We start from the raw sequence: 72,089 nt of genomic DNA on the forward strand, positions 1-72,089 counted from the left end.
CTCTAGGACCTTACTTTCTTCCTGTTATTCAAGATTAACAGCAGAATTAAGTCATATTCCATTTTTTAACCAAAAAGATATTTTACGCTTCCAAGTAGCACCAAGCTGAGCACATATCAGGCATTTTCTGAGGAATTGCTATGGGGATTTTAATGGTTATAAATTAATAATAGTAAGAGTAAGAGTTAAAGCCTGGGTCCCCAGAAAACAATGACTTTTTTCATTTCCAGTTGCATTCTTTTTTTCATTTGATAATAATGGCTTCTTTTCAAAATCTTTGTTTTCAATAAGATGGAATAACAACTGTTAATTAGACTGAACTCAGCCATACATGAAAAAGGTGAAAATGTGTAGGGCCCCACATTACTTTTTAGAGGCTTGTTAACTCTAGCTATTGTTTTATCATATTTGCAGAGATTTTTGTTGTTGTTTCATGACTATTTTTCTCAAACTATTTTTAGATACATTTTATTGAAAATACTGTTATAAAACTGGCAATAAATTATGTCTTTGTATAGTATGAGAATTTTAATCTTCTCTAACATTCATTATATCTTCATATAAATTAGAGATTTAAAATTATGCTCTGACCACATGTAAAATTAAATGAATAGTATAGTTTATTATTATAACTTTACATTTGGAGCAGGATCAATAATATATAAATATTAATGATTGTTGAGGTGCTTGCAATATTCCTTGCATTTCATTTATTTGGAAAGTTCTTACCTTCCACAGGTAACATAAATGATCATTTATATTTTATTATAAGAGCAAAGGGATCAGTCAATAAATCAAATTTCTATTAGAGGCTTAGGAACTAATTAATTAGTATATAAATATTTCCATTAAGAAGGGCAAGCCATGCACATTCTCTATTATTAGACAATTTTTTGAAAATAAATTGAGAAAATCTGTGTGGCAATGTGGCAATGCTTTAATATTATATAATCCAAGCATATAGTTAATAATCATGAGATTTTGTGCTTACTTATGCATAAATTTACTCTGCTTTCCATAAATACATGATAATATTTTACTGCACCTATGATCAACTCTACATTTTACTGTTACATATTAATTTTGGCTTATGTTTTATTCTCTGAGGAATTGTTAGAAAGATTATGTGTGATAGTATCTTTCCTTACATTTCACGTCATGTTATAATGCATTTTTAAAGCTTTTTAAACTCTCTTCTTTGTTTCTATATGTCAGTGGGGGTATAACTCCCTTGTTAAAGAAAAATGTATTCTGACACTTGCTGAAATAGTAAGGAAGACTTTACACAGACTATTGCAATAGAGATACTGCAATAGGGAAGAACGATCAGTCTCAGCTTCAAATATAGCAAAGACAAATGGGGATTTATAGCCTATAAGCAGGGTGAGGGATCAGTGGATGAAAATTACTAAGAGGAGACAAGAAGGATGGAGGATTCTTGCTAACTGACATAGGACTTTTGCTGAAAGCAGGCTAGGATGATCAGATATCAAGGGTAAGAGTTTCTCTTTAAACTGACGTAGGATTTTTGCTATCAGTGGACTTGACAAAGATGAAGGCAGAAGCCCAAGGTTGAGAGCTAGTGGAGAAGAGGGCTCAGGTTGCTAACGTTTGGTCAAGGAGAGTGTCTTCCTCACAGTGAAGGCAGAACTCCAGTCACAATAATCATTCATGATATACTTTTTTTTTTTTTGAGACAGAGTCTCGCTTTGCTGCCCTGGCTAGAGTGAGTGCCGTGGCGTCAGCCTAGCTCACAGCAACCTCAAACTCCTGGGCTCAGGCGATCCTACTGCCTCAGCCTCCTGAGTAGCTGGGACTACAGGCATGTGCCGCCATGCTCGGCTAATTTTTTCTATATATATTTTAGTTGGCCAGATAATTTCTTTCTATTTTTAGTAGAGATGGGGTCTTGCTCTTGCTCAGGCTGGTCTCGAACTCCTGACCTCGAGCGATCCACCTGCCTCGGCCTCCCAGAGTGCTAGGATTACAGGCGTGAGCCACCACGCCTGGCCCCATGATATACTTTTAACAACTAAGTCTAGAATTTTATTAATACTTTTCAGCACCAGGGCTGGAGGTGTTCCATCAAAGATAATATTATGCTATTAAATAAAAGATATAGAACCATAGTAAGCATACAAGCTTCTAATTCAATAATTATCCTTCTCTGACACCATGTGTGAGACATGCTGCTTATAAAAAAATATGCAGAAGAAAAACTTATGTCAAATCTCCTTGGTTTAAAAATATGTATTATTTCTTTAATAAAACAATGCAACATTTTTGTATGCACTAGTGTTACAATAATCACCTTGGTGTCCTTTTCAAGTATCCATAGAGAATAGTTAACACATTTCACAGAAGACTCTACTAAGCAGATGAAAGTATAATATAAAATAGTCTCCCTGATCCACCTAAATTTTACCAGAATTTTTAACTTAATGCCTGTGTCTTTCACAAAAATTTCCTGTCCAGGACATCGATGATTATTTGAGTGTGTCCTCTAAGAGTGGAAAGAGATACCTCAAATCAGAAAGCTACCAGTACATCTGTAATTTTCTAGTGGAAAAATAGACAAATTTTTTTTGTAACGAAGAATTTTGTACACAGTATTTAGTATATGCTGCTTGATTTCATTAAACCTTAACTTGATTAATAGCTTTCTTAGCCTGGTAAATAATGAAATTCACTATTCAGAAAATAAAAATCTATACTTGGTCTTTTATCAAGTAGATACAACATAAAAACAAAGATGAAAATAGTTATTTAAAGAAATCAATAACCTGTTTTGATACATTAATTGAAGCACAAGATTTCTATGTTAGAAGCACAGAGAAGGATAAAATATATTATCCTCTGTTTAACAGGAAAGTACACTACAAAACACAGAAAGTTAACTATATTAATATGGTCAGGGTGATCATATATTTAGTGTAACGTTTTGTTTACAAATATAAATCATTTAAATTGTAAAAATATATTTTATATTTTGAAGAAAATGCTTTAAGTTTGTCTGTTTGCATTAATATTATTTTGTCCAGTATTTGAGAATTTGTTTCTTTTTTCTTTTGCAGTTATGGTCAATCTGCCACAAGTTAAGTGGAGATGGCCTCATCACAACATACAAGTATACCTGATTGGGGGTTAACTGAATGAAATAGAGGTTAGCAACCTTACCCAAATACTTATTTTTATTTAATAGTAAGAGAATAATATTTCTTAAAAGAAGAATAGAATCTTAAAGAACAAGACTTTGAATTACATAATATGAAAACACTATTACCCTTATCCTTGATTATAACTATCTTTCTGCATTGTCGACATCCTTTATTTTAGGAAATAACTGTCATGAATTGATACATTAATTAATTCATTAAATTTACAACATTTATACAACATTATCATTTACAAAGCTCCTCATATCCTAATTCTTTTGAATAAATGTTAAAACATATTAGGTCTGTATTTCAAAGCTGTGTGAAAAATAACAGATCATTTAAAGTCTCTCCAAAACTTGCTCCTTTTCGTAATGACTCATGTTCTATTTCCAACTCTATCTCGGAAAGTCTGATACTCTCTGGCTTTTATAAATTGCTATGGTGGGCCTCATCTTTATCCAAAATTAGCATTGTCTCCAAAAATTAGTATATTTCCATTTCAACAACAGAGGCGCTACTTGTGTCTATCCATGAGCACTTCCTCCTGATGACTTATCCAAACTTTTCATGTATTATTTTTTCTGAAATACGCTTGCTTCATTATCCTTTCCCCCTGACCCAACTTCATAATTTTGTAGTTTAGGGATAAACTCTAATGAATAGCTAGAGATGGGTATAAGGTATTTGTTTTAGATTATTTGAAATTGTAAAACTTTATTTTAAAAATTTTGATACTATAAAAACAAATTACTATCCAATAAATATTTACTGAGTCAGCATCTGAAGAAATCCAAAGTTTTAATATGTAGAGTGGTTAATTGAAGTCATATCGAGTTTATTTCATTCTTTATAAATTGATAATTTGAAAAATATTTTTCTGAGATTAGGCTGTTTGGTTACTTATTTAACAATTACAATATGTCTTTCTGCATTTCTATCTTCTGTTCTCAGAATAGAAATATCACATTTAGGGACCTCTCACTTGCAGGATTTTTGTTTGTTTTATGGTGGCAAATGCAACTTATCTGATTTGTAGTTTTTAAACCCATAAGCATCCAGTGTTATATTATCAGCTCTTTGGAGCTAGCATCAACTCACTTTTCCAAGAAACTACCTTGGACAGGATTTAAACCCCAGCTAGAGATGTTTCTCTCTTGTGTGGTACAAATTCTCCAGGACAAACATAGTCAGCCTTTGCCCTGACACACTTGGGGAGTGCAGGGTACCACATAGAGCAACTTCACTTCCCTCCATGGTAACAATTGCTTGAGTTATTTACCAGGTATTGCATCCGTCGATTTTCATGTGACAGACATCAAATTCTCCAAGGGATTGTATTGAATTTCCTCTTCTTTGACTGAAGTGAAAGAAGCATACTCTCTCAAGCCCTCATGCACAGAGCAGTGAAAATCAAAACCCGTCAGCAGCTATGAAAGAACCCATTCTTTTATTCCCCAACTTCTCACCTACGACTATTTCAACTCTTTTATATCATAGAGTGCATCAGAGGCCAAGAATTGTGAAACTAACACATTTACACCATCATGCGTCCCTAATCTGATGAGTAGATTTTTTTAATGCATTACTGCCTATCCCTGGTATCATAAAAGCAATCATCACTTTTTAAAAAAAAGCTAATTTTAAAGCCTATGACCCAACAACTGCCATAGTCAAATTTCCACTTAAATAATGTTTTCTTAATTAATTTGCATTTTAAATTCTGATTGAAAAATTAAGACTTAGGACTTCATTTCCTTTTATGTATATTCTCTGGTTGGAAATTCAAGTAGAACTTGAATAATAATAATGACAGTAATAATAATTTAATATCCCCAAATTTGAATGTTTATTCTGTGCCAGGAACTATGCTAAAAATTTTTAAAGAATTATTTTTAATCATATCTACAACAAATCTTTATCCTATAGGTGTTGTAATTTTCAATATTCAGTTCTAACCTGAATCTCCAACTGCCTCAAAGGAGATCGAGCACATTCTTGTTTAATTTCAGTATAATTTCACAGAATAGTTGGAATGACAACTAAATTGTATGCTAGCATAAAGGTTTAGGGTACTCTATAAAAACATCAAAAAGTAAGAGCATATTTTGCTCAGTCTTTTGATGTAATACAGTTGTGTGGGTTTTTTCCCCTGTTGCCTAATCAATAAGAAGAATAGGAACATTTTCTACATAAGTTATTGGTTTCTATTAATACATAACTTTTAGGCAAGAGAATTGGATTTCTTAGTGTTGCGTAAAGTCCTAGTCTTCCAAGACAAAGAAACATATATGCTTTAAAATTAGAGACTTTGCTAACACTTCTCCTAGAACATTTTTACATATCATAAAGTCATGTCTATAGTCATTTGTTTAAAATTTTTCTTAGCTCCCCAATAGCCAAATGTTAAGTCTTGGAATAGATACCTAAGTTAGTGCTAAGATACCAGGGAGCCTGGAGCATTATCTACCTATTTACACTTCAAGGAGACATCTAGCCAAAACTCCTGGGACTATCTGGCTCCAGGAGAGATTTTGTTTATATACTAAGCAACTGGAGTATGGAAGGGACTCTTTCTGGGGAAGAGGGATACAGCTGTGTCCTGAGACTTTATAAACACGGAATATTTGTTTCCTCTTTCCTGGCCCATGCAGTATCCTGCTCTTTGCCAGGGAAATTGACCTTTCTCTTATTGTGCTGCCTTAGGGATAAGGACAAGGGCAAAAGGAGAAGGATGCACTCATTATTTTCTGTGTGGTATTTAATAAGAGCTCTGCCTATGATCAAGAGTATGTCATGTGCCCATTTAGGATAAAAATAATGAATATGAAAATTTTAAAAACCAACACAAATGCTTACAATTAATGAGTAAAGAGGGCAAAAGATTCCAAGAAAGAGATGATAATAATCTTTAGAGTCAGTCACTGAAGTAGATCCTTTATACCCTTTTAAATATATTACGTATTGTTAAAATTTTTTTCTCTTAAAATGTAATAAATTTCCTTTTTTCACAAAGGATAGATGTTTATTGTATATGCCCATAGATACTACTAAAATGAGCTCTTAAAGATATATAGAATATACCTTAAATTAAATAAAACGTATGGTTTTTTTCTGTGGATAGTCACACAGGACATGATGATTGATTATTTTCTAGTAGTAACACAGGGCACATTTTGGCATTTTGAATCATGGTTGTCTCTGTCTTGAAAGATTTTTTTTTAATTTTTAAAAAATGTTTTAAATTTCACATTATTATGGGGGTACAAATGCTTTGGTTACATAAATTGCCTTTGCACCACCCAAGTCAGAGCTACAAGCATGCCCATCCCCCAGATAGCGCACACTGCACCCATTAGGTGTGAGTTTACCCATCCCCTCCTCCCCTCTCCCACCTGCCTGACACCCAGTGAATGTTACTTCCATATGTGCACATAAGTTTTGATCGATTAGTACCAATTAAATGGTGAGCTTATGTGGTGTTTGTTTTTCCATTCTTGTGATACTTCACTTACAAGAATGGGCTCTAGCTCCATCCAGGATAATACCAGAGGTAGTTCAATAAAAAGTAAAACAAAGGTTGTTGAATAGCCAAGAAATGCATTTTATTTAGAATCCTTTTTTTTTTAAATACACAATTCTCGGAACATTAGTCATTTGATTTCATTGCCTACAGCAAACTAAATACAATGAATTGTGACTACTGTCAGACATGCTAAAATTCACAGGAGATGGCTGAGAAGTGAAAATCAAGAAAAGATGGGGATGAGCAGACACAAGAAGAGTAATTTGTGTTATTCAAAGTAAGGGAAAAATGTTGTCTTCATAATAGTTACACTCAGATTTTGAGAATAAACAGTTCTCAGTTGAGATCCTCCTTCTCTAGGAGACCATCTCTGAACTCTCCCCCTCCACCACACTGAAGTTCCCTTGTTATAGCACTGATCCTACTATATTATCATTTTCTCATTACTTGCAGTTGCTACTACTACATTGTAAGCAAGTCTGTGATATTCTTTTTAACATGGTGTTCTTGGTCTCTAACACAGTGTCTATTATAATAAATTTTTTGGAAGAATGAAAAAAAGTTCTTTGAAGGATACATAATTGCATGTCAAAAGATGTTCTCACAAAGTACTAAGGGGTTGTTGATTTTCTTTTATATTTAAAATAGACAGTTGTAAGAACTCTCAACCAGAAGGCTGTCAACCAGATGTAGATATGATTAGTATCACAACAGATCCTCAATGCATATTTTCTGGTGGGAAATTCAAATAGAAATTGACATGGACAAAAATAATATATATTTTCTAATTTTGAGTGTTTTCTTTATGACAGGAACAATGCTAAAACATTTTACAGATTTTTTATCGTATGTACATCTATCCTACAGAAGTAGCAATTTTCAATATGCAAATATAACCTGAATCTTCAACTCCCTTATTAGGTTTTATCTAAACATCCTTTTATATACTACACTGCCATGTTTTCTGTGTTGACACTGTTTCTGTTTTAGCTTGTACTTACCAAAGTCTATTGTTAATTCATTGAATGATTGATTTTTCATTGAATATTACTACTTCCCCTAAAACACTGTAAGGTCCAATAGGTAAAAACCTTATATGACTTCTAAAGACATTTTAATATAAAATAATATTTTATTCCCCAAAACTAGCACTGCGTTTATCCAATCTATGCTCACTATCATTTTTGAATGAATGAATATGTGAATGAGACCTAGAAGTGTTAAATAATTTGCCCAAATTCCTATAAATGGCTAGGGACACAGAAGAAATACAAGCCAATCCTGTCTCTTGGCAAAGCCTGGTTTCTTCTTCATTATGCAAAATGATTTTGTCTGAATATTTTATAATCTTGGGTTTCAAATATGAGTATCATTTTAAACTCTTCCTTATATCAACTGAATGTCCTTATGTCAACTGAAAAGAACCCAAACTCTTTAAAATATCATGAATAGGTTATTTTGAGCTGAGTATGTGTGACCATGGTCTGGAGAGCCACACCCAAGAAACCTTGTGGTGGTGGTCTCATTGTGGTTGGGTTACAGTTTGGTTTTATACATTTTAGGTAGACAAGAATACACATGAAGTCATAAGTCAATACACAGAAGGTGTCGATTGGTTTGGCCTAAAAGGCAAGACATCTCAAAGTGGGGGATTATAAGATATAGGTCAGTTTAAAGATTCTTTGATTTGTAATTGGCTAAAGAGATTGTCAAAAGGCTTAGAATGTTTTTTTTGGTTTTGTTTTTTATTTCAAAATATTAAGGGAATAGAAATGTTATTGTTACATGGATACCTTTTATAATGCTTAAGTCTGGGCTTTTAGTGTGCCCATAACCTACATAGTATTAATTGTACTGGATTGGTAGTTTTTACCCCTTCTCTTCTCACTCCTCTCATTTTTTTCTCTCGCCTCCCCCTTCTTGATTTCCAATGACCTTCTTTGTGTCCATGTGTGCCCCTCAATTAGCTCCCAATATTAGAGAGTAAATACATGTTTTTCCATTCATGATATATTTAATATTTCACTTAGGATAATGGTCTCCAGTTCCATCCAAGTTGCTGCAAAAAACATTATTTCATTTCTTTTTATGGCTGAGGAGTACTCCATGGTGTGTTTGTGTGTGTGTTTCTTAATCACTCATAAACTGAGGAGCACTTAAATTGATTCCACATCTTTGCAATTGTGAATTGTACTGCAATAAACATTCAAGTGCAGGTGTCTTTTTGATAAAATACATTTTTTTCCCTTTGGATAGATACCTAGTAGTGGGATTTTTAGGTCAAATGTTAAGTCTACATTTATCTCTTTGAGGAATCTCTATACTGTTTTCCATAGAGGTTGTACTAATTTGTGGTCCCGCCAACAATGTATAACCATTCTTTTCTCTCTGCATCCATGGCAGCATCTATTGTTTTTTGACTTTTTAATAGTGGCCATTCTCACAGGGATAAGGGGATATCTCATTGTGATTTTAATTTGCATTCCCTGATGGTTAGTGATGTTGAGTATTTCTTCATATGTTTCTTGGCCATTTGTCTATCATCCTTTGAAAAACTTCTGTTCATATCTTTGACCACTTTTTGATGGGGTTGTTTTTTTGTTTGTTTGTTTTTTTGCTGAAAAAGACTCAATAACACTCACAACATCTACAAGGACAATAAAATATTTAGGAATATACTTAACCAAGGAGGTGAAAGATCTCTACAAGGGAACTATGAAACACGGATGAAAAAAATCACAGATAACACAAACAAATGAAAAAGCATCTCATGCTCATGGATTGGTAGAATCAACATTGTTAAAATGTCTATAGGGCCCAAAGTGATTTACAGATTCAACACAATCCTCATCAAAATACCAATGTCATAATTCACAGATCTAGAAAAAATATTCTATACATCATTTGGAACCAAAAAGAGCCCTAACAGCCCACACAATCTTAAGCAAAAAGAACAAATCTGGAGGCATCACATCACCAGACACTGAATTATACTACAAGGCTATAGCAACCAAAACAGCATGGTACTGGTATAAAAGTAGAGAATGGAACAGAATAGAGAACCCAGATATAAAACCATCTATCTACAACCAACTGATCTTTGACAAAGCAGAAAACAACACATACTGGGGAAAGGAAGCCCTATTCAATAAATGCTGCTGGGAAAACTGGATAGCCACATGTGGAAGAACGAAACAGGACCCGTATCTCTCACCATATACAAAAACTAATTCAAGATGGATAAAAGACTTAAATGTAAGGCATGAAACCATAAAAAACTTAGAACAAAATGTAGGAAAAACTCTTCTAGACATTAGTCTAGACAAAGATTTATGACTAAGACCCCAACAGCAAATACAGCAACAACAAAAATAAATAAATGGGATGTGATAAAATTAATAAGCTTCTACACAGCAAACGAAATAATCAACAGAGTTAATAGACAACCTACAGAATAGGAGAAAACATTCACAAACTATACATCAGAGAAAGGGCTAATATCCAGGCTTGGAATTTTTTAAGTAAAGATAAGGTAGTCTGTTAATCAGAGATAAGCCATCAGACATATGCTGAGACTCAAGTTATCTGTTAAGTAAATTGATGACCTGCAGGTGTGGTTTAACCTTGTCTTACATGGCCTTAGGCTTATTAATTATTGTGTATCTTATTGTTACAAAGAATAACTCCAAAAGATACAGGGCATAACTAGACGTGTCTGACCTCCCTTGTCCTTATGTCCAGCAATTCAGCTTTAAGGTTTTTATTTTTTGGGGTTCCATTGGTCAAGAGGGTAATCCATTCAGCAAGCTGGATGGTTTAAGATTTTGTTTTTGTTTATATATCTTTTTCATATAGAGTTTAAATGTCTGTCTCACTTTTCCTGGAAGTTTTCTGTGCTATCTTGTGATGCGAAACTTTACTTATCCTACCTCAGCTACTCACATGTACATTTCACCAAGATTCTCTCTACTGGGGTAGCTGAGTGTAACATGAGACATATTCTTTGAGAATTGCAGTGAAGTTGATGTTTTCTTCATTGGAAATAAGATAAGAATGTGGTAATTTACAGATCCGCTATTTCTTTCTTTTTTCTTTATTTTTTATGTCCATTTTTATTGCCAAGTTTTTACTGTAAGAAAGTGACCTTTCTCTTATTGTGCAGAGGTTGCCTTGGATGCCACCTTCTCTTGGGTGTTTTCTGCTCAATTTGATTGATAACACTGGTAACATGGAGGTCCAGCAATGAATGACTATGGTCCTTGGAAATATGAGAAAATGATAGAAATACTTTGCAACTAATTAAAAATCTGTAGTGTTGACATCTGCTTAATATAGGTAGTAATTCCAGAAGTTGATAGCAGACCACTTTTAAGCAGCAAGGGTGTGATGCAGCCTCTTTAAATAAAGTAATTATGAAGCATAGTGGCATGGATATAAACTTGGAGATCATCCAAATAGAGGCATAAAATGTGCTAATTGGTACTGAGGGTTAGAATGCAGTAAAACCAAATTTACAACACTATTTTAAAGTGGAAGTAACTTTTCTACTCCAAAGACTAAAAATGCACCTGAATATTTAACAGAAAATATTACTGGGTTTCAATTCTTCTTGCAACTTTAAAATATCATAAATTGTATTAAGATTCAGGAGTGTTACATAAGTGGCTTTTAATTCACACATTTAGTTAATGGATAGAAAGGAATAGTATCATTTGTATAACTAATTAATAATTTGAGGATTCTATCAAAAGGTAAAATAGTGACTTCATTAAAACACTTAGAAAATACCTTGAAACACTGTCATATAAATAAAAATATTGGCATAATAAATAAAATCACGTTTACATGTACATGCATACATTTTTATTTGTTTTCCATTAACTTTGGCTAAAAGGTTTCTGTAGTTCAATAATTAGTGTTGTAATGTTCATACTATGTCAGTTTTATTTGTACTACACAGAAAAATCCATGAAATGAGATTTAAAAAGTAATGTTAGGATAAATTAACAAAAAATGAGACTTAATTTAATTGTTTCATATCATATACAATTTAGAATCTATGAAATCCTGTGTGCAAAAGACTGTTAAGAGAAATGTTTAAGTATAATTTCAAAGAAGATAGGTCAAAGATTGTTGCAATTACAGAAAAATGATAAGAATTTCTTACAGAATTCTACTATATATTAATTAGAATTTAATACTTTAAGCTACTGTACCAAGGAAGAACTTACTTTTACATACGCATTTGCAATAAAAATCAAAATGATTAAAATAATAAAATTTGTGCATCTGCAAATTTTTACCTGGATAAAAGAAACTGAATATATGTCTTTCAAAAGAAACAGCAATGAGATATTTTATTCATGAATTTTAAAAGACTGTGTTATTTTCATACTGTTATATTTTCTCATCTATGATATATATTATATAAAAAATGTGATGGCTCATCAGTTGGGAAAATTTTGGGTTACATTCACTTTTGACTTACTATGGTGCTATAAATATTTGTGTGCCAATTTTTACATAGACTTACATTTTCATTTCATTTGCATATATACCTAGAAGTAGAATTGCTGTATCATATGGTATCTCTGTATTTCACATTTTGAGAAAGTGTCAAATTATTTTCCAATGTGGCTTCACCATTTAACAATTTTACCAGAAGTTTTTGAGGGTGTCAAATTTCCCACATCTCAGTGGCTATCATTTTTATTTGGCTTATAGTCATCTTAGTGGGTGAGAAATAACATTGTGATTTTGATTTACATTTCCCTAATGACTAATGATGTTCGTGTGAGTGTCAGATATTTAAATAGCTTCTTTGGACAAGTGATTATTCAAATCCTTTGCCCATTTAAAATAGAGTCATTTGGCTTTTTATTATTTAGTTACAGAGTTCTTTACATTTACTGGATATCAGTTTCTCTTCAGATATCTGATTTGCAAATATTTTCTTCCATTCGGTGGGTTTTCTTTTCACTTTATTTATGGTATCATTTACAGCAAAAAGTTTTTAAATTTTGGTGGTTTAATTTCTCTATCTAATTTTTTTCTTTGTCCTTTATTATTTTGATGTCTCATCTAAGAACTCATTCCCTAATTTAAGGTCACAAATATCTACTGCTATGTTTTCTCCTGAGAATTTTATACATTTAGATCTGTGATCTATTTGGGGTTAATTTCTATGAATACTGTAAGGTGTGTTTCCCACATCAGTATTTTGCTTATGGATATCCAGTTGTCCAGTACCACTAGTTGAAAAGACTCTTATTTCCTCCCTTGTCAAATAGCAATTAACCAGAAATATACAGGCTTGCTTCTAGACTCTCAGTTCTGTATCACTGACATTGTGTGTGTGTGTGTGTGTGTGTGTGTGTGTGTACATCTTTATGCCAGTAAAACATTTTCCTGGTGACTATAGCTTTGTACTGAGTTTTGAGATCAGGAAATGTGAGTCCTCTGGCAATGCTTTATTCTTTTTCAAGATTGCTCTAATCTCAGTCTTTTATATGTCATATGAATTTTAAAATCAGCTTGTAAAGTTCTGCAAAACATCTAGGTGGGATTTTGAGAAGAAATACATTATATCTGCAGATCATTTGAGGAAATATTGCTATTTAATAATATTATTTTCTTAAGTATATAAGATTCCTTTTCATTAATTTCTTCAATGATGTTTTATAAATAGCTTTCTTTATTATATTTTGGATTGTTCATTGATAACGTGCAAAAATTCAATTGAATTGTGTATATTGATTTTGTATTCTGCTGACTTGCTGACCTCATTTGTTAGTTTTAATCATTTTTTTTTTTTTTTTTTTTTAGACAGAGTCTCACTCTGTTGCCCAGGCTAGAGTGAGTGCCGTGGCGTCAGCCTAGCTCACAGCAACCGCAAACTCCTTGAGCTCAAGCGATCCTCCTGTCTCAGCCTCCCGAGTAGCTGGGACTACAGGCATGAGCCACCGTGCCCGGCTAATTTTTTCTATATATATTTTTAGCTGTCCATATAATTTCTTTCTATTTTTTAGTAGAGATGGGGTCTCGCTCTTGCTCAGGCTGGTCTCGAACTCCTGAGCTCAAACGATCCGCCCACCTCGGCCTCCCAGAGTGCTAGGATTACAGGCGTGAGCCACCACGACCGGCCAGTTTTAATCATTTTTAATGGATTCCTTAGGAGATTAAGGATACTATGGAATAGGATATTCCATATACAAGATCATGTTATCTATGAATAAAGATAACAAATTAGATGCTTTTATTTACTTTTCTTGTCTATTTGCACACTAGAATCTCTAGTCCAGTTTTAAATACAAGTAGTGAAAACAGACTTGTCTTGCTCTTGATCTTAGGGAAGAATATTGAATTTTTTTTTTACTATTAATATAACGTTAGCTGTGGATTTTCCTAGTTGTGCATTATCAGGTTGAGGATATTCCTTTCCATTCCTAGTTTGTTGAGCATTTCTATAACAAAATGCTGTTGCATTTTGCCAAATGCTTTTTCTGCCTTTAATGAGATCACCCTATGTTTTTTGTTCTTAATTCTATTAATAATGATTGATTTTCTTATGTAAAACAAATCTTGATTCCTGGGATAAATTCCATTTAGTCATTGTGTATAATTTATTTTATTTGCTGCTAGACTTGATTTGCTAATATCTACTTGAATTTGTGTGTGTGTGTGTGTGTGTGTGTGTGTGTGTTCATAAGGGATATTGGTCTGCAGTTTTTTTTCTTTCTTGTGATATCTGTATATGGTTTTGGTATCACCATAAAACTAACATCATAGAATAATTTGAGGTATGTTTCTTCTTCAATTTTTGGAAGAGTTTGTAAAAAATTGTTTTGTGTTTTTCTTTCAGAATTTAGTAGAATTGACCAGTGAAGTTTTTTTAAATTATTTAATTTCTGTATTTTACGACTGTTCAGATTTTCAAATTGTTTAAATCAGTTTTTGTAGTTTTGTCTTTCTAGAATTTTGTTAATTTCATCTTAGTTATCTAATGTGTTGGTGCACAATTCTTTATAGGATTGCTTTATTAGCCTTTTTATTTCTGTAATGTAGATAGGGATGCACTCTCTGCCAGTCATGATTTTAGTAATTTGTATCTTACATCTTTCTTTTCTTTTTTGTCAATCAAGCTAAAGATGTGTCAAGTGTATTGATTTTTACACAGAAGAAACTTTGATTTTGTTGATTTTCTCTATTATTTTAGTCTTTTTTCTATTTCATTTATTTCTACCCTAATCTTTTTTTTATTTCAGCTTATAATGGGGGTACAAAAGTTCAGGTTATATATATTGCCCATGCTCCCCTATCCCCCCAAGTCTGAGCTTCAAGCGTGTCCATTCCCTAGACAGTGCACATCGCACTCATCATGTAGGTATACACCCATGCCTTCCCCCCAGCCTCCATCTACCCTAATCTTTATAATTTTCTCCTTCTTCTGACTTTTAATTTAGTTTGCCTATCTTTTTCTTGTGTCGTAGGAGAAAGTTTTGGTTATTGACTTAAGAGCTTTCTTCTTTTTTAACATATGCATTGCCAGCTATTAATTTCTACCCAAGCACTGCTTCAACTGTATCCCATATGTTTTGGTATGTCATGTTTTAATTTTTATTCCTCCCAAAGTACTTTCCAATTTATCTTGAAAGTTCTTTGACCCACAGGTTAACTAGAAGTGTGTTTTATAGTTTCCACAAAATATTGAATCCTTTCCTGTTGATGATTTATTTCCAACACAATTTCATTGAGGTTAGAAACAATGTGGAATTTCAAGCCTTATAAATATATTGAAGTTTGTTTTATGGCCAAACATAAGATATATCCCGAAGAGTGTCACAGTTGCCTTTGAGAAGACTCTGCTTTCTGCTGTTTTGAGGTGGAGCATTCTAAATACATCTATTTTATCTAGTTGGTTTGCAGTGTTGTCCGTTTTATATTTCGTCATTGATCTTCTACCTACTTGTTGCAACCATTATTTAAAGTGGGGTAGTGAAGTTTTAGAGTATTAGTTTTGAATTGTCTATTTTTCTCTTCAGTACAGTGAGTGTTTGCTTCATGTATCTTATAAATATTATATTTATATGTAATTATAATAATTATATTCATATAAATAATTATTAGATTTTCCTGATGGACTGACACTTTTATCATAGTGAAATTTCTCTCTTTATCTCTATTAATTTTTTTCCTTGAAGTCTATTCTTCTGATATTAGTATAACCATTCAGTGCTCTTAAGGTTGTTGCTTGTATGGTATTCTTTTTCAATCCTTTTTCTTTTTTTTTTTTTATTGTAAAGTGTGTATCTTGTAGACAGTATAGGTTAATCTTGTTTTTTTACCCAATCTGTTAATCTGCCATCTCTGCATTTTTATTGGATTATTTCAATTTAATGTTATTATTGATACTGTTGGAATTGTATCTGCCATTTGGATTTTACTTTTTATGTGTCTCATGTCTTTTGTTCTTCTGTTTCTCCTTATCTGTCTTATTTTTTATTAAATAGATTTTTTCATTTAGTATTTTTAATTATACTTCTAAATTGTTTTCTTACATCTCAACTTATCAAAATCTACTTTAAAATTATTCTAGTTTATTTCTAGCTAAATATAGAAACTTTCTTTCCTTATAGCTCCATTCTGATCTCCATCCCTTTTTGTATGACTACTGTTAGAATTTTATATCTCTTTGTGTTATAACTATTATTTTATGTAATAGCATATCCAATAAAGAAGCTGAGAGATGAAAAACAGGCAAGTATATATTGGCAGATTTGTCATATTAATTTTTGTATTTATCATTTTTTATTTTCTTCATTTTCTTCTGTATTTTCAGGCTACCATTTAGTTTTATTTTCTTAATTCATTGCAGCTTTTTATTCACCTCACTCTTTTGTGTTGTTAGTGTCATATACAGTTGACCCTTGAACAACAAAAAGGGGTTGGGTTCTGACTCCCTGTGTAGTTGAAAATTTACATATAACTTTTGACACTTCCAAATGTAATAGTAGCCTACTGTTAACTGAAACCCTTACCAATAACATAAACAGTCAGATAACCCATATTTTGTATGTCATTATATATGTATTATACATTGCATTCTTGTAATAATGTAAGCTAGAGAAAAGCTATTAGAAAAATCAAAAAGAAGAGAAAATATATCTACTGTTAATTAAATGGGAGTAGATCATCATAAAGATCTTCATCCTCTTCATCTTCATGTTGAGTATGGTGAGCAGAAGAATGAAGAGATGTCTGTCTTGCTGTTCCAGATGTGGCAGGGACAGAAGAGGTGGAGGAGGTGGAAGGGGAGGCAGGAGAAACAGGCACCCTTGATGTAACTTTACAGAAATACATCATAATTTCCGTCTGACTTTTTTGCTTTTTCCAAATATATTCCTATATCATACCAATACTTCTTCCACCGTTAGCTTTAGCTTCAATGTTCATATCACAGAAGGGCTCATCCTGTAAGAGAAATCCAAAGCAGTGCTGAATGATGAAAATCCTGCCAGAGTGTCCAATGTCAATTTATCTTCTGACACAACAGAGATGGGATAGCATTATGTTAAGCAATACACCTTATTACTAATAGATTTACTTTAGCGTCTTTGAATAAGCAGGTTTCTATGAGTCCTACAGCCACAAGGAAACAAATTTTACAAACAGCTTGAGTGAGCTTAGCAGCAGACCCTGCCTCAGGCAAGCATCTAGTTGAGAAACCACCCCTGTCTGGCACTTTGATTTAACTCTTGCACTGGTCTTGCAGAGGACCCTGCTAAGCATCGCTCAGCCTTCCGACCCAGAGAAACTGTGAAATCATAAATGTATGTTATCTTAATCCTCTAAATCTGTGGCAGTTTGTTACATGGTATAGATAATTTTGGGGAAGGTGAGAAAGAAGTGCCTATTAAATGTATGTTGGATTATCTCCACCCTCCTTGATACCTTTCTGTCTTTGTTTATTTTTAATTTAAAAGCAAATGTTCTAGAAACATCTTATATTTCTCCTAAATCTATATCGATGGTGCTTATTGGCTACCATATTTATTGTAACTTTGTGTTTATTTCTGAAATAATTTTGTAACTTAATATATAAATATTCTCTGCCTTCTAACAGTTATCTCAACAATTCTTTATTTTATCCAAATGACCTCACTGACACTTTTTTATAAGGTGATTTATATTTATTTCTGATTTTTCATAGCTTCTATCATTTAGTTAATTATTTTTAACTTGCTGTAAACTATTAAAGTTCATATTTATTTGTGGGAATTTTATTTCAGCACATATGTTATACATGCTCTGAATCAACATTAATGTGCACTTATCTCATTTTTCTTATAATAATTTTTATGGAATTCATTTAAATCCTTCTATGTTGCTTAGATTTAACTAAAAAGAATTTCCCAGTACTTTTAAAATAAGGGGTGGACCAGGACAGCTTTCCTAATTTCAAAAATATAGAACTCTCCCTTTTACTGTATTCTCATATTGATGAGTATGGTCTTCTCTGATGCTATTGACTTTCTCACTCATCATTTTTACCATGGACTTTCTCTTAGGAATGCCTCTATTATGCCGTCCTGCTTAATCTGTATTCTCTTCCCAGCAGTTTCTCTGTCATGGGGGTTTTGGCCTGGAAAGGAACTTTGGCTGGTTAGTTTTGGAGGGCCCAGAGAACGCCAGCCTTTTTTTTCGGTCCCTGTGTGCTCTCATTAGCAAGTTCCTGCCCAACTTGCATTGCCATTCCCAGATTAGTCTATCCAAACCTCCTTTGGGTACCTGTTAGAATAAATAGTGTTTTAGGATGTTCAGGACTGTTGGGAATCCCTTTGTTTAGCTTTTTCCCTGACTTCTTCACACACAGGAAATCAAGCTGTAAGTGTGTCTACCAGTTCCTATTTTGGGGTTTGTGGTTATTGTGTTGCTGATAAATGTTTTCTCTGTGTGTGAAGGTTTGTTTCTAGGTATGTTTAATTTTGATCTTAGTTTGTCTGCCTGTAACAAATTACCATGAACTTGGATTGGTGATTTAAAACCGCAGCAATTTATTATCTCACATTTGTGAAGGATGGAAGTCAGAGATCAAAGTGTCGACAAAGCTCTGCTCCCTCCAGAGGCTCTACTGGAAATTCAATTTCTTGCACCTTCCAGCTTCTGGTGACAGTCTGCATTCCTCACTTATGACTGCTCAACAGCACCATTTTACAGGGTCTTCTAAATTATCAATTATTTGAGATCATCAGTCATGCATTATCATATCTATTCTTTGCCTTGGGTATAATATTTTCAACAAAGCAATCACTGAAGAAATATTTTTTTGTAAATAACCATTAAACTGTATGAGTACGATAGTGGCCAAGTTTTTATAGAATTTCAAATACTGAAACACAGAGAGTCTCTAAATTAAGACAAGATTCCTTATTCTATGGCACAGTTGTTTCTTTTACTAACCTAATTTCCTAAGTTTCTTGATTATGAATATGAATCAATATAATCAGTATATTTCCAACAATTGCGGGTGGTGGGAATTAGGGTGCATGCCATGCATAAGAACAGGTTTATGGAAAAATCCTGAGAGCTTTTTCATCTATTCTTTCATGGAGATGAAGTGACTTTAAATGAGACAAGGGAGAAGTGGAGCCCAAAGTCATCCATAAATTACTATATCCTATCACAATGAATACTGATTCCTCTATGTTCACATTTGAACCAGATCCCAATGTTATCATGGCTTTTTCAACACTTAAAAAATTATATTGCATTTTACTAGTGTAATCTCAGGAAATTTGACATGTTAGTCTCTGATTTTTAATGTGTAGTTAATTGATCTATGGTAACTTATTTAACTTTCTATTTGTTTCACCTACCTCTTAAATAAATGGAAAAGGAAACACCAATAGATTCTTCTTACGTGTGAATATGTCAAAAAGTTCACTTGGATTGAGGCTATGCTCCTTAAATTTACATTGCATAAAAATTTTACATGATATACTACTTTATTTCAAAACTCCTTGCCAAGATGGTTAGAAAAATATCTTGCAGGAGGAGCACTATTATGTTAAGTACCTAATGTTCATGACAAGCATATCATCTATTGCTTATAATGAGTCTTCTCAATCTTTTCTTGTTTTTGTTCCAGTGTTTTATTCATGAGTCAGGTTATATTAGCTCAGGACAATATTAACAGATTAAAATTAATTAATTGTAAGTATCACATTGAATACATACTGTCTCTTTGTCTAAGTACGTGCTTACTGCAAATCTTATCAAATTTCATTCAATTAATTTAATATTTATGTATGTCCATGGTGCTATAAGTACCTACAAGGTATTAGATAAACTAGAGAGAACTAGAAGACTTGGCACCTGCCCTTTGGAATTTAATTTATTTGAGAACATTGCCTTAATTGCTTGTATAATGTCAAATTTACTAAGGAATGAAAATCAATAGAAAATATAATGCACCCAATTCTTAAGAACTATATTTGAGGAGTAACATACAAAAATCAGTAGTATTTATACATGCCAATGGAGAACAATCTGAAAAAGAAATCAATAAAACAATCCCATATACAGTAGCTACAATGAATATAAAATACCTAGGAATCAATTTAATCAAAGTGAAAGATCTCTATGAGGAAAACCATAAAACGCTGATGAAAAAAATTGGAAAGGATGCAAAAAAAGGTAAGACAATCTATGTTCATGGATTAGAGGAATTAATATTGCTAAAATGTAAATACTACGTAAAGTTATCTACAGATTAAATGAAATCACTATCAAAATAACAATGGCATTCTAAACAGAACTAGGAAACAACAAAACCCTAAAATTGTATGCAACCACAAAAGACCCTGAAAGGCAAAGCAATCCTAAGCCAAAAGAACAAAGCTGGAAGCATCACGCTCCCTGACTTCCAAAACCACAGTAACCGAAATATTCATGGTACTGGCATAAAAACAGAAAAATAGTTCAAAATAAAAAAAAATAGAGAACCCAGAAATAAATCCATGCATATATAGCCAATTCACTTTTCACAAAAGCACTGGGAACATACATTGGGGAAAGGATAGTCTCTTCAATAAATGGTGCTGGGAAAACCAGATAATCAAGTGAAAAAGAATGCGGCTAGATTCTTATGTCTTATCATATACAAAAATCAAATCAAGATTAATTAAAGACTTAAATCTAACACCTGAAACTATGAAATTACTAGAGATAAACTTGGGAGAAATGATTCTGCACATTAGTCTGTGTAAAGACCTTTTTTGGACAAGACCTCAAAAGCACAGACAACAAAAGAAAAAATAGACAAATGGGATCATATCAAGCTAAAAAGCTTCTCTACAGCAAAGGAAACAATCAAAAAAGTGAAAACACAACACACAAGATGGGAGAACATATTTTTAAACTATCAATTTGACAATATCACACAGAGTGCCCAAGGCCACAGAGTTAATTGTGGCAGGATAACTTGGGGAAGGCCACTCTAATAGCATTTGAGTATAGCCCTGAAAAAAATTAGGGGCACATTTGTTAGGAAAAGGTGTCTTTGCCTATTTGTAGCTAGAAGGGGATTAATAACCAGAATATACAAGAAACTCAACTCAGTAACAACACCAATAACAAAAACCCACAAATAATACAATTAAAAAGTAGGCAAGGGATCTGAATAGACATTTCTCAAAATAAGAAATAAAAATGTCCACAAAGTATATCAAAAAATGTTCAATAGCACTAATCATCAGGGAAATAAAAATCTAAAGCTAGTGCAACCCCTGTGGAAAGCATTATGGAGGTATCTTAAACAGATTCAAGTAGACCTGCCATTTGACCCAGCAATCCCATTACTGGGCATATACTCAAAGGAAAAAAGGTCATTCTTTAACAAAGACACATGTACCCGAATGTTTATAGCAGCACAATTCACAATAGCAAAGATGTGGAAACAACCCAAATGCCCATCAATACATGATTGGATTAGTAAGCTGTGGTGTATGTATACCATGGAATATTACTCAGCTATAAGGAATGATGAAGATACGACATCTCTATGGTTCTCCTGGAGAGAGTTGGAACCCATTATATTAAGTGAAGTATCCCAAGAATGGAAAAACAAGCATCACATGTACTCACCAGAAAATTGGTTTCCCTGAACATCACCTAAATACACATCTGGGAACGACACCAATCGGATATCAGACTGAGGTGGGGGGTGGGGGAGGGGTTGGGGGTATGCCTACACAATGAGTGCATTGCGCACTGTTTGGGGAATGGTAATGCTTGAAGGTGCTGACTCAGGAAGGGGGCGGTGGGGAAGGGAGGGATATATACCTACATGATGGGTGCAACGCGCACGACCTGGGGAACAGACATGCCTGGAGCTCTGACTTGGGGGGAAAGGTGGTACAGGAGCAACTTATGTAACCTGCAATTCTGTATCCCCCATAACAAGATGAAATAAAAAAAAAAAAAAATAAAGCACAATGAGATATCTCCTCACCCATTTAAAATAGTTTTTGTCAGAAAGACAAGAAATAACAGATATTGATGAGGTGGTAGAAAGAGAACTGGTAGTACACTATTGGAGGAAATGTAAATTAGTACAGCCCCAATGGAGAACAGTATGGAAGTTTCTTAAAAACCTAAAAATATAGCACATACAATCCGGCAATCTCACTGTTAGATATGTATCCCCCAAAAAGGACATTAGTGTATCAAAGAGATTTCTGCATTCCCATGTTTATTACAGGACTATGCACAATAGCCAAAAATGGAATCCACCTGTGTCTATCGACAGAAGTATGGATAAAGAAAATGTGGCATATAGACACAATGGAATATTATACGGCCATAAAAATGAAATCCTGTCATTTGCAGCACCATGGATGGAACTAGAGCTCATTATGTTAAGTGAAATAAGCCAGGCACATAAAAATGAATACCACATGGTCTCACTCATATGTGAGTCCTAAAATAGTGGATTTTATGAAGGTAGAAAGTTGATTGGTGGTTATTACAGGCTGGGAATGGTAAGAGGAGGGATAATGAAGACAGGCTGCTTAATGGGTATAAAAATATAGTTAGGTAAAAGGAATAAATTCTAGTTTTCGATAGTATAGTAAGTCTACTATAGTTAATAATGTGTTGTATAGTTCAAAAGCTAGAAGAGAAGAATTGGAATTTTCTCAATTCAGCATAAAGAAAAGATGAATGTTTGAGGTGATTGGATATCCAAATTAGCCTGATTTGATCACTACACATTGGATGCATGGATCAAAATATCACATGTACCCCCAAAATATGTCCAGCTATTATGTATCAATTAAACAAAACAGTATTTTGTTAATGTGAGATGGTTAAATGCAGCATAGCATGTTAGAGACTATTTAGGAGAATACATAGTAATTTTCCCATTCCTACTCTTCAAATATTTCTACAATTAGTGGAGATAAGACAAAGATAAATAATTTTTAGGAAATGTAAACTGCATGACTGCAATCACATTTTCAAATGCATTAGTTATGGGTAAATTTTTTGGAAGGACATAATATTTAATATCTCAGCTATCACTGCCCAATAAGCAAAATAATAATGTTATTGGAACTTGATGTAGATATAGAATTCTGATTATTTATAACATATTTTATCAATTACTTTGGGTTAAGAAGAAACACATTTTTTTTTTAGCTGAAAATTAGCTAGTTAGAAGTAATAACCACTAACACAAGAGGAATGGAGTACAATAATCACTGAGAAAATAAGAACAATTTGGAGAACTGAGTGAAGATGAAGTGTTGGTAACTTAGAATGAAAAAGATTTTAGTATCTCTGTGGAGAGAAAGCAGTTTAACTATATTGTATGACTTTGATTTTGAAGCATTCAGATTTTCATACTAGGTTCTCACAATGTTGGTTTTATATAAAATATAGATGCAGGAAATCAAGTTCTGCAAGAAAATGTCTTTTTACATAATAGTTTTATTCCAATTTAGGGAAATATGAAATATTTTTCAATGTTGTCATAGACACAGGTAGGAAAATATCACAGTTATTTTCTCTGTAAGAACTAACATCATTTGAAGTTAAATTTCCTATAAGATTTACATGAAAGATTTTACAAGGCATATTTAGGTAATTATTATTGCTACTAGCTGAATATTTAAAATGGTTTATTTGTAGGAAAAACTATTAGTTTTTATCATTACTTAAGTGGGTTATCCTTGTGCTTTAACATTTAAATAGTGAAATCAGATTTAGAAGCCCTTTGAATTTTTATTAGGTAGATGAATGTGAGGTTGGTCTTGAAGTACTTTATTCATGTTTTATCTCATTTTCGTTGATTTAATTTACCTTAAAGTTATAATCCTAATATTACTGATGAATGTGGTAATTTAATTAATTGTGGAGAACTATTTAATAGTTTTCAGTAAAAGCCTAGACCTTAAGTTAGGCCAAAATTCTAAAACCTACTCTACCATATTAGTAGACATCTATTTCATTTTCATTTTTGGAATTCCTCCATATTTCTACTTACAAACTTTCTTTGGGGGGAATTATTTCTTTCCCAGCTCCAACTACAGGACTCCCATAGGGGCAGCCAACTGGTTTACATTACATCTTTTTTTTTTTTTTTAATTCAGGATATTAAGGGATTACAAACATCTGGACACATAAGTAGTCACATGACCTGATTGGGGCCAACCAGACAGGAAAAGGAATTCATCCTTTCTGGTGGCGGAGCTGTTAATAGCAAGTCAAGAAGATATTGGTGTCCATGATTCCAGCTTAGTTAAAAAAAAAAAAAAATAGCATAATAGAAACCAAAACAGGGGGAAACAAAATGGAAGGAATGAAAATAAGAAAGAGCCCTGTTGCAATTCCACTGGGAGAGGTAATCTACACCCCTAATCCTCTTCACAGTTAATTATGTGAGCTAATAATTGTTTGCTTATCTGTTGTATTTTAGCATTTTGTTTTTGTTTTAAAATGGTTAAAATTTAGTTCCTGTCTCTTGCAAAAAGTTCTGCCTGTTACAAATTTATATGAAATGTAACTTGGGACTGAAAACTCAATGTCTGACTTATTCACTTGTACAACTATGACAGTATTTGAATCACTAAAGTTGTTTGGTTTGGAGTGGCAGAGGAGGGCTGCTTCAAAGTGATAATCCAGAAGCTCCATGACATCACCTAGACTCTGTTTTCTCCTTCTGTCTACTCTGCTCTTTGTAGGGTTAGTTTTAACCAAAAATATCTCTTCTCATGGTTGCTGAAATAGCATTCTCTTTTGTTCACATGGAGCAGAGGAAAAAAAAAATGTATCTTCTTCTCCGAATTTTCTGAAAAAGGCCTGAAAGTCCTTCTGATTGGAATGGTTTAGGTCAGGGATACTTACAGTGTGGTTTGCATATCGTGGTCAGTCTGCAAACTCTTAGTTATTGGTCCACAATAAGATAAATGCAAAAACTAGAAGCAAATATTTCAAAAAGAATGTAGTGATTTAATATTATGGCAACATAAATTTCTATGTTAAATGCAATAAGAAGATTGGGCTTGTGTATTGCATATCTCTATGTTTGTAATTCATTTTTCTGCTACTGAGTTCTTTTGTCTATATAAAAACATCCTTTTGACATGGATTAAAAAAATAGTTAACAAACTTATTTTCACCACAGATTATTTGTTTACATCACAAACAAGTTCAGAAAACCAAGCTTTGCAGTAGAGTGCATGAGATATGCTCCTGTTTTGTCCTTCGTTAACTGACTTTCCCATGTGCTTTATTTTTTATTTATTTTTTTATTTTTTGAGACATAGTCTCATCCTGTTACCCCAAGTAGAGTGCAGTAGCCATCATTGTAGCTCACAGCAACCTCAAAACTCCTGGGCTTAAGCAATCTTCCTGCCTCAGCCTTCTGAGTAGCTGGGACTACAGGTTCATGTCACACCACCGGGCTAATTTTTCTGTTTTTAGTAGAGACGGGTCAAGCTCTTGTTCAGGCTGGTCTCCAACTCCTAAGCTTGAACGATCCTCCCGCCTCAGCCACCCAGAGTGCTAGGCTCATAGACTTGAGCCACTGTGCCCAGCCTATGTGCTTTTATTAGTTTTTTTGAAAGTGAGGGGATTAAAATGCTATAATGATAGAAATTACTTGCCTTTAAAATTTTAACTATTTAATATTTATATCAATTTGATAGCAATCAACAATATCTTCAACAAATTACCAAATCACCTAGTCAACACAATAAAAGAATCAATTGACTTTTTGTTTGTTTCCGAAGTATTAGTGTGGTTTCTTCAATTGTCTAAGTTATCGGGTATTTTGATATAATATTTAGTTCAATGTGTGATGAAGGATGAGATGCACTACCCAGATCTCTCTTCAAGGGGGACTTGTTACCCCAGCTATCAGCAGTCTCTAGCTCTCAGTGCTTCAGCGTCTGCCTAGGTACAGAAAATCACCTTGCAGGAGGGCATGGCATCATCCAATAACCAATTAAAGTGGCGATATAAAGTGTTAACAATTTCCGTGGAACAAGGGGCATTTCTGATGGACATGTAGTTTCCAAATCTCCCTGTGCTGTTGGGCCAAATCTGCATTGAGTCTTTACTGATCAAGGAAGCTAGAACAAATGATTGACTAGGGAATATTTATTGAATTAGGAGCTTTCTCCCAAGACACATGACTTAAATATCTAGTAAAGACCTCTGTAGATTGTGAACACTGACTACATGGATGGCATCTATAAGCAAGAAAAATGGTCCATGTAAGTGTAGGTAAAATTTCAGAATTGCCGTAGTAGATAGTGGAATAGGAGAATAATAGTTTCAAGGAAACGAGTGTGCTGGACTAGATATATTATTTAGGATTATAATACCCATCAGATGGTTATGCTCCATGTGAAGGCCCAGAGGTGTCCCCATTTACCAAAGCTAGGAAGAATGCCCTGGTGATAGAGGTACCAATATCATTAGAAGTGTTGGTGTAGCCATCTTTTGTAAGTCAGTCTGAAGGTTGAAAGACTGGTACAGACCAAAGCTCACTGATAGTAATGTGGATGATAGAACTCTGAATCAATAAAGGACAGAGAACAGTCCTCTATTTTAGCGCAAGAAGCTAGGGGATCACAATTATCTAATTATGTTAATGGTTTGTGGAGTCAGAGTGACAGCCACATGGTTTTGACCCACAGATAGTTAAGGAGATGGTTCATAGAACATATGCCACTAGGGACAAAATAGCTGGTCAGCGAACAAAGATACTGACCATAACCCCTGTAAAATGAAATAGAGAATGGAGGAGCAGGAGGGTGAAGTCAGTCATCTCAACAAAGACACTATGACCCCTTGCTCAGTTTCTGAACCTGAGTCACTTTTCAGATTCAGCATCTACTGCCATCTTCTGGAAGAAGGATGCAGCAACACCGTGGAAAGTACACCATTAATGAATAGGCAGTACTTCCACAGAGAGATCCTGAGTAACTGCACAGGGCAAAAGGAAATTTGAGGCCTGTTGGACACAAAGACTTAAAACAAGGCCGGGCGCGGTGGCTCACGCCTGTAATCCTAGCACTCTGGGAGGCCGAGGTGGGCGGATAGTTTGAGCTCAGGAGTTCGAGACCAGCCTGAGCAAGAGCGAGACCCCATCTCTACTAAAAATAGAAAGAAATTATATGGACAGCTAAAAATATATATAGAAAAAATTAGCCGGGCATGGTGGCACATGCCTGTAGTCCCAGCTACTCGGGAGGCTGAGACAGGAGGATCGCTTGAGCTCAGGAGTTTGAGGTTGCTGTGAGCTAGGCTAACGCCACGGCACTCACTCTAGCCGGGGCAACAGAGTGAGACTCTGTCTCAAAAAAAAAAAAAAAAAAAGACTTAAAACATCATTGTGGCTTCCCTGGTAAGAAATGGAATCCTACCAAAGGTTCAGCTTACTGTGGATCCACTAGGGCCATCGACGCATCTGGTAGTCATTTTTACAATCCCTCAATGTATAATTGGGGTTGGCATACTTAGTATTTGGCATAACAGCCACACTGATTCCTTGATATATGGGTAAGGTATCTTATAGAGCAGAAAGGCAAAGTGAAGAAACTGAAATCGCCACTCTGCCAAGACAGTAAAGAGAAACCCGTGCATCCTGGGGCAGATGGCTTAAATTAATAAGGATTTAAAAGACACAGAGATGATGGTCTCCATCATATTTCCATTTAATTCATCAATCTGGCCCCCTGAATAAACCAGATGGATCCTGGAGGTTATCACCAACTCAACCATGTAGCGCCAATTGCTGTGCCAGATATGTAGTCTTTGCTAGAATAGATTGTTAGAGCCTGTGGTGTGGGAATCTTGAATTGATTTGATGAGTGCATTCTTTTTTATTGTTATTGGAAAAGAGAATTAGAAAGTTCATCTACACATACAACAGGTAACAAAACAGATTTACAGTTTTGTCCCAGAGCTATGTTTCTGACCTCCATCATTTTATAGTACTAAGAGATCTGGACCATTTGGATATTCCACACAGCACCAGATTGACGATGTACTACATTATAGTGATTAAGCTGAGTCATCAAGAAATATCTAGTGCAATCGAGATCCTAGTAAGACAAATGCCCTCCATAGAGTGTGTGAAAAATCGTATGAAATCAGGGATCTGGCACATCATATTGGTGGAAGCAAATAGCATTTCTCTTCTCAAATTCCGTAATCATATAGATGATAAACAGACATTGTTAAATTTGCAGGTAATAAACCTATATTTAAAAAATTAAGTTTTAAGAGAGAATGTTTTATAAAGAAGCTAACATAAGTAATTTGAAATCATAATATTTGCATAACTTGCTGTTCTTCTAAACAGAAATATTAAGATTTCATCTCTTTGGGTTTTTAAATGAGTATCTATTAAATTACACATTATAATGACTCAGAGAAAGACTCTTCTAGCAGTTGAATTTGATTGCTTGTGGTATTAATTAATGAATAAAATCAACTTCAAATTCCATATAATTATAATTGCTCGAAGGAATAACATTGCTAGAATTAAAGATTTTCCAAAAAGAAAATAATTAAACTGTTAAAATCTCTGGAAAAGGGAATTAGCATAGTGAATTATTCTAACTTTGCTGGTATTATATGACTTGATGACAGCTTTTGTGCATGACAGAAATAATAGACCAATATGTGTAGAATATATATTTTTAAAAACCTAATTATTGTCAGTTTGATTAGCTAGACTAATCACAGAAAACAATAAGGTTTATAATTTAAACTGAAAACAGTTTCCAAATAATTAATATTTTGATTTCCAAAGTAGCTCTGCCCTGCAGATTTAACTTTCCAATTGTGTCCTTCTACCCTTAAGGTAAAATTAAAACTAGTTTGGAATGGGTTTCAAATTACTTTACCATTATCACTTCCTCAATTTCTTTACGTAAAAATATTTTTTTCTATTTACTTTATTGTTACCTATCTTCAAACACGTGGCATACTTCACTTTTTGCCACATTTAATAGCATGTGTTTTTATCTTAATATTAAAACATGCTTTAATGATACTGATGTTCTATTACCCTTTTGGTGGGCAAGAATCATCAAAATTTTTAGCAATTCATACAGTGTAAAAAGAAAGCAAGGAAATTACGGTCTTAAAATATATAAGTGTACATTAGTCTGTTTTTCAGTTACATGAAAATATACAGCATTTAATTAATTCGTTAGAAAGTAAATGTTACAAGGATTCTTTTTTATTTTATTTTATTTTATTTTTCAGCAAATTATGGGGGCACAAATGTTTAGGTTACGTATATTGCCCTTACCCACCTCCCCCCTGAGTCAGAGCTTCAAGCATGTCCATCCCCCAGACTGTGCGCATCACATTCATTATGTATGTATATACCCATCCTCTCCTTCCCCCTCCCATCTGCCTGATGCCTCATGAATGTTATATGTGCACTTAGGTGATCAGTTAAAACCAATTTGATGGTGAGTACATGTGGTGCTTATTTTTCCATTCTTGTGATATTTCACTTAGTAGAATGGGTCCCAGCCCTATCCAGGAAAATACAAGAGGTGCTATATCACCATTGTTTCTTATAGCTGCATAGTATTTCATGGTATACATATACCACATTTTATTTGGGCACTTGGGTTGTTTCCACATCTTTGCAATTATGAATTATGCTGCTATAAACATTCAAGTGCAGATGTTGTTTTTATGGAATGTCTTTTGCTCTTTTGGGTAAATGCCCAGTAATGGGATTGCTGGATCAAATGAGGTGTTTCCATATTGCTTTTCACAGAGATTGCACTAGTTTGCAGTCCCACCAGCAGTGTATGAGTGTTCCTACATCTCTGCAACCACACCAAAATTTATTGTTTTGGAACTTTTTGATAAAGACCATTCTCACTGGAGATAAGTGATATCTCATTGTGGCTTTGATTTGCATTTCTCTGATGATTAGAGATGTTGAGCATTTTTTCATATGTTTGTTGGCCATTCTTCCGTCTTCTTTTGAAAAGTTTCTGTTCATGTTCTTTGCCCACTCTTTGATAGGGTGGTTTGATTTTTTTCTGCTGATTTTCCTGAGTTCTAAATAGATTCTAGTTATCAGCCCTTTATAGGATGTGTGGCATGAAAATATTTTCTCCCATTCTGAAGGTTGTCTGTTTGCTCTCATGATAGTTTATTTGGCTGTCTAGAAACTTTTTAAATTTGATCACATCTCATTTATTTATTTTTGTTGTTGCTGTGATTGCCTTTAGGATCTTCTTCGTAAATTCTTTGCCTAGGCCAATATCTATAAGAGCTTTTCCAACATTTTCTTCTAGAATTCTAATAGTTTCACATCTTAGGGTTAAGTCTGTTACCCACTGTGAGTTGATTTTTGTGAGAGGTGAAAGGTGTGGGTCCTGTTTCAGTCTTCTACATGTGGCTATCCAGTTTTTCCAGCACCGTTGATTAGATAAGGATTCTTTTCCCCAGTGTATGTTTTTGTCTGCTTTGTCAAAGATTAAATGGCTATATGCAGATGATTTTATATATGGTTTCTCAGTTCTGTTCCACTGGTGTATGTCCCTGTTCTTGTGCCAGTACCATGCTATTTTAGTTACTCTAGCCTTGTGGTATAATTTGAAGTCTGGTAAATTGATACCTCCCATTTTATTCTTTTTCCATAGGATTGCTTTTGCTATATGGGGTTTTCTCTGGTTCCATAGGAGGTATAAAATTATTTTTTCTATATCTGTGAAAAATGATATTGGTATTTTAGTAGGGATTGCATTGAATATATAGGTCACTTTGGGTAGTATAGATATTTTACCAAAGTTGATTCTGCCAACCCACGAGCATGATATGATTTTCCACCTGTTTACGTCCTCTGCTATTTACTTCCTCAGTGTTTCATAGTTCTTCCTGTAGAGGTGTTTTACCTCTTCAGTTGAATACATTCTTAGGTACTTTATTTTCTTTGTTGCTATTGTGAAGGGTACTGAGTCTTTGATTTGATTCTCAGTTTGACTCTTATTAGCATATATGAATGCCTCTGATTTGTGTGTATTGTGTATCCTGAGACTTTACTGAATTCATTTATCAATTCCAGGAGTCTCTTGGTTGAATCCTTGGGGTTTTCTAGATATAATATCATATCATCAGCAAAGAATGAGAGTTTGATCTCTTCTGCCCCCATTTGGACACCCTGAATTCTGCTCTCTTGCCTTTTTTTTTTTTTTTTTTTTTTTTTTTTGTGGTTTCTTTGTGTTGGTTATCCATTTTTTTTGCATATTATTGAGCTTCCTTAAAATCCACATTCAAAATTCTTCTTCTGTCATTTTAGTGTTCTGAATTTGGTTAATGTCTATTGCTAGAGAGCTGGTGTTCCTCTTTGGGGGTGTGCTTTCTGCTTGATTCTTCATACTTCCAGAGTTCTTTCACTGAGTCCTTCTCATCTGGATCAGTTGTTGCTTCCCACCTTTCAGTTTTCATTTGGAAATAACATGCCCTGTTTAGGCTCTGTTCCAGTAGATGCTGTTTAGGAGCAAGGCAGATCACAGTTACTGTCTACCAGCCTGGCTGTGTGTGCTTCTATGGTTGCTTGATCTACTGCTAGGGGGACCCACTAGTTTGTTGTTCAGGGTTCTTCTACAACAGGTGGGAGGCTGCTCCTGATGGGAGGGGTTACTTGGGAAGCCTATTTTGGCCTCTTGCCAGGATTTTTGTTCTCTGACCACGGACACCACTGTTGGCAGCTGACCAGATGTGGAAATCCAGCTCCAGAGTTATGATCTTACTGGATGACCTAAACCTGTTTGACAAGCAAAGTCACTGGGCTGTCAACTATTGATCTGTATACCAAGGCCTCGGGAATTCATGCTAATTGCAGAGGGAAAGTGGCTTTTCTTGCCTCTCCCTACCTCCAGGGGTGGAGCCTACCGCTTTCGGTGTGAAAGTTGCTGGCTAGGGGGAGGGGGTTGTGCCGCAGTCTGCCCAGTGCCCCAGCGCCTATAAGTCCCACAAGTGTTAGCCTCCCATGACTAGGGAAATATTCAGAATTCACCCATCAAAACGGGCCTGGCTAGTTGACCATAGGTTGTGTAAAGGCAGAGCTTGTTGTGATTGTCCCTGGGCTGGGGGAAGGGAGCTGCCTGACACCCTATCACACCACAGCGTATGGGTTGTGGGCCCTAAAATTGGTGACCACCTGCTCTCAGAGTGCTAGCACTGGGGGTGACTGTTCAGGAGTTGGCAGGTGCCAGATCGGGGAGCTGAGTCATCAGGATGCCCTGTTGTCTCTTTTATGTCACCCTCCCACGATCTCATGCCTGTCCAGCAGGAGCTCTCTCGCTCTTTCTGACCCATGCTGAGCGGGCCTATTCACTCACAGCGGTTTCGATGTTAGAGTCCCCTACTTAGTGTTCATCTCCGTTGATCTGGACCCTCTGAGTGCCAGAGGCCAGGTGCCTGTCTCCCAACTACCTCCAGTGGTGGCTCAGACTAGTCCCTCCCCCACCCAGTGCAGTGCTGGCACAGAGCTCTGGGGGGTTCAAGATGCTTCCCGCTATTGTTTTCTCCACAAAGCCCAATGCCCCCTGCCTCCTTTTTTTTTTTTTTTTTTTTTTTTTGAGACAGAGTCTCACTCTGTTGCCCAGGCTAGAGTGAGTGCCGTGGCGTCAGCCTAGCTCACAGCAACCTCAAACTCCTGAGCTCAAGCAATCCTCCTGCCTCAGCCTCCCAAGTAGCTGGGACTACAGGCATGTGCCACCATACTCTGCTAATTTTTCTATATATATTTTTAGCTGTCCATATAATTTCTTTCTATTTTTAGTAGAGACAGGGTCTCACTCTTGCTCAGGCTGGTCTTGAACTCCTGAGCTCAAACAATCCGCCTGCCTCGGCCTCCCAAAGTGCTAGGCCTCCTGCCTCCATTTTGCACTGACTTCAGGCAGGTCCCTGTCTGAGTGGGTGTGGAGGTCAGTGGGGAAGCAGGATGTTCTCCTGTGGGTCTGATCCCACTGCACTCACTGGCCAGGTGAGCGCAGCCATCCATGCACTATTCTCTATTGTTTGTCTTGCATATTCCAGATTTCTCGATCCTATCTCCCGTTCACCTTTTTTTCCCCTGTTTTGTGTGTTCCACGCTAATTCTCTGCCAATTCACAATTCTGTTCTTGTGGGGGAGCAATCCACACATGTGTAGCAGAGAAAGATCTACGCCTCTTTCTCTGGGAGCAGGAATTCAGGCGGTCACCTTTACTCTGCCATTTTTGTCTTTCCTACAAGGATTGTTTATATGTTAAATTTTTAAGAACATATTTTCACCATTGTTTTTATTTATTTATTTTTATTTGTACAAATTTATAGGGCGCAAATGTAATTTTGTTACACACATAGATTGTGTGGTGGTCAAGTCAGGGCTTTTAGGGTATCCATCACTCAAATAAGGTACATTATACCAATTGTTAATTTCTTATCATCTGTCCCCCTCTATCTACTCACTGTTTTCGGTCTCCATTTGTCTATCATTCCACTCTCTACATTCATGTGCACACATTTTTTGTACCCACTTATGAGTAAAAATATGCCATATTTGACTTTCTGTGCCTGGCTTGTTTCACTTGAGATAATGGCCTCCAGTTTCATCCCTGTTGTTGCAAGAGACAGAATGTTATTCCCTTTTATGGCTGAATATTATCCACTGTGTAAATACATCACATTTTCTTTATCCTTTCCTCCATTGATTAGGTGGATTCTATACCTTTGCTATTTTAAATAGTGCTGTAATAAACATATAAGTGCAGATATCTTTTTGATATATTGATTTCTTTTTATTTGGATAGATACCTGGTGCTGAGATTGCTGAACTGAATGATAATTCTACTTTTAGTTCTTTGAGAAATTTTCATATTTTTTTTTATACAGAGGTTGGACTAACTTACATTCTCACCAACAGTGTATAACCAGTCTCTTTCCAACATCTGTTATTTTTTGTGTTTTTAATAGCCATTCTGACTGGTGTAATATGTTATCTCATTGTGGTTTTAATTTTCTGATTATTATGATGTTGAGTATTTTTTCATATATTTGTTGGCCATTTGCATGTCTTCTTTTGGAAAGTATCTATTCATATCCTTTACTAACTTTTTAATGGTATAATTGTTATTTTTCTGTTGAGTTGTTTGAATCCCTTGTATATTCTGGATATTGGTCCCTTGTTGGATGAGTAATTTGCAAATATTTTCCCCATTCAAGAGGTTATCCCTTCACTCTATTGATTGTTTCTCTTGCTGTGCAGTTGTTTTTTATTTTAGTACTGTCCCCTATTTGTCTATTTTTGGTTTTGTCGCCTGTGCTTTTGGTGTCTTAGTCATAAACTCTTTGCTTACACCTATGAGCAGAGAATTTTCCCTAAGTTTTCTTCTAGTATTTTTGTATTGTTGGGTCTTATGTTTATATATTTAATTTATCTTGAGTTGATTTTTGTATATAGTGAGAGATAGGGGTTCAATTTCATTCTTCTGTATATGGCTATGCACTTTTACCAGCACTATTTACTGAAAAGAGTGTCCTTTCTCTAGTGTGTGTTCTTATTGCCTTTGTCAACAATTAGTTGGCTGTAAGTATGTGGCTATATTTCTGGGTTTTCTATTCTGTTCCATTGATCTATGTTTAAATTTGCACACAAGTACCATGCTGTGTTGGTTACTATAGCCTTATGTTTTAATTTGAAGGCAGATAATAGGATGCATCCAGTTCTTTTTTTTTTTTGCTTGTATTGCTTCGGCTTTCAGGCTCTGTTTTGGTTCCATATGAATTTTAGGATTTTTTTTTTTTTCTAATTTTTGTGAAAAATAATGCTGACATTTTAATAAGAATTGCATTGAATCTATTCATTGTTCTAGACAGTATGGTCATTTTAATAATATTGCAATTTCTAACAGAATTGAAAACATTAAAATATTTTAGAGAGCATATTTATTTCATGTTACATATTATAAAATTTAAAGTATTGTAATGTATATGGACATTCTAATTTACATAGGGAGTTTTCTAAATTAATATCAATTGATAAGTAGAAAAATGTTTTCTTATCGGATTCATCCACAAACTGTGATCTATAAACCATGGACCATTTGTTTCAAAAGAGAACAAAGAGATATAAACATAAGAAATTGTTCTCAACACATAAAAATATTTCCTTAATAAGGTTATAATTGCCTTAAGTAATTTAGTTTCAATAACATATAACTTTTAACAATAATAGTGCCAATTTCAGTGTTAAATAGTTTTTTACTTTTCTCCCCTTTTCTTACTGTAGGTGAATAAAAAAATCAATGGCATCTCTTAAATTATCCTTGATAGAGCTTGAGACCATCCTTTGAAGATAGGTATCACAAGGATGGAAAAACATGCACCACATGTACTCACCATCAAATTGATACTAACTGATCACTAAGGTGCTCACATGGTAGTAATATTCATTGGGTGCCAGTCAGATGGGGGGTATTGGGAAGGTAAACTCACAACTAATGGAGGTGGAGTGCACTGTATGGAAAAAAAAAAATTCAATGGGTCACATACTTTGCAGTGTATAGTATAAAAAGCCCTGGACACATGAAATTTTTTAAAAAATTTCCGTTGTTTACAACTAATTATGACTTCTGTTTACAAATTTTCTATTTCTGTACTTCAACCAAGTTCATTTAGAATGTTTATGTTTGGTGTGACATAAATTATGATTTTGCATTGTACATTGAGATTTTTATTTATAAGGTAAAAGTAATTTATAAATATTACTTCACTCCTACTTATAGATGGCTGACTACTTCTTAATAGAAACAATATAAACTGGAACTGTTCTCAACTAATTATACCTGTAGTACTTAAGAGGACTTAATAGGCAGGGGAAAGGACAGCTCAACATCTAGGATAAGATTTTTAGCAAAAGTGAACTCTTATGGCAGTCTTATAAATACTTGTGGAAAATTCAGGATTTAATTGTTGAATGTTGTCAGTGGTTATAGAAAAATATACAAAGCACAATAAAATCAAGACTACTAACAATTTCAATTATAGAACCTAAGAATGTCTAGGAAAATTTAAAGAAAATCTGACCTTAACACTGTTTTTGTTGTTCTTCTGTATTGTTTTTACCATTTCCCTTTCTCCAAGTCCTGGTAGAACACCTCCCATTAGGAAAAAAGCACCATTGGAACAACTATTCTATTACACAGTGGACCATTATGACTCATAAAGCTGTTTTTAGCTGATTTACAAATTAAGCAAAGTAAAATATTTCTAAGCAATAATATGCAAAAACATTTAAAAATCACTTCTCAAATCTATTTACTTAAAAATGAGTAAATAGAAGGTTCACTAATTTTGTGGAATAAAATAATTTACAAAGAAAAATGTGAGGCCTCTTTGAGATAGCAATCATTCTTTTATTTTCTTAGAACTGTGTAAATCAGAATTTTAAGAATACTTTAATTCTACTACGTGCCTGAAATAGTTTTGGTCAAACTAAGTGTACAGATTCTCAGACATGTATTTCTAAAAATAGTAGTTTAAAATAAATAATAATGAATAGGGTTTGTGATAAAGCAGAAATTTTACTTTTTTTCATAAGCATTTATGTGTTTTATAAATATTCTGCCACTTTGGCACAATTAGTAGAATTCTAATAAGAAATACAAAGTAATTGTTTTAGGAATTGAACAAGTAAAGGTTATGGCAATGAGCTAGTCTTTACTCTTACAGAATAAATTAAATGAATGGACAATATGCTACTTCTTGAATTTTGATTCTACATTGTATTTCTTCATATACATTTTGAGAACAGCTGAAAGTCAAGTAAGTAGGTCACTTGCTGAGTTACTTAGCTTCTGGTCCCTTACCCACTAGGTCTTCCAACAACATCGCCCTTTCAAATGTTGCCTTTTTATTGATAGGTATATTGATTTCTTGATTAACGCACAACTCCTTTATTGGAATTTGCTACAGGAGACATAGTTTTAATGTTTGTATAATCAATAGTTCCATCAACTCTAAGAATTCCTACTGTTAGTTTCAGTGGCTTTAACTATAAGAAATTGTGTATTTCTTGATAAATACAGAAAAGACATTGTAAATATTGGTGAGGCAAAGAAAAAGGATTTTCTGTATGATGTTCTGTTGTACCCTACTCTCAAAGAAAAGAAAAAAATTCAAAAACAAAACAAAACAAAACAAAAAATCTTTAAAGTAATTCTCTATAGAGGAAGCAACCCAGCGGATGCTATTTGTTTAGAGTTGAACAGAATACATGAAAAGAAAGAATTTACATAATCCTCCTTTCCTAGTCTTTTTAATACAGATTATATAAATACATATTATAAAAAATATAACATTATAAATTTATAAATGGTCCTAATCAATTTAATTACAGTAAAGAAATTCTATGATAGCAATAGTACTTTCATGACATCTATACATTAAAAGAGGTACCTCAGAGTGATTGCCTAAAATATAATTAAGCTGTACTTAAAAAGTTATAGTAGATTTTAAAATTACATTGAATTTTGCTGAATATGTAGAGTTTCTCTGGCATATTAGAAATTAAATGAATCATCAAGACCAAGTAGAGATTTATTCCAGGTATGCAAGGTTGTTACATCAGTGTAATGTATCAATGGGTTAAAGAGTAAAAATCCTTGATCCTATCAATTGATGATTAAAAAAACACTTGACAAAATTCATCATCTGTTTATGACTAAAAATCTCAGCAAAGAAGATCAACAAAAACTTAACAACTAATATCATACTTAATGATTAAAAAATAAGGTACTTTTCAACTAAGATCATGAACAAGGCATGGGCATCTGCTATCATTCATCATAACTATTCAACATCATACTAAAAGTCCTGGACAGTAAAGAGTGGCAAGAAAGAGAAATAAAAGTTATACAGATTGGAAAAGAAGAAATAAAAATATTTTCATTAACAAATGAAATGATTGTCTATGCATTAACTTGCTAGGGCTGTTAGACCAAAGTATCACAAACTGTAATTTAAACAATATATTTTGTAACAATTCTGTAGGCTAGAAGTCCCAGATCAAGGTGTCAGCAGGATTGGTTTCTTCTGAGGGCTTACTCATTAGCTTGTACCTGGCCAGCCTCCCCCTGTGTCTCTTCACATGGTCTTCCTTCTATGGAAGGGAAGTGTCTAAATTCCCTCTTCTTACAAGAACACCATTTTATTGGATTAGGATCACCCATGACTTCATTTTAACTATCTCTTTAAAGACTCCACTCAAAACACAGTCATACTCTAAGGAACTAGAAATTAAGACTTCAACATATTAATTTTGGAAGGGATACAATTTATCTCATAACAGCCCAGGTAAGAAATTTCAAAGAATCTATAAATAACTACTGAAACTAAAAGCAATGATAATAAGTCACAGGATAAAATTATAACATAGAGTCAGTTGCTTTCCTGACTATCAGCAAAAAATAGTTGGAGTTTGAATTGAAAAAGAAATACCATTTACAGTAACAAAGATGAGTTTTAGATATATAACCAAAATTTGATCCATGAAAGAAATAAAATTAAGTTGGACTTTATTAAAATTAAATTCTTTTGTTTTGCAAAATACACTGTTAAGGGAACGAAGTCAAACCATAGAGTGAGAGAAAATATTTGCAAAACACTTATCTGATTAAGGAGTATATCCAAAATATTTAAAGAATCCTTAAAACTCAACAGTAAGAAAATAAAAAAAATAAAACTATATAATGGAGAATAGATCTGACCAGACATTTGTCCAATGAAAATATATAAATAAGCATATGAAAAATGTTTATGTCATTAAAGAAATGCAAATTACAATATATGAAATAGAACTAAATTCCTATAAAAATGGCTTCAAAACTGACAATAGCAATTGCTGGCTAGTATGGATGTGGAGGACCAGGAACTCTCATTTATTGCTAGTGGGAATGTAAAACAGTACAGCCAATTTTAATGAAAGTTTAGTAGTATCTTGATCAGATAAGTACATTTAATCAGATAAGTGTTTTGTAAACTTGCATGTAATTTTATCATATGACCCACTGATAGTGTTTTAGGTATTTACTGAACTGATTTCAAAACACAAAAACCTGTATGTGAATGTTCATAGAAGCTTTGTTCATTATTGCCAAAAATGGAAGCAGCTATGATATCCTTCAATAGGTGATTAGGTAATAAACTGAGATATATCCATACACTGGAATATTATTCAACAATAAAATAAAATAGGAATGAGGTATCAAGCCATACAAAGACATGAATGAATTTTAAGTGCAGATTGCCAAGTGAAAGAGCCCAGTCTGAAAACCTGTATTCTTTCCTTAAATTTCATTTATAAGACACTCTGAAAAAGGGAAAACTATAGAGATAGTGACTGACTAGTCTGTGGTTGCCAGGAGTTGGGGGTGAAAGGTGAATACTTAATGCATAGCAGATTTTAACTATTCTGAGTGAAACTATACTGAGTCACACTGTAATGGTGGATACACCACACTATCCTTTTGTCAAAACACATAGAAAACAAAGACTGAACCTTAATTATGCAAATTAAACTATACTAATATATGCAAATTTTAAACATTATTTAGTAGTTCAAGTGATCCCAAAATAAAATCCAGAATTCAAGATTGTTATTTAACATGTGTACGAAATAACTTCACTGAAGAAAGTGGAGAAAAAAGTTGTTGAGCAACCAGAAATGAGTGGATTCTGAAGACTAAATGTAAAATTCCCATAGGGCAAGAGTTAACAATTCTGATACCACTACTTATGTATATTGGATGTGAACAGTTAAGTAAATGGATGTCATAGGATGCAAACCAGGTTTCTCACTGTTGGAATGGGAAGTTACAGATCAGAAAGGTGGAGAAAGTTAAAATTATCCATGTGGCAAAGGATTAGATAGGAGACATTAGTTTGATATAGATACAGACCGCTACATACAGGAATATTAATAGGTATATTTATATCCACAGTTTACTACATTGATATGCACTTCCTTTCTCTGCTAGCTCAGAGTGCCTAGATGCAAAGACACTACAGTAAAAACAAATTCTGGTTTTTAACGTTATTTTCCAATAAGAGGAAATAGAGTTCCTAGGAGATAGGGCTGATTGTAAAACTGAGGAAGGAAATAGACAAGATTAGCCTGGAGCATCTTATAGTGCCAGAAAACAAGGAAATACCGAAGTGCTCACACTTGCACACTTATAGAACACACCCAAGAGCCATTGGAAAGAGCTCTCAAAGGCCAAAGCTGTAATAATTCAAACAACAAAAAGTATGAAACAGTAATGAATTATAATCCAAAGCTTAAAATAAATACCTATGAGTCTATACTGACATAAATAAATGACTAAATAAATAGATCAATGGGGGAGAAGAGGCAAGTTTCCCATGCACAAAAAAGTCCAAATAATGCTTATAGATATTCCAGCCTCAAGGAAGTGGAACATTACTCCCCACTTCTTAAATTTTGGCTACGCTTAGTGACTCTTTCCAAGGAGTACATTTTGGAAAGGGGGCAAGAAAGAACAATTTTATAGCAGAGAAAGCTGAAAAATACTACCTCAGCCAGGTGATTAGTTAACATTAACAGTGATAAGTCATGCTAAGTAACTCATACGTCCCCTTAATATGTCCCCTTAACATGAGGAGATGAGATTTTTATTTTATCTCTGTGATTTTCCTCCCTAAATCCCATAACCTCAGGCTAATGATGAGAAAAAAAATCAGACAAATTCCAATAGCCAGGCATCCTACAAAATACCTTACAGATAGTTTTCAACTCATAGGTATTCTTCAGAAAAGAAAAGTCTGAGAAACTGTCACAGCCAGGAAAATCCTAAGGAAGCCAGACAACTGAAGGTAATGTGGATCCTGGTTGGGATCCTGAAACATAAGCTAGAATTAGCTAGAAAAAAAGGAAATCTGAATAAAGTGACTTTAGTTTATAGTATGGTATTAATATTGGTTCAGTAATTGTGACAATGTGCCATATTAATATGAGATGTTGATAATACAGGAAACTGATGTGGGGTATATGGGAACTTTTAAATTATAGCTTTAGTTTTTCTATAAACATAAAACTAGTTTGAAAAAATAAGCTTGAGAAAACAAATGAATCAAGGGTAAAGAGTATCTACTGCATCTGCTTAATTATCAATGCAGTACAATTTCTAATCCTTGTAAATTTAATGTCTGTTAATAAATAGATGCATTCTTATAATTTAATTACAATTCACATGGAGAATTGAATTACACTGCTGAAATTGAACTATGATCTATGTTCTCAATTTATAGTAAAATCATTTTGATGGAAGTGTAAAATCCTAGATTGTTTCCCAATAAGTGGAAATGATTCCTCTCCCTCTTTTTAAGTATTTGCCAATAGTATCACATAAATAATTTTGTGAAACTTAGAGAATTTTCATTCAAATAAAATTTTACAATAGAGTTATTTAGAACTATTATACAATGCATATATAAGACTTGTAAATGCCTCTATGGTTGTATCCGTTGAAATAAAAATAGATTAGTCCATTGCAATTTCTCTTTTCTTTTTAATTATAAAAGCTAAAGTAATTAATTTCTGCCTGAAATATAAATTACAGTGCTATTACATGGATAAAATCTGTCAGCAATTATTTATACATGTCCTATAAAGTAAGACTTAATATATTTAATCAGAAGTAAAGATAATAATAGTTTACAAGTTTTTTCCTTATATTTACCACAGTTCATTTTGTGACTGCTATGGTAGAATATTTGTCCCCTCCAAAGTTCATGTTAATATTTGGTCCCCAATATGGCAATATAGAGAGGCAGGTGCTTTGAGAAGTGATTTGGTTTTGAGGGTTCTGCTCTCATGAATGGATTAATCCATTCATGAATTAATTGATTAATGGGTTATCATGGGAGTGGGACTAGTTCTTTTTAAGAAGAGAAAGAGGGACCTGAGCTAGCATGCTCAGCCCTTTGGCTATGCCATGCCCTGTACCACCTTAGGACTCCACAGAGACTCCCCACCAGCAAGAGGGTCCTCACCACATGTGGGCCCTTGACCATAGACTTATCGGGCTCCAAAGCTGTAAGAAATAAATTCTTTTTCTTATAAATTACCCAGTTTCAGGTATTCTGTTACACACAACAGAAAACAAACTAAGACAGTGATAGAGTTGTATATGTAAGTAAAGAAAATCTCTTTTCCTTTAAGATCTTGTCCTTTACTCAAAAGGCACATCTTTTCAACCCATTGGCTATGCGAGGTATGTGATGCAGCCCATTCTCATTCATCACAGAGACTCACAGGAGCAGCACTTTTCAACTGGGGACATCCTTTCCTTTAAGTGATATGTGGTGGGATAACTTGTTCGTTTGAAACATCTTTCCCTTCCCTGGTGGGATTATGATATTCATCTCTAAAGTCAAATGGTTAAATTTTTCTTTTTTTCTTTTCCTGTTTTTTACCCCCCCCAAAGTGATTAAATTTTGATCATTGTCTATCTATTGGAAAATGGAACTGTTTTATTTCTAAGAAAAATGCAAATAACGTTATTATTATTGTACAGGATAATGTCATTCCTTCATTAGAAAGATTTTTAGATATTTACAGAATACTATGCTAAAACCATGACTTCTGTAGTTCATAAGCATATTAAATATCTATAGCTTATGTGATTGCATTTTCCTCCATTCAGTTGGGTTGGGTATTTGTATTTTATCTAACTATGCAATCTTCAGTTTTCTGTCTCTCTAACTAGGTAGTAATCTCCTATAATGCAAGGACTGTAAAATATAGATTTTTATTATTATTCATACTAAGAATCATAATGCTACCATTAGTGTAGAAATGAGAATTGTATAATATTCCTTTTCTTGTACTTTGCAAATGAAATATTTATTCATATCAATTTTCAATATTAATTATAAATATAATAGTAACACTTTACTTAAATCTCCCTTATGTTTGCAAATAACTGGCTGTCACATGATCTCATTTTGAAATGATTTTATACACTGAGATTCCTAAGATAAGTTTTATTATGTCCATTTTGCAAATGAGGAAAACACTTCATAGTAATTAAGTGATTGGATGGAGATCACATATTTAATAAAGGGTAGTACTTTGACTTGAATCCAAGTCTTCTAATTCAAATTCCTATAATCTTTACCCCATTATACTTTAAGTTTCCTTTGATTTCTCAAGAAAGTCTGAGTAATCATAGACACACACAGACCCTCATGCAACTGAACAATGTGCGATTTTAATGAAAGCAAATAAAGCAGGGTAAGTATAGCTGGGAACATGGTCATTTTTAACAACATCCTGGCAAATTAATAAATTAGCACATTCATTCTTGCATGTGCAATTATGATACTTCCCTGTTTCTCTTCACTCTATTTTTCTCTATATGAGCAAAGCTAAATTTTATTGTCTATCTTAATTCATCTTATACTGCATTAAATATAAATTTATTATAATAGCTTCATATTTATAAGTATAGAATTTATTGACATACCTCAACATATACACGGGCTCTAATAATCAACATTTATTTTCCTGTTCATCTTCTTCACAGCTTTATTAATAAGATCTTGTTTTTCAGACTTCTATTACTTATTTACTTTTACATAATTAATAATTTCCCAAATATGGAAAGTTCCTTTGTTTTCTGTCCCAAATTGCTAACTTTGAAGGACAATCATGGAGTTCCCTTATTGGAGGTTGGGGTGGAGTGGTGGTGGGAGTGCAGGGTGTGGAGGAATCTTTCTTGCAACTGCTGAAAAGAAATTTTGGGGTCTACCAATAATGTAACTAAGAATCTGAGATCTCATGTTCCTGTGTTCCTGACATCCTCCAAGATGATTGTGGCATGGTCACTGTGTCATCCATAACAGAACATAGCACTCTCCCTTTTCAGTTGAGGGAAACATTATTCCACTAGTTTGATCTTTAGAATAATCCCACCATTATTGTGGTAAAGACCATGTAATTATTTTCTGTGGTTGACTTAGATTATAAGAGACAATTGGGGGTGGCATTTGGATTAGAAATAGAAATTACAACCAGTATATTCCATCATCCAAATGTTAGTTCTTCCACTAAACTGATCCCAAATATGTCAAACTCAATCAACGGGATCACCACCTGGTCTAAGCCATCCTTATCCATAGAATCCCTTTCCACAGAATCTCACTACTGTAGATATCTACCAGGCAGTATTTGCATCTATAGGGTTTGTCTTCTCATCCATCTTCAGAAAATTGAGAATATTCTCCATTTATCACAAATTACTCTGATCCGAACAAGTATATAAACAATTTACTAACCACTAAACACAATACACAATAAAATTGCAAGAAGTATTTGAAAAAATAAAATAATAAAGAATATATTAAAATATATTGTGGCAGGAAGATTTTTAAGATGATTGCCAAGGTGCTCACCTCCTATTGCACACTATGTGTAGAGCATGAAAAGGAACCTGTGAATGGTGGGACAATCACTTCCTTGGTTATATTATACTATATACAACTCCATTATAGTGGACTGAAGAGAGATTCTTTTGCTGGCTTTAACTATTATAATTTAGCTGCCATGCTATCAATAGGACATTTACCTAGGAACATGAGAATAGCTTCAAAGAGGTGAAAGTGTCTCCTAGTTTACAACCAGCTAAAGGGAATGGGACTTCAATTACAAGAGGCTGTGTTCTGCCAACAACCAATGAACTTGGAGGAGGATTCCAAGCACCAGATGAGATTGTGCCCCATGTAGAGAACTTGATTTTAGCATAGTGAGAACCTGAGCAGAGGATCCAGTTAACCTATACCCAGACCTCTGACTCAAATGTAAGGTAAGGCATTCATATATTTTTAAAATGCTAAACTCGTGGTAACTTGTTACACAATAATAGAAAATTAACGTAAATATATTATTCAGAAAATACAGTAATTCAATTAATTAAAATTTAATAATTATATAGCATATAATTAATATATAGTCATTATATAATATATTTATTGATTGCTTAGTACTCTGTCTCTCATAATTGTCTCAGTTTTGACAATAAATTTTATGGTTAGTCTATGCATGCTTCACAGTCAATTTGATAGTTGTTATTAGTTCTCTAACTTCCTCAGAATACCACTACCTTATATACCTACCCTGCAACATTTGCATCTACAGAGGTCTACTTTCCTCAAATTCCCATAACTTTTCCCACCTTCACTGCTACCACTGAGCTAAGCCACAAATCATCATTTGATTAGATTACTCCAAAAGCCTCATAATATGTCTCTTTGTTTCTAATCTCACCCACCTCATCCACTTGACTATGTTTATGTAGATCCTCAACACAGATGCCAAATATAAGTTTAGATCACGTCAATTCTTTGCTCAAAATTCTGCTATTAACTCCTTGTTTCACTCAGAGTAAAAGCCAAAGCCCTTGCAATAACTGCCAAGGTCTTACGTGGTCTAGCATATTCTCCTTATGGCCATCCCAGTTCCTGAACACACTAGGTCAATTTAGACCTTGGAGCCTTGTCTCTGGCTATTTTTTCCTGCTTGTAATGCTCTTCCCGTAGATATCTGCATGACTAATTCTTCTTCAAAACTGGGCCCTAATCTGACCTTCACCAATGTCCGCCATGGCCAAGCTTTTGAGGGCTAACCATTGCTATCAAACCATCTCTAGTGTACCTTAATCTTACTTTTTTAAATTTTGTAATAGCATTTATTGTTTTCTGAATTATTATATTATTACCTATTCATTTTGTTTGTCTTCTTCTCATCACTAGAATATAATATTCCATGTTGTCATGACAACATGGAATATTAATTACTTTGTATCATTGTTTACCAAATACCTAGAATTGTGTTTGGGACCTAGTACATATTCAGTAAACTTGAGTGGAATAAATAAATAGATATAAGGAAACCTTCCCTTCTGGTTCTTCCTTGTCTATAGAAAATTTCTGATATCTGCCTCCAACTTGAACCAACCCATTCTTCCTTTCCTGAATGCTTCCACAGATTACATCACGAATTCTTAATAATATTTAGGTAAAGTTTAAACATGTATAAAATAATTCTGTTAGACTTATATTTTCTTGATTATTTATTAAATTGATCTATGAAGGGACTTTGTCCTTCTTAATATTTGGCACATACCTTTGCACATGTAAGATAGTCAATTGATTAAATTGTAAGACATACATACATACAGGATATAGGGGAACCTGCAGTGGTCATCCCTTAGGGCGTTTACAAAAATTTATTTAAAATATTCATTTAGAAAACATTGATGACATGGTGGGTATAATCTACCTGGGTAACATTAAATGCAAACCGATTCAGATTTTAAAAAATTGACTGTCTTATTTTGGTAAATAATCAAATAGATAATTCAAGTATGTATAATTAGAAATTGATTGTATTGATACTCCTTCTAATTAGCTTAGGTAAGGAATAAAAGGACCTATAAATGTGTTCTTAGTCTCTATAGACAGAGAAATGCTGTAGGTATATTTTGACACACTTTTCCAACTTTGTGTATTAAAATTCAGCAGTATGTTTCCTCCTTTTAGTTCCTGGAGACTGACTGATAGTGTTTAAAAAAAAAAGTGGCGTAAGTCTCTCAAAAATAGATGAAAATACCTAATATGTATAGACCTACTAATTTGGTTCATTTGACATTTGTATTTTTAATACAAAATATATATTCAACAGGATGCATTATTTTACAAATAACCAATCCCTCTGTAAATTAGAATTGTGCTGTATAAATAGCACAACATAACTACTATAATTCTCCTGTTACTGAGAGTCTTTTTCAGGTAAATTAATTTAGACTGTGGTTTTTATCATTTAAGAAATAGTAATATGATGTTATAATTATTAGGCTTATTTTAGTAAGTTATTTTAGGATGGGTAATACTTTACAAATCACTTATAAGATGTAAAATTTAATAACTAGGTCAGTTGACAAAAGTGGAGTTAAAATGTCTTACGTGTCTGGGATATATTATTGACTATATTTCAACGGGACTATAATAGATTTAAAATTAAAAGTAACTGGGCTATGTGGGTTTATGCTTCTACAGGGAATAATGGACAAACTACAGTTAATCAATCTTAGAGTCATTAAATAATTCTTCATTAAACGGAACAGGAAACGATGATGAGGTAGCAGAGAAGAAAAATATATCAGTGCAAATTTAAATATTAGCACCTATATTTTTGAAAAAGAAGAAAAACAAAGGAAATGCAAATCTGAAAAGTCATAAATGTTCTTAACCTGGAGTTTAAATTCAACCTAAAAATTAAGCACAATATGATAAAATCTACATAAGAGCCGGGAGATGGAGAACGTGAGGATGGTTCAAGTTAGGGCAGGTGGCATGAGGCTGCTACAGGCAAGGGATATTATTTAAGCCTTAGGCATTTTGAACTGACAGCTGTGTAAGGAGAGGAAATCTAAGGTCATTTGGGTATATTATTAAAAAGTTATGAGGAAGAACCAGTAAAAGTTTCTGTTGACTTGGGTGTCAAGAACCTGAATGTCAAATATTTGTTACAGGCCGGGCGCGGTGGCTCACGCCTGTAATCCTAGCACTCTGGGAGGCCGAGGCGGGTGGATCGCTCAAGGTCAGGAGTTCGAGACCAGCCTGAGCAAGAGCGAGACCCCGTCTCTACTAAAAATAGAAAGAAATTATATGGACAACTAAAAACATATATATAGAAAAAATTAGCCGGGCATAGTGGCGCATGCCTGTAGTCCCAGCTACTCGGGAGGCTGAGGCAGGAGGATTGCTTAAGCCCAGGAGTCTGAGGTTGCGAGGTTGCTGTGAGCTAAGCTGACGCCACGGCACTCACTCTAGCCTGGGCAACAAAGTGAGACTCTGTCTCAAAAAAAAAAAAAAAAACAAAAAACAAATATTTGTTACAAAAAGATAATCGGTATTGTGACATGTAAGATGTATCTCAATATGTGTTCACATGCGGACTTTGAGTCATGCAAGTGAACAATGAATATATTAAATAGATACTTTTCAATTGCATAAATGAATTAAATAACTATAGGTCTTAGCAGAGAAATGTTATATAATTATCATTATTATGTATCGTTTCAAGATTTTCTGGTAACTTTCTTAGAAGGAAATTGCAGGTAAACTTATGTGATAATTTCTTCAGCACATGTGTTTAAACCCTTAACATAAATTTTAACACTTCCTCCCAAACTTCTGCAGAACTTTCACAATAATTCCTACATAGACAATATTATAAAAGTAATTTATAACAACTATTTAAATATTAATCCATGAAATTTGAAACAAAGTCATTTTGTGAAAAGTCTTTTTCAAAATCAATGGCAGCTTATAAAATGGTAATTCTTCTATTAATAACTTAGATAAAAGAAACTAAACAAAACCCCAGTACCTGTCCTCACTGTATATCATCCTTTCATGAATTATAATTTTTCATAAAACCTCTCACCATGTGACTTATTATTTTGGTATTGTTTTATTAGTTTGTCACCACTTCCAACCCACTGTAATATAAATTATGTTTTTCCATGGGATCCCTAGGGCTTAGAACAGTGCCATGCAAATAATAGGCACTTAAAAATACATTTAAGACATACTGACATAAAGCTTTTCCCTGATTAATGTAAAAACTCTTGAAAGGAATCATGATATCACACTGCTCTCCTGTCCTATATGTTGCTAAATGAATAGAGAGGGAGACCAGATGCAGGATCTGAAAAAAATTAAATTACAAAAGAAGATCTAAGCTATATTTGAATTGAGAAAGATAATTCATCAAAAATAAACAAAATCATGTTCCCAGTGAGGTTTTTTTTTAGAAAGTGGTTACTTAATGATTTTGACGATGACATGTCTAAAGAGTAGGTCAAAGTGTCATTCCAAAGACTCATTGGCTTCAAGTAAGAAGTAGCACGAATAGTCATTTACAAATAGAGAATAAAAAAGTAAGGACAAATTGTTCTTTTAGTCTTTGGTATAAATTTAAACCAAATTTGTTGGAGTTAGAAAAAAAATCTTGCTTGATATTAGTTATCATGTATTGGTAGAATGTACTTAATCTAGGATTGCTATGTTATGTGTATATTTTTTTGTATATGACCTATAGCTATTTATTATATAGGTTTGAACATTGCTGTGATTTTTTAAAATTTTATTTTGTCATTTTAAAAAGAAATGTGAAATAAGTATAACTTGTCTTAATGCACAATTTTAACTCAGATCCACTAAATTACTGATTCTTGAAAGTATTTCTTTTCCTAACAACTATCCAAATTATAGTTAAAGTCTCTAAACCACCATGGACCTAGAAATACAAATATTAACCCTATATTAGAGTTTACTATCTGCTATATGCCAGGCGCTCTTCTAACTGCCTTCTGTGTATGAGCTCAGTGATACTTGGAAAAACCCTTTGAGAAAATATTATTATCCTTATTTTTCAGATGAAGAGTTCAAGTCAGAGAAATACCTGGTGAATTGGCTAAAGGCACATAGAGACAAGATGGGAATCTAGGAAGTTTTGACTAGAAATCTAGTCTTAACCACCATGTTTTATTGCTTCCCATTAAGTTGCCATTAGTGCAAAGTATGATAATATTTTTTACAATTATTCTATTGGATTTTAGAATATATCAAAGCTATAATAGAAAATAGAATTATCAAGATTTAAACGAAGCTATCGTGTGTACTATTTAAACATTTCCAAATTCCACTTGGGAAAATATCTCCAACTTTAAACTGCAAATTTCTATTTAAGATAATGAGCTTCCATGTGGAAATCCAACTCTGTGCCAAAGTGAGGATAGAAGACACACACACACACATATGAACACACTTAGAAAGGTAATGTTCATAAAATAAAAGGAAATGATGAAACAAATAGAGCCAGATCTGAATCAAAAACTGTTGTGCATGAAGGAACAGTAAACCCAGGTGGGGGGTGTGTGTGTGTGTGTGTGTGTGTAGAGATAGAGCTATGTACACATACATACATAGTTATCAAAACTATCCTCAAAACAGAGAATTACTTTAGGTAAGCGATAAACAGATAAAGACAAATATGTAAGTTATACTATAGAGGTTCAGAGACGCAGAAGTTCAGTTGGGGAGTTCCATTACCATTCCATGAAAAAATAGCACTAGTGAAGAGCAGGAATTACAGGGATTTCCTAATAACCTGGGCCCTCATGGATGAACATTTTTACAAATTGATAAGCAATAAATGATTACTTTATCTTCCTTAGATGGAGAGCACACCAAGTAGTAAACAAGATAAGCACAAATTTTTCAACACAGGTATATCATAGTAAAATTACAGAACATCAAGATGAAAAAAAATAACAAAATCTAGGAGAAATAAATATTCTATAGCAAAAAAATTAGAATAACGGAAGACAATCAGTAAATATAAAATTCAATTAATAAAATCCAGCTGAATATAGACATTTTCCAATATTTAAGATAAAGGATATTATCACCCAGATTATCATAGTTGGCTCTAAGCAGGGAAGAAAATTAGACCTGACAAGAGTAAAAACAGGATATGGTAACTTTATCTGTAATATTTTTGATTGTTTATTGTGGTAAGACCATTTAACATGTGATGACCCTCTTAAATTTTCACTTGCATAATACATTATTGGGTGTACTATAGACACAATGCTGTTAAGCAAACCTCTATAAATTATTCATCTGGCATAACTGAAACTTTATACCTACTCAATAGCAACCCCCCATTCCTTATTCCTCCATCTCCCAGGAGCCACCATTCTACTCTCTCTTTCAATAAGTTTGACTATTTTAGATACTTCATATAAGTGAAATTATAGTGTCTGTCCTTGTGTAACTGGCTTTTTTCCACTTAGCATAATTTCCAAAAGGTGCATCTGTGTTGTGACATATGGCAAGATTTCCTTCATTTTTTTACAGTTTGATTTTGATAGACATTTTTAGAGCAGTTTAAGGATCACAATAAAATTCAGAGGAAGGCACAGAGATTTTCCATATACCCCTTGTTTTCACATATGCATAGCTTCCCACATTATCAACATCCCCTACCCAAGTGGTACCATTGTTAAAACTGATGAACCTACACTGACACATCATAATCATCCTGAGTCCATAGGGATTACTGTTGATGTTATACATTATATAGGTTTGAAAAAATGTATAATGACATGCATCCACCATTATATTTTCATACAGAATAGTGTCACTGTCCTAAAAATCCTGTGCTCTACCTTTTCAACCTTCCCACCTCACTAACCCTGTCAATCATGGATGTTTTTGTTATATCCATAGTTTTGCCTTTTTCAGAATGTCATATAGTTGGAATCATACAGTATATAGCCTTGTTAGATTGGCTCGTGTCACTTAGTAATATATATATATAAGGTTCTTCTATATCTTTCATGGCTTGATACTCCATTTCTCTTTAGTAATGAATAATATTCTATTGTTTGGATGTACCACAGTTTATGTATTCACCTACTGAAGGACATCATGGTTGCTTCTAAATTTGGCAATTACAAAGAAAGCTGCTATAACCATCTGTGTGTAGGTTTTGTGTGGGAATCAGTTTTCAACTCCTTTGGTTAAATACCGAGGAGTGTGATTACTGCATTGTATGTATGGTAAGAATGTGTTCAGTGTTGTAAGAAACTGTTAAATAGTCTTCTAAAGTGGCTATACCATTTGCATTCTCACCACCAATGAATAAGGGTTTATGTGGCTCCACATCCTCATCAGTGTTTGGTGGTCAGTTTTCTGGAATTTGGCTATTCTAGTAAGTGTGTAGTGGTTCTTCTTTTTCAAGGCTGATTAATATCTAATTGTATATCTGTTCTACATTTTCTTTATCCATTCATCCACTGATGGAGACTTAAGTTGCTCACATATCTTTACTGTAATGAATAATGCTGCAGTAAACAGGGGAATGCAGATGTCTCTTTGAGATTCTGATTTCAATGCTTCTGGATAAATAACCAAAAGTAGAATTGCTGGATCATATGGTAGTTATATTTTTAATTTTGGGGGGAACAACCATACTGTTTTCATAGAAGCTGCACCACTTTACATTCCCACCAACGGTGTACCAGGGTTCCAATTTTTCCACACTCTCAATAACACTTTTTTTTCTTTTTATAATAGCCATTCTATCCGGTAGAGGTGACATTTTATTGTGGTTTTGATTTGGACTTTCTTAATCAGATTATTACTGACTTTTTATATGAAAAGGCATCTTTTCATATAACTGTTAACAATTTGCATATCTTTGAAAAGATGCCTATTCAAGTCATTTGCCTTTTTCTTTTGTTTGTTTCTTTGCCATTGATTTATAAGAGTGCCTTATATATTTGGGTATTAACTTCTTACCAGGTATATGATTTGTAAATATTTTCTCCCATTTTGTAGGTTGCCTTTGACTGATTCTTTTACTCTGTTGATTCTTTCCTTTGCTGTTCAGAGCTGCTTAGTTTGATGTAGTCCACTCATCCAATTTTACTATTGTTGCTGTGTTTTTGGTGTCATATTCAAGAAATCATTGCCTAGATCAATATCATAAATATTTTACCCTTTTTTCTTCCAGGAATTTTACAGTTTCAGATATTATGTTAAAGTCTTTAATTCATTTTGAAATGAGTTTTGTGTATTATGTGGTTAAGGTACAATTTCATTGTTTTGCACTTGGATATCCAGTTTGCCCAACACCATTTGTTGAGGAGATTATACTTTCCTCATTGTGTGTTCTTTTCATCCTTGTCAAACATCAGTTGACTATAGACACATGGGTTTATTTCTCAGCTCTATCTTCTGTTTTATTAGTTTATACGTCTGTTTTTAGAGCCAGCATCATAGTATTTTAATTCCTGAAGCTTTGTGATATATTTTGAAATGAGAAATACCTCCAGCTTTGTTTTCTTTCTCAAGGTTGATTTGAATAGGAGTAGTTTTTTGTAGTTTTATATGAATTTTATAATTTTTATTTCTATTTCAGAAAAAATGCTACTGGTATTTTGATAGGGATTTTATTGAGTACTAACTTTTAATGGATAATTAACTTATTTTTTATTAATAATTATCACATAATCTTAAAGAAAGTTATTTTTAATCCAAATTTTGAAGAAATTAAAACTCAGTAACTATTGCCAATGCTTATATGGACAGAAATTGAGGGAACTGAAATTCTAATCTAGGTACATGTGATTTTGAAGGCTGAATTACTGTCAAGGGTACCTGATGGCTCTCTGAGGAAACAGATGCTGAATATAACATAATGGAAAATCTAGTCGTTATATTTGAAAAATGACCAAATAGAAGTTAATCTGTAGATCTTACAAAGTATATTAGCCTGATTTTAAAAATACTGTTATTTTTTCTGAATTCTTTATGGAAATAAGTGTTTTCTAACTGAAGGAATAAGAGACAGATGATTAATTAATTTTAAATATTTTTCTAATGAAATTGAACATGTTTATTTTTTCCTGATATTAATTTACTAACTGTTCTATACTAAAGAAGAAGAAAGAAAAGATATGCACAACAGAGAAAACCTCATGGAAACTATCAATTGGTGGGCTAAATAACTGATGTATTAGATGAATACATTGATTACTGTTAATGCAAGTTCCTAGACTTACCAGTGGCGGTGAGACTGGCTGTTTGTGAGAGTACTAATTTCTAAATTCTTAATTATTCCTAATTGTACTGTTATGAAATATTTTATAGATAAAGGATATTTGTTAAAGTGGTGGGTGTGGTAGTATGTGCATGTGTTTCTAAATATATTTTTTTACATTTCAACAGAAACTGTGTGATGCACCTACTCAGCAAGAAGAATATTTCACATGTGGACTCCATGTCTATTTTCTTTGTATTTGTCCAACAATTTAGTTCCTTTTGGTGACACTAATAAGTTAATATGGAGAGGCTCTGGCATCTTAGTTGCTCCTCTGAGGAAAGATACCCTTCTAACTTTAAAGGACAATGTATTCATCTGGAATTCTTCTCATTTATTATTTAAATGCTCCCTGGAACAATTAATATATCCGTTTATTTGATAAAATATCAGGTTAAGAATAGCTGGGGAGTAATTTTTTATTTCCGCTTGAATAATTATGGAAAGACAGTGTGATAGTAGAAGTTTAAATGATGCATCTAAATTATCATACTTTGGAGAACTACAGGAGGAATTTAAATTACAAAACAGCCAACAACCTAAATATTGTTAGCTAAGCAGAACCCTCACTCCATTCACTTCATCACCTACTGAGAATTTTCTTATGTGTCTCTTGCTAGTTTTCCAATGACAAACTTTAGCCTTTCACTATATTATTCATTTTTTCTTATAATTGTATTACTCCGTAGGACTGTTAAAATCATTAAAAGGACAAATGAAGAATGCTATAAGAAGCAAAAAGAAGGTAGTTATGTTTTTAAAAGTAAATCATGGTAATGTAGAAATTAGGTATGCTAGCAGGTAAGAAAAAACATAAAATTACATATATTAATACTAAAAATTATAAAAATTAAAAATATTCATTTTTATATAGTACATTTTTAGTGGAGCAGTGTAACAGTTAAGAAAAGAAAGTAAAACATTGCAAATTCCTCTGGTTCTACCCCTTATGTTGATTTCTACTACTTCCTATTTTGTTCATTTATTCTTTTGGTATCCATCCAGATTTACTGAGATCATTGCAGTCTTGGATCATACCTTACTTGTGATTAGTAAATTATTGTATTAAAAAACTACTGGAAAACTATAGAGCACCAAAATAGAAAATCAGTTGTGTTCATCTGGTACCTTATTCTTCTCTTTAAGGTGGCAGCGGGTGCTTCTTCTGTTGCTGCTGCTTCCTCCTCCTTCTCCTCTTCCTCCTCCTTTGTCTTCTTTCTTTCTCTTCTTTCTCCATCTTCTTCGTTCTTATTTCAGTTTTTTTTTTTTTTGGTGTGTGTATAACGTAATAGTGTAATAACCATTATGTAGAAGGGAATAAAAACATGAAGTGGAGGATGCTTCAGCATAATGATGAAAAATACACAGTGATAAACAGAAAGTCACTACTTTTTTGAACACAGTCTATAATTTAACAAAGCTGTTAAACATACACACACACAAATGCACACACACATCAACCATAATCATTATCAAAAATGGTGCCTAATCACCTACTCTTTATAATTTTTATGATATTTGTAGTGTGAGTATCAGAGTAAGCCTGTCCTGGACAAAGACTGTCATTTAAGTTTCAGACTCATCTACCTGATTTGGGTAGTTTTCTCTGAATTCATGGCAATAAACACAAACCCACATGCTCTGTCATCTGGCCATGGAATGAACGTAGCTTCTACGGAAAGAGGCCCCAGTGGCAAACATTGAAATCAACAGAAGCCAGCTGCTATATGTTAAAAAAGGGTAAATGGTGATTTGCAGGTCCCCTAATATTGTGGGAGAGACAACATTTTAAGGATCAAACCTAGTAATCATGAAGGCTAGAGAGTGTGTGAAGAATTTCAAGAATCTTCCTTTTTATAAGGCTTAATGTGTGTAACAGTCAACATCAGAAATATTCATCTGATTTACTTTCTACTTTAAGCAATCATGCTTATTTAAGCCACAGAGCATGGTGGCTCATACCTGTAATCCTAGCGTATTGGCAGGCCAAGGTGGGAGGATTTCATGAGGCCAGGAGTTCAAGACCAGGGTGAGCAACATAATGAGACCACTTCTCTACAAAAAATTAAAAAATTAGGTAGGTGTGATGGTGTGGTCTTGTAGTCTCAGCTACTTAAGAGTCTGAGGCAGGAGGATCATTTGAACTCAGGTGTTTGAGGTTGCAGAGAGCTATGATGATGCCATTACACTCTAGCCCAGGCAACAGAGCAAGAGCCTGTGTCAATAAATAAATACATAAATAAACAAATTATAAACCGAATCTTACATCATTCTAGCTAAATTATTTACATTTTTCATATTATATTTTATGGAAAAACGAAAGTATTTTCCTATGCTTTTCTATTTTTTTCTTTATAATCTTATGCCTTTGCATTCATCCTTAAGGTAAACAACTGCTATGAATTTGTATTTATAAGTCCACTTACAATATTTTGCTACATATATGTTTATGAAAACATATACAGAGTTTTAATTTTTAATTAAATTTTCAGAAATGGTTTTATTGAAACTTATTTCTCATGTAGCACTATTTATTTTAAGAACTATCCAGAGGAATGTAGATGCAGTTAATTGATGCTATCCACTAAAGGATGTTCCTTTAAATGAATATCAAAAAGGTATTTAACTAGTACCATATTAATGGATATTTAGTTTTACATTTACAAAACACACACACACACACACACACACACGCAGAAGACAATCCTGGTATATTTCTTGAATTAAATCCAATGTCTCTAGCATATATTTCTTTTTTGAAAAAAATTCAGAATAGTAAACATTTTGGTTACCTGAATTGCTATTGCACAGTTTGAGTCAAAGTTATAAAAGTGTGTCTATCACCCAGAGAGTACCCATTAGGTGTTAATTTACCCATCCCTCCATCTCCCTCTCAGCTGCTTGATTTCCATTGAATTTTACTACCATATGTGCACATGAGTGTTGATCTATAATTTTCAATTTAGTAGTGAGTACATACATTTTTTTGTTCCTCCATTCTTGTGATATTTCACTTAAAAGGATGGTTTCCAGTTCCATCCTGTTACAAAAGATATTAGTTCACCATTTTTTATGGGTCAGTTATACTTCATGGTAAACATATAACACATTTTATTAATTCACTCATGCATTGATGGCCACTGTGTTGTTTCCACATCTTTGCGATTGTGAATTGTGCTGCTATAAACATTCAAGTGCAGATGTATTTTTTATAGAATGTCTTTTTTTCCTTTGGATAAATATCTAGCAGTAGGATTGCTAGATCAAATGGTAGGTCTACTTTTAGTTCTTTGAGGTATCTAAATACTACTTTCCATAGAGGTTGTACTAGTTTTTAGTCCCACCAATAGTGTAAAAGAGTTCTTTTCTCTCCTCACCCATGCCAGCATCTGTTGTTTTGGTACTTTTTGATAAAAGCAATTCTTAACTGGAGTTAGGTGATATCTCATTATGATTTTGATTTGCATTTCCCTGATGATTAGAGATGAGCATTTTCTCATATGCTTATTGGCCATTAGTCTATCTTCTTTTGAAAATCTTCTGTTCATATCTTTTGCTGACTTTTTAATGGAGTTGTTTGATGTTTTCTTGCTGATTCTCTTGAGTTCTTTGTCGATGCTAGTTATTAGGCCTTTATTGATTATATAGCGTGTAAATATTTTCTCCCATTTTGCAGGTTGTCTATTTGCTATCCTGATTGTTTTCTTGGCTGTGCAGAAGCTTTTTAATTTGATCAGGTCCCATTTATTTATTTCTGTTGCTGCTGTAATTGCCTTTGGGGTCTTCTTCATAATTTTTGCCTAGGCCAATGTCTGTAAGAGTTATTCCAACATTTTCTTCTAGAATTCTTATAGTTTCATGCCTTCGATTTAAGTCTGTTTTCCATAGTGAATTAATTTCTGTGAGACATGAGAAGTGTGGATCCTGTTTCAGTCTTCTACACGTGGCTATCAAATTTTCCCAGCAGCATTTACTGAATAGGGATTCTTTTCCCCAGTGTGTATTTTTGTATATTTCTAATTAGAATTAGGGAGTATGGGTTTACACAAGTACAAAAGAGCACTCCAAGGTGATTTCTCCAAAACTTACTCTCTCACAAGCAATTTTCAAAAGTTCCTATTTTCAGAAGGTTTCCTTCCATATAGATTTTCTTTATTTTTTTTCTTTGCCCATTTTTTTAAATTCAGGATATTATGGGGGTACAAACATTTTGGTTGCATGTAATGCGTTTGCCTAACCCAAGGTAGGACTACAAGCATGTCCTTCTCCCATACAGTGCGTTCCGCTTCCATTAGTTGTGGTTTTGCCCTCCTCCCAACCCCCTACCTGACCAGCACCCAAGGAGTGATACTACCATGTGAGCACCTTAGTGTTGAAAAGTTAGTAGCAATTTGATGGCGAGTACATGTGGTGCATGTTTTTCCATCATTGTGATACCTCACTTTGAAGGATCAGCTCAGTCTCTATGCAGGATAATATAAGAGGTGGTAGTTCACCATTGTTTTTTGTAGTTGAATGGTATTCCATGTTATATGTATACAACATTTTATTAATCTACTCATGTATTGATGGTCCTTTGCCCATTTTTTGATTGAGCTGTTGAGTCTTCCTTACATATTTCCCAGATGTTTTTGTTATTGTGAATGTTAATCCTTTTGCTGACATGTGAAAATATTACTCATAACCTTAATAATTTTTATTTTCTCTATTTCTTTTTGATCACGTTTACTATATACCTATTTTATTCTTTCCTAAAATCATTTTTGGATATTTTATCTCCATTTTAATTCATTTCAATGTTTTCTGTTACTTCCATAAGGTTAATACTGCTCTAATTTTATAGTCTATGATTAAATACTATGCTCATTTTAAATATTATTGTTTTTGTCAACAAATGAACTTAAAATTATAATTATAAAATTCCTTTTAAGTTCCACTTACATTGTAATACACACATGTGTGTGTGTAGTGCTTCCCTTGCCACTCATTCCTAAATATTTCAAAGTGTCCAGCATAATTTTCTATTAATCCATGAGTTATTTAGAATTTCTTTAATGTTTACTTTCTTATTATATTGCATTTTTAGTCAGCTTGTTTATCTTTCACATAGTGTGTCCTATTTTGTGATCTATTTCATGGCTTCATGTTATCAACATTCAATTTGTATTATTTTGGGGATGAGAGCTTCAAAAATATATTTTAGATGAGTTTTAATCATTAAATTAAGTCATCTGATGCATTGCAAAAATTTTGACACCTTTATCAGTTTATGAGACTTTTTAAAATCTACCACCATCTTTTTGTAGTTCTTTCAGTTTGTGGGATGTGGTTTATATATGTCAAGTCTTTGTTTTAATTGAATACAAGTTTATAATAGCTTTATCTTTTTTATTGGATGTCTTTTTGTGGTATTCCTTTGCAACCCTATTAATTCTTTTTCACTTAGGTGTTAAGAGTTTAACTTTATGGGATTGTTAAGCCAAGTTTCATTGATCCAAGTTCATTCTTGCCAGTAAATGGTCAATTTGTACTAATTTGCTGAATGGTCCGTTAGTTGAATGACCATTTCTCTGAAATTTTTTATTTCATCTAACAATTTGATTATAGTTGACTAGTTTTTATTTCTTCTTTATGATGGAATATAAAGGAATGCTGAAGTTATCTAGACCAGCTTGCAATTGCTGCTGCTGAGGATGCAGGGGTGTAGAAAGGTGATGATTGTAAGTTATTAGACAAATTTAAGGATGAAAATGGCACTAACAAAACTTATTTTTTGATTATTTTGACAACATTCTTATTAAACATCTACTTTTTTACAAGTAGAACATAATCATATCATTTTTTCACATTAGTTATGTTTCAGAAGATCTTTTCTTAAGCATACTTATAAAGTTATATCTTTATGAGAACAATATATTGTTTCACTCAATTCCATCTCTCTCTTCTCCGGTTTCTTCTACATGCAGCACTAGACATTCTGTTATTTAGTTACCAGTGTAGACAAATGAATTTTAGTATTTTTATTTTCAATGAAAGCAAAAGGAAACTAGTCAATTAAACATGATATTTAAAGGTAACAACCAGAGCATCTGAATCAACCAATTTTCAGATTGTCTAAAAATTATCTATTTGGTTATTTTTTCATTATATTTTGATTTTTAATTGTCTATATGTATTTTTCAGTAATTTATTGTTTAGACTTCCTCCTTTATTAAGATTATAGCAGTAATTTTATTAAATATGTATAGATTGGATGTTTGACAAAATTGGAGATAATTTAATGAAGAAAGAATAAATATGTGGTATATATGTATGACAAATCTATTGGAAAATATATTGCTAACACTATATTACTATATTTACACATAAAATTCCAATTTAACATTTATATGTAAGAAAAAAATTAGAAACATGTAGGAAATTTCATGTAATTGTTTGGGATACCTTAAGCAAGTTAGAAAAACCTACATGCTAACATTATCTAATTTCGAAAAGTATTTGTTAGCCAAAGATGCTAAACCAAAATCAATCAATAAATAATACATAAACAAATAAATAATATATTTGGACATAACTATTTGAAGTACAGATAATAGTTACTGAACTAAACTATAAGATATAAAGATCTCCCCCCCTTTTTTTTTGTTTTTTTGAGACAGAGTCTCACTCTGTTGCCCTGAGTAGAGTGCTGTGGCGTCAGCCTAGCTCACAGCAACCTCAAGCTCCTGGGCTCAAGTGATCCTCCTGCCTCAACCTCCCGAGTAACTAGGACTACAGGCCCCAGCCACCACACCCAGCTAATTTTTCTATTTGTAGTAGAGACAAGGTCTCACTGTTGCTTAGTCTGGTCTTGAACTCCTGACCTCAAGGGATCCTTCCACCTTGGCCTCCCAAAGTGCTAGGATTACAGGCATGAGCCACAGTGCCCAGCTGGATCTCTTAAAATAGATTTAAAAGACAAAGAGGACCCTTAAATACAAATTACTAGCTGAAAGAAACCAATATGAAAAGGCTATATACTGTATGATTCCAACTGGTATGATATTCTGGAAAAGGGAAAACTACAAAAACAGTCAAAAAAGAAGTGACTGCCAGGGCTTCAGGAGAGGGAGTTAAAATGAATAGATGGAGCACAGGGGATTTTAAGACAGTGAAAGTATTCTGTGTGATACTGTAATGATGTATATATCTCATTATTTATTTGTCAAAATTCATAAAGTACACAACACAAAGAGTGAAACTTAATGTATACTGTGGGATTTAGTTATTAATAATAGCTAAACATTGGCTCATCAATTATATCAAAAACACCCCCACTAATACAAGGTCTTAATAACAGGGAAAACTGTTTGTGTGGTTTGAGGGTCAGTGATGAGGAGGTATATGGAAACTCTTTGTACCCTCTGCTCAATTTTTCTGTAAACCCAAAACTGTTCTAAAAAATAAATTTCATCAATGTGAAAAAAATGACCAATAAGCCCAAACAACTGAATAAGAAAATGACAAGAATTAAAAAAAAAAAAAGACTAAAAGAATACCAAACATAAATTCAAAGGACAAAACGGCAAAAATATCATTTTGTACCAATAAGACTGATACATATGTAGGTATATATGTTTGTATACACACACATAAATATATGTATGTAATTGCAGTGATATATTAATATGTATATGTGCAATGATATATGGACCAAAGAATATATGTGCAATAATACTTACCATAGTTTCCATTACATAAAATCTTCATAAAATCAACTGTACAGCAAGAGAGATGTGGCTAAATGAAATACTTTTGTTTTTCTTCAGTCACACACACTAGAATGGGAGTTATCTAAATGTAAGGATTATTATGCTTTGCCTTGTACTTTATTATTAGGCACATAGAATAATACAAAAACGTCAGCAATTCCCAGTCAATGCTGCTGCTCAACAAACGTTAAGGCAGTTTGAACAATTTTGAAGGATAAAACTGAAGGACTCAGAGCATTCCCAGCCTAAGGCTACGGCACAAAGCAGCCACAACATTACCTTGCCTAGAAACCACAAAACAGTTTAAAGTACTGTTATGGGAGTAGGGGAAAGAGTGCTTAGAAGTGTTTGATTTTCAATATTTCTGAGTATACGAAAGATAAAAGGTATTGAAATGCAGCATTACCATATCTGAACCAATTTATTGTCTGTATTACAAAATCTCCTTGGGTTTTAATAAGAGAAACAGTAGTGGAAACATCAAGGGAGAAGAGTATCACTTTTCAAGCATTAGAACATTCCGGGACTTGACAACTGAATATGGTTCTTCATTTTTAATTCAGAGACACATAGATATAGAGACAAAGACAGTCTAATGGCTGGTTTGGAAATTTAATGACTTAGTTAATGGAATCACATCTAGTCAAACAGGCTATGAAGTTTTGTTCCCTCGAATTCCATTTGCGTATCTCATTAATCCATGGGGTTCAGTTGCAGTTTCTCCGTATTTGCGGTTTTAGTTTTTTCAATGAGTTGCTGGCAACGTAGGCTCTCTCACCCAGAAAGCTTCCTTAAAATGACTGCTGCCTAATAGCCCTCACGTTGGAGTTGTTTACTGCAACTGGTTGAAATTAACTATAAGTGCCTTTAGCCCAAGAGAAATGAAATTTTTAAATTAGACCCTCTGCACTTTTGATTTCTCATGGAGCCTTTACATCAAATGTATTCACAAAGAGCTGGTAAAAGCTATTAAATAATTCAAATAATAGTCAAGTTTCAATGGGATACAATTGCCATATCCTTTCTGTAAGTCAGATTTCAACAGCAGCAACAACAACATCAAAACCCAACCTTCCTTGCATTAATATTCAATCTGGTGTGCAATCTTAAGCATTACAAGGCAGAGGAACAGTTTTTATTTGTTTGTTTATTAACTAAGAAAACAATATTGGCATATTTTTAGTGTAGAGAAAAATATTATGAAAGATGGGAGAAGGGTATTAGGTCCATCTCCAAGTACATTATAGGGAAATAACAACAAACAGTGCTGTTTGTCCAAGAGGTCAGTTTTATTTTCCTAGAGAAAGACATGTGAAATATCTCAGGCAGGTCTTATATCATTAACTGAATCCTTGCTATTTGCTAGGAAACATGCAATTTGTTTTACCTACCTTATCTCAGTTGACTCTAATTCAACGTACAGTGTAGGTATTATTATCCTCATTTTATACATGAGGAAACTAAGGTGCAGAGAGATTAAAAAATTGTTCAAGTTCATCTAGTCAATTGACAGTGAAGCTGTGCTTTGAACCCAAAGCCACAAACCACAAAAGTGGTCTCTTTTCATATCACACAATTTTACATCAAACTTGTATATCAAAATAACTATGTTTTGACAATGTAAAAATTATTATAACCATTGAATTATTTAGAAATATATTATTCTGTCTTGAAAATAAATACATTTAAAATTTGCAATATTTTTGCTACTTTTAAAGTTTCATTAAGATTTATATTTTCTTTCATTCTTGTATTTTTAATAGACTCTCTACTCTGATTTTCAATCTACTATATGGGATTTATCACTAATTTCCTTAAACATTTTCAGTCACTTTTTTGAGTTATAATTTATACCCCATAAATTTATTTATCCTTTTTAAGTGTATAAGTCACTGAATTCAGTATATTTATAGAATTTTAAGAACATCACCACATATTACCAAAATTTAATTTTAGAACATTCCCATCATCCTGAAAAGAACCCTTGTCCCTATTTACAGTCACGTTGTATCCCCACCGTCGTCCTAGATAACTGCTAATCTACTTCCTGTTCCTGCAGATTTACCGTTCCTTGTCAGTTCATATAAATGAATCCATAAATATGTGTTCTCTTGTGTCTGAATTCTTTTACTGAGCATAGTGCTCTAAGAATTTTTGAAAGTTAATAAATTATTATTATTACTACTTAAGTGTCTCAATTAGCGATACTCAGGAATTTTGAATTGAAGAAACGTTAGAGCTACAGTCCGTTATAGAGGCAGTTAAATGTGTCCAGGGATTTAAAATAATGTGTAGCATTAAAATTTAAAGATAGAGTTTACCTACTTTTTCTCTAATTGCAGCCCATACTCAAATTTAGTTGGTAATAGATTTGAATGAAGTGTACTAAATACTAATGAATCCTAGGAAAACGAGAATTAATAGAATAGTGTAAGCATAAATTACTTAAAGCAATCCTTTGGAAGTTCCTATTACCATAACACATGTGAAAGTCCCTTTTCATTCTAAAATTCCATATTTTCTTAAAAGACTTCCCTTTTTTTATTAAGCTTTTCAAGTTATAAAATTTAGAAAGATATATTTGAATAATGACAGCTTATAATCAAAATTACATTAATTTATTTGAAATGTAGGTGGGTGAGATTGAAAAAATGTATGTGGGTGGGATTGAAAATAAACCTTTACTGTCATGTCATCTGGAAAAGGGTATGTTTGTTTTAGTCAAAAATGTTGGTTAATTGTTTTTTATAAAAAATAATGTGTAAGAATCTTAGTTGCTTCTAATTCTCAATTCAGAACACTTCGATTTTATGGAGGTTGAATCTCTGATAATGACAGCCAAAAACAATCATCATTAAATTAAAAAGATAAAAATAAAACATATTACTGGCAAATAAGCAAAAATGTATATCAAGGGGAAATAAAATGTAAAAGAGAAGATAAAAAAGACATAGCAATTTTCAAAATCAAGGAAAGTATCTCCACCAGAAACAGCAAGAAATACAAAAGAATAAGTAAAAATGAAGCTTAGACGTGCTGGGCTTAAGGTCTGTCTTAGTCTGTTTGTGCTGCTGTAGCTGAATACCACAGACTTGGTAATTTATAAAGAACAGAAATATATTGCCTCATACTTCTGGAGGCTGAGAAATCTGACATCAAGGTGTTGGAACCTGATGAGGGCTTTCCTGCCACATCATAAACTGGCAGAAGGCATCACATGGCAGAGGGTAAAAGAGGACAAGAGAGAGAGCAAGAGGGGGTGAACTCCCTCCCGCAGTAAGGAACCCACTCCCTCCATAATGGCATTAGTCCGCTCACGAAGATTCTAACCACATCTTTAAACTCCTGCCTCCCAATAATATTACAATTGCTATCAAATTTCAATATGACTTTTGGCCAAGACAAGCATTCAAATCATAGTAAGGTGCAAAAGCAAACAGACGTAGTTAAGAGCTAGATGCCTTCATGATAAAAGAAATAAGAAATGCTTACCATGTGATGGAGGCTCACTGCAAGAAATTAAGACCAGACTTCTCACCAATGAAACTGCCTAGGATTATAGGTTATATACTGCTACCATTTAAGAAGAGTAAAATAAAGCAGATCCTCTATCAAAACCCAGGTCTCAAATATACCTAATATTGTTCCAGTCTCCTGGATCTTTCTATATCCTGCAGTGATAACTACATTCAACTGTAAAACAAGTTCACTGGAGGGATAAACTTTGCTTACTCTCTGCAGGAGTGTGAATACTAAATGAGGTGAAATAGTTTTTCACTTGGCACAAAGGAAGTACTCCATACCCGTGTGATGAGTGTCAGGAGCTCACCTGAGCTGGGAGAGAGCTGAGCTGCCAGGTATTGGAGTAGCTCATGAAAGAAACAGGACAAAAAAATAAGGTAAGCCTTTAATGACTTACGACAATGGCATAGGCCAAGAGTTTAAAACCAGAGACAATGCCAACTCCCCCGTCCGGTTTTCCCTCCCAGAATGGTGAGGCAGAGCCAGAGGCAGGTGGATCAGCACAGACAGGACAGTTTGGGGGTCATCTCACTGTTTAGGAGTCTGAACAAAAGGTTCCAGCAGTTTTATGGACACTGAGGGGAGGGGAGGGAGAGAGAGAGAGGCTGAGAGTGGAAAAGTATTTAGTGGGGAACAGTGTCTTTGAGGTTTCCTCCCTCCTCTCCCCATAAGAAGACCTCTGAAGACACCTGAGTAAGAATGTTGCCCAGGTCTCCGACAAAGAGACCTAGAAAAGAGGCAGGCATGTAGATACGTGAAAGAGCATGAACTGCCAGGAGGTCCAGCGTGACCGCAGCTCCCTTCAGAGACAGCAAGGCAGGGCTGTTCCCCACGTCTGCTGTGCGGACAGCAGCGCCTCCTCAGGAGAGGCCTGTCAGGTAAAGCCTCTGTCATTGCCTAAGGCCAGGCCCGAAAAATCACACATAGATTTTTGACTAGGAGCCCGGACTCCTCAGCTATGTAGGGAGGAAATGAAAGTCAAAATACACATTATATTTTATCTTTACCGGTAGGGTGGTATGGCTATTCTTGTCAGTAGTAAGAAGTCGAGGTGTTGAAAGACAGGATAAAAAAATAATCCATTGGATTATGTTTTTCAGTGATTCGTAATAGTCTCATTTATATAAATTATGTAAATCTGAAGAATTAGATAATGAAAAGGGAGCATCAAAACGTAGAGGAAGGGCATGTATTTTAGACTTCTAAATCAAGAAGACTATTATGAATGTGTAACTAGACAAGTGATATGTTGGCAGGAATAATAGAAAGGAATGAGGTAAGCTAATTATTATTATAAGGTGACTAATATTTACCTGTTTGTGGAACAGGTAAATATGTGGAAGATGTCACACACGGGATATGGTATATGGAATAAATTTCTAGAGAGGGGAAATAAAATAGAAATAAACTCACTACAGTAGAGTTGAGTTTTAGAGAGGAGAATGGATATTTCTTTATCTGAGATGGGAGAGAGAAAAATAAGGAGAAACCTGAGAGAATTGAGTGCAAGATGTATCCAACGGCTTCATATTTTTAAGAAAATACTATTTGCAAAACTAAAGAAGCAGGTAAGCAAGACACAAGGCTAATGGAGATTTGAGAAAATGGGAGCATTACTTCAGGAAATGGGATTCACAATCAATTATTGATAAATAGGATTATTGATCAACAATTAGGGAAAATTTGAGATTGTATAATCTATACTTTTAATTCACTGCATATAAAAATTATATAAGTGTAGTTTTTATTAAAAACTGGGCAAAGAGTATGGTTATAGTTTTGAGACTTACCAGAAATAATATTGAAATTGACATCTTCATTTTGGTAATGAGTGAGAAAGTATGCATATTTCAACAAGAATAATAAAGTCAGAAGATTTTTGGATGTATTTGGCACATGGTAAGCAAGTTTTTCTTTAAAGTTTAGAGTTCTTTGGAAAAGTTGCTTTTTTTTCTTCATATAGAGATGTACAATCACTTAGGAAATAAACCTATATTTTACTCTATATAAATTCAGTCAACTGTTGAATATTTAAGTGTTTGTGTGTGTGCATGTACATGTTTCGTTCACTTTGAATATTTAGTGCTCTGAAGATGTTACAGGGACAGTTTATTAGAAATATGAATTTTTTAATGATAATAAGAAATACTTATTGTGTTCTTACAATGTGTATTATGATATAGTTACTATTTTTATCTCCATTATAAATCTGAAGAAATTGAGGTTTTGACTAGCGTTTTATTCTATAGTCTAGTAATTATAACTCTGACATCACCAGAAGTTTTGTTTTCATTATTTTAATCACCTCAAACATGTTTGAGGAAAAAAAAAATGTAGTTCGGTTTTTTAACTTTTGCAGTTCCCAGTGTGGCAAAACTGAAATGGTACTTTGAGACTCACATTTAGAACTATCTCCTTCTAAATACATGTTTTTAACAAATATAAAATAGTTTCTTCCTATGTGGCAATAGTCTGTGTGCTTCTTACTAGCTTTTTGCCAAATTGTGGATTCTCTTTCCTCTTTTAACAGGATATTTTACCTGCAAATATAAACTGGGCAGAGAATGGGAGAAGAGCATGAGGAACCTTATAACAGCACTGGATCCCAGAGCAGTCATGCCCTGGAGAGATTCATGGTAGGCACCGAGATCAGCAAAATAGGGAATTTGTTCATTCATGTATTTATTTGTGACTATTCATTAGCTATATCCTGAGCATCATGTTGAGGATCAGAACAATGTGAAGAGTGACTAAGCCTGAACTTACTCCCAAGGACCCTCAGAATATTTAAAGCAGTACATGTCTCTTCAATTGCTTTCTTCTAATCTTCAGGGATGAAGTACTATTTTTTCTATATAATTAACTTGTAAAGAAAAATTATTGTGTTTTATTTTCAGAATTAAAGTGAAGAAAATGTTACAAGAGGTGTCATGCCTCCACAAATAAACAGTGTGCTTGTGCTTTGGTGTAAGCAAAGATCATTAAAAAAGAAAATGGTTTGCTGCAAGACACTGAGTGTTACAATTCTATCAAACAAGGTTTTCCCTGTTTCCTTAAAGAATCTTAAAAGGTTCCGAATGCTATTTATGTTCATTGCATCATAAGGGAGAAATATGTACATTGTTTATTTAAAAGATATATATCTTTTTCCTGGTATATTGGTAGAGAAAAATGTTCATAATCAACAGTGTTTTATAATTTTCTCTCTAGAAGAGATTAAAGGCAGGTGAAACAAATTAACAAGCCTAAAACAAAGAAAATCCGCAAACACTTCCTGAATAATTATTTGCAGATTTTACTTATTTATTTTTTAATTGACAAATACTGATTTCATATACTTATGGGTACATGGGATGTTTCGATATATGTATATACACTGTAGAAAAATTAAATAGAGCTAATTAACATATCCATCCTCTAGACAACTTACCATTTTTTTGTGAGGTCATTTAAAATCAATTCTTTTTTTGAATTCTACTGCACTGGAAAAACACCATACTTAATATGTGCAGCTTCTTGATAGTGTTTAGTTTGAGGAATCTGGCTGCTGGTTAAAAATCTATGTGTGATTTTTTTTTTTCGGGCCTCACCATAGACAATGACAAACATTTTAACTGACAGGGCTCATGGGGAAAAGCTGTCCTCCCCACATCCTCTGATCAGACTTGGTACATACACAGCCCATGCATTACAGTCTCTAAGGGGAGTTGCACTCAAAGACTTAAGCCCCTTTGCATGCTTACACATGCTTACATGTATCTGCATGCTTACACATGCTTACATGTATCTGCATGCTTACACATACCTGCACTCCTAGCCCAGGCACCTCCATTCCTAGGTCTCTTTATCTGGGGTCTCCAGAGGTCTCATTATGGGGTAGGGGAAAGACGGAGAAACATCGAAGATATTTTTCTTTACTCTGACTCTGGGCTTTTCTGCTCCTAGCCCTCTCCCTTTTTGTTCCCCCATCCCAGGGTCCATAAAACTGCAGGAGCCTTCTGTTTGGAATTCCCTGAGACAAGGAGATGAGCCCCACGTCTGTGCTGATCCACCTAACCCTCAAGTGATGCATGGTCCATGTGGAGATTGGTGCACGGGCCCAGGGGGAGAAAATAAAATGGGGATGGAGATGGGGGAGGGGCCAGTGAAATCTTTGGTTTCAGCTTTTGGCTTTTATTATCACTATAAGAAATTGAAGGTTTGATGGTTAACTTTCATTTAGGGTTTGTTGCTTTGAACGATTACTCAAACACTTGAGGTTGTTTTCTCTAGTTATTACCTACATTTATATGCGACAAATACATATAAAACATTGTATATGTGTAAACATGCACATATACATAAATATTTAATTATGACTAGCAACAGGCTTACCATGAGATTCACCCAAAATAGCAATATCATACTGGTGCCTTATATTCCTTTCCTATAAGGCAGAATCTTTAATTGATGAGTCATAACCCACTGGAATTCTCAGACTATTGTGATCTAAGAAAGTTTTCTGGAGTCATGTGTTTAGGTGCTTACATTGTCAACATTCGTAACTCCTGCTACAGCTGGTGTATCCCGGCTGTCCCAGACATACTGTCAAAATAATGAGATGGTGAAATGTGAAATGCACATCTCAGTGTTCAAGACCCAAGTCTGGTACTTCAGCTTTGCATGTGTCACCGAGAGGATATGTGTAGGGGAAGATTTTGATGTGACAGAAATCTCCTACCTGCTTATCCATCACAACTTCAGAAAGTACAAGTCTACTCGAATGATATATTTAAAACTTCTAAGTAGTAGAACACAATTTCAGTGTATTCCAATGTGGACTAAATAAATGTCCACAATTTTATTAAATGGCCAACACATCTTTAAATAGTAGACGTAGAAGAAAATTTTCAGCAATTTTTGTACACTTTGGGAGATATTACAAATCAAAATACTAGAGGCCAAACAGTTTTCAATCTCTCAGATTCTGACTCTCAAGAAATATATTTTCATATAAATAAAACATTTAAATTAATACAGAGGTAGTCATTTTTATATTAGTGTATAACATTTTAAAAACTAAAGTCAAAAATTAAATTTACTGACTGATCAACAATTATATGCACATATGGAAGTCACATTCATAGGGCATTGGGCAGGTGGGAGGGTGGAGGAGGGGATGAACAAATTCACACCTAATGTGTACAATGCATGATGTGGGGGGGGGGGTTGGGCATGCTTGTAGCTCCGACTTAGGGCGGTGTAAAGGCAATATATGTAACCAAGGGGTTTGTATGCCCATAATATTCTGAAATAAATAAATAAATAAATAAAAATTTCCTTGTTTCTTAACTCCTTTTTAAAACATTTTCAACAAAAAATGTATAGCCTAATTGCTTTCCCTTTCTTTTCTTGTATACAAACGAAAAATGTCACCCATGTTGGCCTGCGTTATTCCCGCACCTGTGTTCTTATTTTAAACAGATTTCTTTCATTATTTTCTTCTGTCAAATTATTCCACACTCTCACATCTTTATAATTTACACTAATACTTCCCTCAAAACCACAAAGCCTCCTTCAGTCAGTTTTTCAAAATGGGGTTAGGTCTCCCCACAGCTCTTAAAATACGAATCTATCTACTCCCGGTCTATATTTGCTCACTACTTTTTCAAGACTTCCTTTAAAATCCGGATTATATTCCTAGGACTTTGACTTCTTACTTGATAGTTACCTTGTCATATCCATTTAAAGAAAAAGTTCTCACACTTTTTAACTTTTTATGATATTTAATAACATTGTACTAATTCTAGTCTTTTGAAATTAATATTTGTTTTTTATTTCTCCTTCACACTACACTATGATGATTCTCCGTCTTTGAGGTAAATCCTCCATTATTTCCTATTAGTAAAGGATTATGTCATTGTTAACCACTCCAACTCTGATCATTTACATGAGTCACCTTATTTATGCATTGTGTTCTAATAAAATAATACCGAATCTTGGGCCATTTCTGCAGTTTCCAAGTTTTCCAAACTGATCTTCCCATTCTTCTGCCTCAAACACAGGTTGTCTCTGCATGGCTGTTTCTTCCATGCCCTAGTACTTTGGCTCCTACAGCTACATTTCAAGCCCTTACTGTGTATATTTTATTCTTTGGCTTAGCAATCTTGGCACTCTCACTTAAGTCTTGGATTGTTTATTTTTTGGCTCCTACCCAGATCCAAAGAACTCTTCTTATGTAGACTTGGTTTTAAAGGACAAGAAAGTGGAGTCATTTTTTTTTTTTTCCATTTAATCATATTATAGGAGTACAAATGTTTAGGTTACCTATATTGCCTTTGCACTACCCAAGTCAGAGCTTCAAGCATGTCCATCCACCAGATGGTGCGTACCACACCCATTAGGTGTGAATACACCCATTCTCTCAACCCCCTCTCACCTGCCTGACACCAGATGAACGTTACTACTATATGTGCACCTAAGTGTTGATCAGTTAATAACAATTTGATGGTGAGTACATGTGGTGCTTTTTTTTCCATTCTTGGGACACTTCACTTAGTAGAATGGGCTCCAGTGCTATCCAGGATAGTACAAGAGGTGCTAGCTCACCATTGTTTTTTGTGGCTGAGTAGAACTCCATGGTATACATATACCACATTTTATTAATCCACTCATGTATTGATGGACATTTAGGTTGTTTCCACATCTTTGCAATTGTGAATTGTGCTGCTATAAACATTCGAGTGCAGATGTCTTTTTTATAGAATGTCTTTTGTTCTTTGGGTAGATGCCCAGTAATGGGATTGCTGGATCAAATGATAGTTCTACTTGTAGCTCTTTGAGATATCTCCATATTACTTTCC

The sequence above is a fragment of the Eulemur rufifrons genome, chromosome 8 (genome assembly GCF_041146395.1).
Source record: "Eulemur rufifrons isolate Redbay chromosome 8, OSU_ERuf_1, whole genome shotgun sequence".
Lineage (NCBI taxonomy): Eukaryota > Metazoa > Chordata > Mammalia > Primates > Lemuridae > Eulemur > Eulemur rufifrons.